We start from the raw sequence: 70,922 nt of genomic DNA on the forward strand, positions 1-70,922 counted from the left end.
AGTACAGCAAGAATAATTATTTTCTATATAGGCTGTTTTTTTAATTGACTTTGCTGGAAACTTTTTTATTTAAGGGTTAGACTTTTTAAAGGCCCAAAGCCCAGTCAAGAATTTATTTGTGTCTGCAGATATCTGTACGAATTGGGCGAATGCCTCTCTTCTTAATCCCAAGATAACTTGGGGTTCCTGGGCCTGCCAGAAAGTAACATTCTTTCCTTATCACAGGTTGAGAACCCTGTAAAAGAATTGTGTAGGCAAGGCACAAGGCCAGTTTTTTTTTAAGGATCTTTTATTGGCTCTATAAGTCAATGGCAATTCCTTAAAACAGTTTGTTTTGTTTATATCTTAAAATATTTCATTCTAGTCAAAGCTTTAGTAAAATAATAGTCTCCAATTGTGTCCTGTTACAAAATAAAGCAGATGCTTATTGAACTCATACAAATAACTATATTGTTATAAATTAAGAATACTCAAAAATAGTTTTCAAATTCTGGAGAAATCAGGTAGAGAGAAAGAAATATGCTTTAAATTTTGCTCACAAAAGCATATTTTACTCAATTGTTAAAAGCTGTAAACAACCCAAAAAATGAAAAGAATCAGCAATGTTTCAGACAAAAAGATCACACAAAAAAATTATTTTAGTCTTCTCTTAGCTCAGTTCATGCAATTAACCTCTGTTCTATTTGATATTGGATCAACAATCCTCATGAATACATCAGATCTCCATGAGTGTCCTGGAAGATTTTCTTCCTCTATTTTAATGGCACAATCTCCAAAGCTGTCAGAATCCTGCATTTAAAAGTATCCATCTGATATGGTTTGGCTTTGTGTCCCCACCCAAATCTCATCTTGAATTGTAATCCCATTATCCCCACATGTGGTGGGAGGGACCCAGTGAAAGGTAATTGAATCATGGGGGGCAATTCCCCCCATGTTGTTCTCATGCTAGTGAGTTCTAATGAGAACTCACTCATTCAGTGAGTTGCCCACTGTACTCCAGCATGGGCAACAGATGGTTTTATACAGGGCTACCCACTTTGCTTGGCACTTATTCTCTCTCCTGGCACCCTGTGAAGAGGCAATTCTGCAGTGATTCTAAGTTTCCTGAGGCTTCCCCAGTCATGCGCAACTGTGAGTCAATTCAACTTTTCTTTATAATTTACCCAGTCTCAAGTATCTCTTCATAGCAGCATGGGAATGAACTAATACACCATCAGAGTTCTATAGCTGATTATAAACAACTTTTTGAAAAGGAACAAAGTAAAATAATAATTGTGAATGACAAAAGATATCCACAGTCAAAGATACAATTGACAAGGAAATCTGGTTATTTCTGTGGCACACAATAATTTACCATAATTATAATTATTATTGATAACATATACCAAGACATATTAAAATTATAAGAATATTATACAATTTTAGAACACATAACAATAGCACATTTATATAAATATATTTCAAAGAAAGTTACACACCATTTTATATTTGGCAATGCCTCCTGTATGATTTTTAACATATCAAATAAGCCAAATATGCCTCTCTTGGACGTTTAAAAGTCAGTTTGAGGTTACAAGACTGCATTTAGAATTTAATTTTGGAAAGTTAGTCCAACATTAAAAGTTTAAAGCACTTGATATTGCAAAATGAGATTACAGGTTATTATAAAGTAAATCATTTAGCTAAAGTGATAACTCACCAATTTAAAAAAACAAGCAGAAATCTTTACTCCTTGATAAAGAAGAGCTCAGTTTTCTGAAAAATAGGACCTAATAGAGGCAGTGTGAAGCCAACTGAATCTGTCTCTCTCTCTCCTTCTTTATTTTTTTTGGCAGTTTATTCAAAGGGCAAATGAAAATCTTTTACTATCTCTTAATATTATACACAAATCTTATTTAAAGGAGAAAACCAAATTTTATTTTTGTGTTACTGTATTGTTAATTCTAAAGCTTTAATAGAATCTTATAAGCAAATCTATCAAATTTTAATTAGTTTGATTGTAAGGTAAGATTTCCATGAGGCTTTTATAAACTTTACAAATTTGTGTTAAAGAACACATCAATATTCCAAGAAAATCCTGCCTCACACAGGTGCTCAGATTCTGACCGTGCATCAATGTGCTATTTATATGAATGTTCAATTTGTATAAGATCTAAATAATCCCCTTAAAATTTTAGCCAAACTTGATCACACACAAAATTCCTTTTACAAGATCAATCTTCCACAAACCTTCTACAACTTGCTTAAACCTTCAGTTTTGTCCTTTCTGTTTGTTAACTTGAAACAATCCTTAAAATCCTCTAGACTAGAAAAAAGCACTTTCTCTTAAAAAAGAACCACACTCCCATGACTTATTTTAACATTTGTTCTCCAAAAAAACCACATCCTACCTGTTTAATACACATCGTATGTACCTAGTTGTTTTAATTACATTCATTAATTTATAGTGTTAACTCTTAGTAATTCTTATTTTAGTGAAAAACCTAGGCAGTAAGCAATTTTAATTACATAGCAGGTGCACAAGCCAGGACAAAGGACAATATCTGGGGGCAGGCCAAGGGCTCAAATCAAAAGACATATAAGTTTATAGACAAGTTAAGCAAGTATTAAAAGGATTACAGGGCTAGTGCAGTGGCTCATGCTGTAATCCCAGCACTTTGGGAGGTCAAGTCAGGTGGATTGCTTGAGACCAGGAGTTCAAGACTAGCCATGGGCAACATGGCAAAACCCCATCTCTAAAAAAAATACAAAAATTAGCTGGGTGTGGTGGTACACACCTGTAGTGCCACCTACTTGGGAGGCTGAGGGGGGAAGATTACTTGAGCCCAGGAGGTCAAAGCTGCAGTGAGCAGTGATCACACCACTGTACTTCAGCATGGGCAACAGAGCAAGACCCTGTCTCAAGAAAAAAAAAAAAAGGACTACAGAGGCAGAATTTTAAAGTGCTTCCACTATGAAGCGAATAAAGAAGAATGATGGTGACTGAGCAGTTTTACACACCCTGCCAGCACTGTGTCCCAGTGTGTGCGGGCATGTGTATACACATTGTGCGATCCCTCACTGTTGGGCACTCAGCCCTGAGCTGGCGTATCTGAATTAACTGTCTGTGGTTTCACAAATACCACTTACTTCTTTGTTATCCCAAACCACAGTCCTTTGAAAAGCTGACATGGCTTTTTGCTAAGGGTGATGATAGGGGCTGGGATTAGAAGTATAGTGCTGGAGACACAAGAGAGGCTGCCCATGAGCACCTATAATGGGTGCCCTGGACACATGATTTCTAATTTCCCTCCTGGAGAGGGATGACCCTTCCTCTACTGTTGCTTTTCCTCTCACAACTCAGTGTGGGGCAAAGGGAGATGGGAATGGAGGATGGCTATGTCAGGAGACGAAGCAGGAGCCTGTTGCCTCCAGGTACAAGGATGATTAGCTGCTAGGGACAGAGCAGGAGGGTCCTGGAAAAGAAATGATTAGGCCATTCAAATATAGGCCTAATTTACCATACATACTTAAAAACACACCAGGATGCAAACACTTCAGACTGTGAGCCTCAAAAAGCAAAGATAAGGCAATTCAACAACAACAAAAACCTAATTCGAAAATGGACAAATAAACCGAAAAGACATTTCTCCAGAGAAGGTATATAAACGTCCAATAAATACGTGCATAAAAACATGCTCAGTACCATTAGTCATTAGAGAAAGGCAAATCAAAACTACAATGTGAAGCCACTTCACACCCATTAGAAGGGTATGTAAAATGGTGAAAGCTATTGTGAAAACCAGTATGGCAGTTCCTCATAAAATTAAACATAAGAATTGTCTAGCAATTCCATTTTTAGGTGTATGCCCAAAGTATCTGAAAATAGAAACTGGAACAGATATTTGTATAACATATTGACAGCAGCATTATTCACAACAGCCAAAAGGTAGAAAAAACTCAAATGTCCATTGGTAGATGAATAAATAAATAAACCGTGTAAAATTTTGGACTAAGATTGCAGAATCCCACTTATATAAGACACCTAGAATAGTTAAATTCATAGACAGAAAGCAGAATATTGGTTATCAGGGACTGGGGCAGAGAGGCAGCTGGAGAGTTAATGTTCAATGGGGATTAGAGTTTCAGTTCGGAATGATGAAAAACTTCCATAAATGAATAATGGTGATGGTTACACAACAATGTGAATGTACTTAATGCCACTGAATGGCACATCTAAAAAAAGATAATATGGTAAATTTTATGTGACATGTATTGTGCCCCAACAAAAAATTAAAGAAGGCAAGAATAAGGAGACTTTTTTATTGCAGTTGGGGTTTGCTTGCTAAGTGGGAGAAAGACCTACAGGAGGCTGGGAAAAAAAGAAGGGCCACAACCTCTATGCCATGCCTGGCTCTTCCCACATAAGCCCTGGGGAGCCAGAAAAGCCTCACAGCTTACTGCTTTCTAGGGTCTGTGTGCGGCAGAAGAGAAATGGTCCTGACATTAATCTAGCATCCCTACCTCATGTCTTTAGTTGCCAACCTCCTTTTTCCTGAGATGTGGGACTTGCAAGAGCCCAGAAAATATGTGAGACAATCGATGACCATTGCCCATTGCCAGAAATTCTGATGTGAAGTGTGAGGCATGACCCTTTAGGGATTGTTCTGTCTCACCCTCCCATGATTAACAGGCACAGAAGTTAGACACTTGCATAGGCAGAGGTCTCCGTCTCTGTCCCCGCCCCCAGGCCAACCGGGAGTAAGGTCAAGAGTGACAGCAATGCTAATCAAAAATGGTAGACCTCCTCTCCATCCCCGTCACTAAGGTTCAGTCCAAGATTCAAGTGCCCCAGGGTGTTTTGACGAAGGATCTCCCAGCCTCGGTGACTGCTGCTCTGGGACACGGTCCGGGACAGGGAGGAAGTTGGAAGAGCCAAGGAGGCTCTGGCTAGAGTCCCACTCTCAGCCCCAGAGGGCTGTTTCTCAGATGGATGCTCCTGGCCATCCTCCTTGTCTGAGTTCTTGAACACTTCCACATAGCGAAGCACTCGCAGAGGATTCTGATCATTGTGGTTCTCAACCCTGATGAGGGGAAAGGGGAAAGGACTCAGTCCAGGTGGGGAGAGATGGACAGGGGAGAAGTAGAGATGAACATTTAGAAAGTAGGGTCAAGAGGGAAGCAGAAATAAGGGAGCAGAGTTGAAACAGGAAGAGTATCTGGGATCAAGTCAAGGGAGGTGATCAGAGGGCAGGCTCACCTGGGATAGAGATAATCGAGGCTGAGCAATCAGGGCTTGCAGGGTGGTAGATGCACACAGGTGTGTGTGTGTTTGTGTGCTACTAATACATAGGAATGTGAAAGAGAAAGCAGAGCCAACTAATAGATAAGTGTGTCACAAGGATGACGAGATGCAATTCAGGAAGTAAATTTGAGGACAGAGGAGAGTCACGCCAGGAGATGAGGGCAGAATATGAAGGGGGAAGTTAGATCCAAGCCAAAAGTACACTGGACATGAAGGTCAGCTCAGAACAAGGTTACAGCAAGTCTGGTAACCCATGCGGACGTCTGAGCATGGACACATGCACACAACCTTTTACACGTGGCTGCCCTGAGGTACACGCAGCATTCTTCGTACCCCTCCACTTCAGCTCCAGCCCCCTCCCCTAGACAGGTTAATGCAGGCTCCGGGACGCCTGTCGGTCACCCTTGCTTCCGTGGCCTTATACACATCTGCAGCTTTGCATGTGCACACCGTCACTCACCGCAGGAACCAGCGGTCCCCCAGCCCGTACTCGCACCCACAGATCCCGGAGCGAGGCCACAGGCAGCGAGGCAGCTTCCGCTCCAGCATCACTGTGGTGGCCACAACCTGGAAGGAGGCAAGAGATACGGGAAGAACTCTGAAAGAGCCATGAGGTTCAAAGAGGCACTGAGGCCACTGATAAAGGGAACCAAAGGCAATCTGTGAGATAGGACACTAGAGGTCAGTGGTGAGAACAGCCACCTATTCACCCCACAGCCTGTGTCAGGCACCATGCAACCAGCTTCACTCATCAAGAAATGAGAGAGGATTTTTTGTGAGTGTTTTGAATAAAATAGTCGCATTACTATTCACTCATGGAAAATGAGTCACTCCAAACTAATCTCAATTTCTTTTTCATATAAAAGCCACAGACCAATTATCTTGATTTAAATAAAATGATTAAAGAGAATCTCTGTGATCTTGGGGATGAATTGATACTGTTACTGTTCAGGGAATTTTCAGCAAATTAAATACCCATATCTTAAGAAGGAAAAGGGCTGATTAATGACTGCAAAGTTGGCAGGGAAATTTCTGGTAGCAAGTCCACCACACGTTCTGTCCTTTGCTCAGCCCTCATTAATTACTTAGATGAAACGTGGAAAACAAGCTTATCAAATATGCCTGTGACACAAAACTGGGAGGGATATGTAATATGTGGGGCAACAGAAGCAATATAAAATTATCTCACTAGATTGGAATGCTGGTGTAAAATCATTAACAAGAAATTTAAGTAAACCAAATCTAAGGTCCTGCATTTACATTTAGGAAGCTTAGATAAGTGAGTCATAGATCAAAGATGTGGGAGTGCTAGCTGATCACAAGCTTAATAAGGGTCATTTGTATATTTGCTAAAAGAGCTGACTCTGCTTTAGGTACCCTTAGCATTATGTCCAAGTAAGGAAAGGCATGGTCTCGCTTTGTACTGCATTGCTCCAATCATACTGGGAACTATTCTAGTTTCAAAGGAACCATGATCTATTAGAGCATGGACAAAAGGGTGCAATCAGAATAGATCAGAACCAGGAAGGCTTCCTAATTGAAGGAGTGGCAATCTTCAAAATAGCAAATTCTTCACCTCATGTTTTTCTACTCCCTGTTTTCCTCATTACTCCACACTTCTTTCAGTTTCTTAATTGCACCAAGTTCCCTCCTAGCTCAGGACTTCCAGTCATTCTGTGCTCTTACTCTGGAGAGCTGTTCTTCTTTGCCTTGAAAGAAATGTCTATTGTTCCTCCTGGGCCATCATGCAGTCCCATCCTTCCCCGGGTAACAGCACTCATTTTTCATTTAGGGAATTGCTCCCTCATCACTTTCAGTGCATTGGTTTGAGTGGACTGGGCTTCACACAGTTCTGCTTAATTAATCTATTTTTCCCCAAACCTCCCCTCCACCACCATCACCAACACCTCCACTATCTAGTCCTTGGTCTTTCCTTAGATTCAGCGATGTGCCTATGACCCAAATGTGTTCCCATGAGATGGAACATGGAAGAATTGGCAGGGGGAAAGATGTTCTTTTAAAGCCTGCAGTTTTGCCTGGCACCAGGAGCCTCACAGAATACAACGTGAGTGGGGCCCTTGGAGCTGCGTGTTGCATTGCACATCCTCATTCTTTCTGGAGTTTGGAGCTTCTAGAAGTGATCTCACAAACACGATAGGAGAGCTTGCCTTAGAAGAGAGGTCAAAAGGGAGCCGAACAGAGGAATGGATGTAATGTATAAGATGTGGATCTGCATTCTAGCCAGATACCTCTAAAGTTAGTTTAATTCTCTAAACTTCCCATTTACGAGGACTAACACATCCTCTTCCCCCTGTTTAAAAATCTACACGTCTGTTTGAGTTTGGTTTTCTGTCCCTGTAGCCAAGTCCTAATTGCTACTGACCTTGACCTTCATCCTTTTCCCTCCTTCCTCTTAACTACCTAGTTCTTGCTCACCTTTGGGTTCTCATCTTAAATGTTGCTCCCTCAGGAAAGCATGTCTTCACTTCCCAGTCTGATTCCTCTGTTATATCCTCTTCCTAGCACCTTACATTCTCTATGGCACTTTTGCTGCTGTAATTTTACAGCTTTTTGTGAAGTCATTCACTTCATGCCTGTCTTTCTAACTAAACCGTCAGCTCCATGAGGGCACATATGGTGTCTATTGTGTTTATGCTCATGTCCCTAGCTCCTAGGCATTTGCCAACACATAGCAGGGTCTAAATGATCATCATTAAATGAATGAAAAGTCTAAGGGAAAAATGATGGCTATATTCAAATATTTGAATGGTGCTTATATGGAAGAATTTGTTCTGTGTTATATGAGAGGGAAAGACTGGCGCCAAAGAATGAAATTTTAAGAAGATAGGTTTTAGCTCAATGCAACATGAATGTCTAATAACACAATCTTTAAAAATATGGGAAAACTCCCTTCCTCCCAACCTCTATCTGAATCTGCAAGATAATAAGGTCCTAATCAGCATTAAAGATGATATTGAATGACCTTCTGACCAATAAATGATTATTATGTTAAGTAGGAGGTCAACTTGAGGGCCATTGAGGGTCACTTCTAATTCTAATATTTGTCAGTCTATGGTGATATAAAGAAAAGATCATAGAGAAACAGGGATTTACAGAAGCAAATAAAAGATAAGATCCAAATTGAAAACTGGAATATACCAGAGCAAGGTCACTTCTAGTTCCCACTGGACTCAAGGATCACTCCTAGGTCTACTTTTCCCCTGTGAGCAACAACCCCACCTCTTGCCACTATCGTCCATTTAATCCTCCTTCTGTCCCTTCCATTTATCCACATGTACCTCAGGTTTACACAAACCTCTGCTGAGGTGACAGCCTCACTGGGTTTTTCTGTGACTCTTTTAAGAATGATCCACCATAACATTTTCCACTTTGATTTTTCTCTCCATCCCCTGCCTCTCAGCAAGACTAACACAAATAAACTCACCTGGGCCCTCCAGAGCTCATCCCGCTCCTGGGCCACCCTCCAGTGGGTGTCGCCCATCATGGCGATGAACAGGTTGAGCATGAGCAGTGTAGCAATGATGGCGAAGGCGAAGTTGACAATGCTGAACATGAAGGGCAAGTCCACATCGTAGTTGGCAGGTGCATCAATAACAGTGAGAAAAAGCTCGAAGGTGCTGAACAGTGCCATGGGGTAGTCATAGAAATGCCCCAGACTGGTTGGGTCCTCTGTCTGGAAAATGATATAGAACGCTGCTCCGCCCAGGAAGAGGACATGGAGATGGGATAATGGAGTTATCACAATAAGCATGGACATGGTTAGCACTTATTCTATCTCTGAGATATATATATATATAAATACACTTGCACATATGCACAGATAATTACATACTAATAAATGTAGTTTCCTGTGGAACTGTCTAACCCTAAGATGTCCTATGATTACGTTCACCACTCTGGGTAATGGTCATGGCAACAGTCATTTAACAACAACAAAATTGTATGTGTGTGCAGTGTGTGCGTTTGTATGGATAATGGATAATAGGTCACCTAACTGGTTTTTACATTTTAGAAAACCAAATACTTAAAAGGCAAGTTATTACAAGAATGCATGGAATCCTCAACAATTTTTAAAGAACAGAACACATGAACAGGCTAAAAGAAGAGCCCCTTTTTAATCTTGATGGCCTCTAGATAACCCTCCATCACTCTGACCTTCCCTGAGTGAACCTGAACCAACATAGGAAACGGATTCTTGCTCAGGGTGGAGCCTACTGGCTAGCAGTGAGCGTAATGGAACTTCAGGACAGCGCTAGACTGCTTGAAAGCCTCCTCTCTGCATGGGGAGCTGAAGCACATTCTGACAGCAGAAACAGGGTCTATGACAAAGCATTGCCTCCTTGTTTATTTAAGAGAAAAGCAAGTGCAATGGCCAAGAAGTGAACATTTAGAGAGTTCTGGACAGATGACATCTACAGAAAGCCACTCTGCGACCATCACCTCATTTTGTAATCTGTGTTATGTATAGATGTAGATGGCCAGGGAGTGGGAGCAAAGGGTACATAAGGGCTTGGGGTGGAAAACTCCAAACAGGCAGAACGCCATGGTTTTACTCTTTCACATTTCAGATTTTGGTGGCGGTTTTGTTGTTGTTGTTGTTGTTGTTGTTTTGTTTTGTTTTTGTTTTGGTCTGTTGTTTTGTGGGAATCCCCATTGAACGGGAAATCCCTGAGGACAGTAATAAAGTCCTCTGCACTGTCATTGCTTTTTAGAGATGGGGGGGATCCTTAAAGTTTATCTAGTGCCTCTTCTTGTCTAATGGATGATCAGTTGCAGACACTGAGGACTGAATTTGAGCTACTGGCCTTTTGCTTTTCAGACCTGGGCCTTCCTCTTTCTGCCCCTCCCTAAGGACTCTCTTCTGCTCCTCCACTCATCCTCTCCTTCCCTCTAGCTCTCTCCACCTGTCTGTGTTTTCCTGCTGTGCTGTTCCTTTCTTTTGCTTCCTGACACTTTCACTGGCTGTGCCTTGACTGGGTGCCTGTGTGTCCCTGTTCCCCCAGTCTCTCTTCACAACTCTTCTTTTTTGTTTTCTCTGTCATCTTCAAATTGTCCAAGCTGTTTTTCTGCACCTCCTTTTTCTAATTCTTTCATATTTTTCTCAGCTTTAAATGACCACATATAGAAAAAAAGCAAGTTATATGTTGTTGAGTGCTTTATGTTTCCTTTTCTGAATTGTAAACATAGGAGAGTTAAGCATGGCACTATCTCTGTTTGTCCACATGGTTTTCTGAGATCCATGACTGGCCAGTCTTTCCTGTTTAATGCCCTGTTCTCACCAAAAGTCTTTTTCTGTCTCTCCTTTAAAGATGTTGCAAGGCAGTTAGTGAACATAAATGTTATTGGCCCTGAACACATGGCTTTACCTTCTAGGCCAACCTGAGTGGCCCCTGGTCCTATAAATATGGGTGTGCTTTTAGACTTACCTTCCAACAGGAAAAAAAACAAAAAACAAAAAAAAGCAAAATGAAGTGCAAATGAGAACTGAGAGCAAGAATGAGAGTGAACTTCCTGGAGAACTGGATCTGCTGATCTAGTAGAGGAGGGAATGGTGCCTTACCAGAAGCAAATCCCAAGATGACCACAGCCATCAGCCAGCAGAAACGCATTAGGTCTCCAAAAATCATCTGCAGGAAACAGAGAAGGGAGAAAGGGTGGGATGATTCCTTTTCCACTGCCTTTGAGTACCTAACGCTAACAGATCAGGAGGCCCCCCTAGTTCCACCAGCTCCACTCTACCTCCATCCCTCTGTCTGGGAAGGTCTTGTGCCTGAGGCGGAGGAAGCTTCGGGAAAGCACTGACCTTCTGGATCATGATGGTGAAGGGACCCAGCATCTGGAATCCTCGAGCGAAATACATGACACTGCACCAGCCCAGCACCAGGGCAAAGGACATGGGCACCACCTCCCCATTGGTGTTGGTGATCCGCATCACCATGGTCACCAGCACCAGGCAGGCATAGGTGATGCTGGTGGAGCAGAAAGCAGAGAGTGAGAGACAAGCTGGAACTATTCTAGGTCCCTACAGCACAGTGGTGACCGGGGTGGTACCCAGACACTCAGGCTTAGTCTTTACACCTAAAACACACATACAGTTACACCTACAAGCCCACTGGAGAGAAGTCCTTGGATTAAGAGTGACCTGAGGCCTAGAACTCAGAGAGTGAACTGGAGACAGGAAAAGATTCTGGTAAGGAAAGGCAGGGGGCTGGAATGAGGAGATACTCACATGATGACATGGAATGGCCCCCCAAGAATCGTCTGTCCAAAATAGCGAGAGACACCAACCCTGAAGATGTCTGGGATCTGGGGAGACAACGGCAAAGCAAAAAGACAATGTGGACTGCGGTTCAGTCTGGGCCTTAGATGGGATGGGCTTAGCCTGGACCCCGCCTGCACCTTACCTCTAGGAGCAGGATGATCACAGCCCCAGCGATGCTCACCAGCTCCCCCACCAGCCTGATGATATCTTCACGTGTCTCGTAGGCCTCCTATGTGGGGAAATTCAGCAGAAGAAGTGCTTTCTGATGGGCAGAGAGTCAAATCCTTTTGTGCAAATGATCGAAAGCTGCTAAAGTCCATCCAAAATAAAGGAAAGCTCCCCTTCCCACCAGCATCACCCCACCCTCATTGTACTTGCCATTGTGGGTAACTCTGTGACCAGGACAGGAGTCTATGTATCCAAGGTTTAATAGATGTCACATATGCTAATGTCTTGAGCTACCTTCTAGCAAAATCGCCTCTCTATAGATGCTGTAAGCAGAAATTTATGATGTATATACTGAGCAGCTGAGAACATATTTCAGAGCATCAAGTGAGCCAACAGGAAGAGTTATTAGTGGCTTGGGATGATTTCAGCTATGTGGAAAGCCCACCTTTTCCAACCTCATCATGGCTCCTAGTGGGAAGAATACACTGTAAACATATCACAGAATTCAGGTTCCCTCACAGGCCCAGAATCTACTACCTCTAGTGAGACCTTGAACCATTCATGGAAAATCTCTGAACTTGAGGTTTTTCATCTGTAAAATGGAGGCTACAGTGCTTACCTCCCAGAGTCATTGTGAAGCTTACATTAATGATATATTTGCATGAACTTCATAAATCATAAAGCACTATAGATATATTCACTGTGGTTTATTATGATTTGACACTACAGAAAAGAGTAGAGAAGGGGCTAGAGACACTATGAGGAAGGGTCCCTGCCTATCCTGAGCAGTAGTTGTAGAAGGTATAGTCCAAGGGTCAAGGTGGAATGAAGACCACCCTACTTCAATGCATGTTACTTCACGGTGAAACGTATGCAATATCACAGATGTAGTGCTAGAATCCTACATTAATTATCCTTATGTTTTTGAAGTTATGAGCTCACTTGAAAACATAATAAAAACTGTATATCTTCTTTCTAGAAAACTGTGTTCACATGTAGACAATTCCCCCATGATATTGCACAAATAATTTCAACACATGCAAGCAGCCTTTTGACTTTTGGGAGCTCTGTTGTCCAAGGTCACATCTCCAAATAGTACACCCAAGAAAGGAGTTGAGAGTCCCCTGGGGCCAGCAGGAAAGCTGATGATTTGAGCCGGGGAGAATGTGATCCCTTGTTAGCATAAGGAACGGCAATTATCCCTGCTCTGCTAATCAGCTGGAACCTGTAAGCATCTCTCCAGACGCTACTGCAGCAGCACACTCACCTGCCCAGTGAGAGGCAGTGCTTTTAACATAGGGAACCAAGAGAGACTAGGAGAGAAGCTTCTGTCTGTGTGTCTGGAGAACTCTGTGGTCTAACCACCTGTGACCAGACATCAGTCAACACTTTTTTTTTTTTTTTGGCTTAAAAAATAGTATGTTCTGTAAACTTTTCTGACATTTATATCTCTTGAGAAACTGGTAAATTTTATTTTATCATATAATAGCAAATTTCTTTTTTTACCTGCTTCCAAAGAATTTCAGTTTTTTTGTTTTTGTTTTTGTTTTTTTTTTGTCCTCAGCTCTAGCAACTATCTTTGAATTCCTTCTCTTCTCTCCTGAAATTCAGTTCATGGACTGTCTTCTTTTTCTTTATCTTAATGTTTCTATAGCATCTGTCTTTTATTGTAAAACATGCCAACTCCTTTACAGAGTCAGGTAGTGAGTAGGAGGATAAATAACAAATACATTATTTCAGAAACAAAATAACATTGAATATAGAAATAACTGCATCTATGCCATATATGTGTCTATAAAAAAATTTTTATTTTAAAAATGTTGTGTCTTGATTCAATATGTCTGAAAAAAATGCTACCAATCTTTTCTTGGCTCAGGAAGAAAAGGACTACACGTAAGTTGGCGAGGATGGCTGTGAAGATCAGGGTGCCCCTAGAATCCAGCCAGGGAGTCACAGCAGCCATTCCTTCAGGAGATGAAAATGTGAAACCCCTCTAACGCTGGGGACAGTTTTGGTCACCAAATTCTCCTGCTGGGGCTTCCTCTCACCACTTCAACAGATTTCTTTACACGTACGCATTACTCTGCACAAATTCACTAGTAAGTAACGGAGGTGTTCAGAAACCCCAATTTTTTGCCTCTGCACTGCCTGGGATCTGACTAACCTAGAGTAGCTGCCTCCAGCACTCTGTCCCCGGGGTCCTTACCCTTAAGCCAGGCTGCAAAGTGCCACAGACTCCTGAGAGCCCCCTTCTTTGCTGCTCTACAAGACCAGAATACAAACCCTTCTGTAGGACTTTGTTTGCTTTGTTTTATAAACTAATCTCTCTGGAAAACAAAAATAATATATGTGTGTAAAAGTTGCAATAAAAGTAATGATAATATTGGGCTTTTAAAGCACTTTGATTTTCTTTAGATTTTCTGGGGAACTCCAGTGTTTCACACTGATGTATAATGTTAGCTCCTGCTTTAGAATAGATACTCTTTGCAAAGGTAAGGAAGATTGCAGTATTTCAGAAATGGAAAGGGGCATTAAATTGGAGTGATAATAGGCTTCCCTTTCTTTTTTTTATTATTATACTTTAGGGTTTTAGGGTACATGTGCACAATGTGCAGGTTTGTTACATATGTATCCATGTGCCATGTTGGTTTCCTGCACCCATTAACTCGTCATTTAGCATTAGGTGTATCTCCTAATGCTCTCCCTCCCCCCTCCCCCCACCCCACAACAGTCCCCGGAGTGTGATGTTCCCCTTCCTGTGTCCATGAGTTCTCATTGTTCAATTCCCACCTATGAGTGAGAACATGTGGTGTTTGGTTTTTTGTCCTTGCGATAGTTTACTGAGAATGATGTTTTCCAGTTTCATCTATGTCCCTACAAAGGACACGAACTCATCATTTTTTATGGCTGCATAGTATTCCATGGTGTATATGTGCCACATTTTCTTAATCCAGTCTATCGTTGTTGGACATTTGGGTTGGTTCCAACTCTTTGCTATTGTGAATAGTGCCGCAATAAATTAACCACCCTTGCAACCCTAGAATTAAACCCTAAGCCCAAACTGGTAATGGATGTTTCTTTTAATTTTTAAAATTTTATTCTTTGGGAATTGCATTCAAGATCTTTTTTCTAGATCGAGATGCTGATTCACAACTCTCTAGATTTAGGGTCCTTATGAAAATATTGTTGCCTGGTTGTGTTTGGCAAAGTAAATTATCAGGGCACCCATTCTCCAGTCCTACTCGTTCAGTTCCCAATTCTCTCTGACATGTTCTCCTTTCCTCAGTTAACAGAACTTATGCCTTAGGGCAAACCCATGCCATCTACCATCTAGTTTACCCTACGTCTATTTCCGCTCATTCAGCCCACCCCGCACAATGCTGCTGAATTGACCTTTCTAAAACACAGATATCATCCTGAGACTTCTTTGTTTAACATCATTCCTAGCTCCTCAATGCCTTCAGAATAGAAATGCAGGAGAGGTGGCAGTGGAGGGTGCTCTTTAATCTTTATCATCACAGAAATTCACTAGATAATGTCTAAATTTGATTAGCAAGTAGAGATAGAAGAATTTGATTCCAGGGATGCAGAGGTGATGACAGGAAGGAAGAGCTAAAAGAAAGAAAAGCTAGTTGTCCCCCGTTAGTAAGACACAGGTGAGAAGGAGGGGCTGTCCAGGGTGCAGTTGCTCTCTATCAGATCTGCCACTTGATTTGTAAGTCATGAGCATGATGTATATCATTTTCTTTTAATTAGGAAAGCTCACTGTGAGATAAGAATTTAAAACATAAAACTAGAGTGCCAAACGGGATGTACAAAACCCTCGCTGCTACGGCCCCTGCCTTGTGTCCTCATACCCTGTGTGAGCTCCAGCCACATTGAGCTATTGGGGTTCTGGGTTGCTAAGTTGGGCCTCTGCACAGGCTATGACACTTTGTCAGAATGCCTTCCTCCACCACGTTGACCTGGCTCATCCTCACCGATGCCTCAAGACTCAGGTCAGGCCAACACTCCTCCTGGGCCTCCTTTCTTGCCCCTCCATGCCCAGGTCATGTGTCTCTCCTGGGACATGTGGGGCTGCTGTGTATTGACAGCCCTCTCCCAGCACACTGAAAGTGTCTGGGTACCCCATGTCTCGCCAGTAGTCTTAGAGCTTCCTGAGGGCAGGGATGCCTCCCTCCTACTTTTTATCCACAAATGCACACAATGTGGTAGGCAATCAATTGGTAAGAAAGGAAAGAAGGAAGGAGAAAAAGGAGAGAGGATACAGCAGGTGCAAACTGAGCATTGCCTAACAGATGCAGAAGGGTGCTAAGGAGGACAGGAAGCGGGGATGCAGAGACCTACCTGGAGGCCTAAGAGGAAAAGAATGACAACTAATTGTGCTTTTCTGAAATTTTCAGATTCCTAGATCAAGGTCATCTAAGCAGGCCTGGCTAACAATGCACAGAGAAAGTACTCCAATACATCTCTTTAAAAGTAAATATCATCTAACAATGACTGGAAATTTTTACTCCACAACATGGCTTGCAATTTAACGAGTCGTCAACAACCAAATCCCCTATGCAGGCTGGCATTTATACGTCACTGAGAATTGGCCTAATGAGATTTGCTCTCACTTCCCAGCCAGCTGAGTTCATTGCCTGGAAGGAAATGCCCAGAAGGAGTGGGCACAGCAGTGCCTGGGGTACTACTGCATCGTAAGGGCCAGGGATGTACTACGTGGAAAGGATGGGGAACATAGGCCACCCCAGTGGGAAGTGGGAAGGCCCCAGGACCAGTTGTCAATCCCAGCTCTAGACCTTTTTCCTCCCCATGATCCCAGACTTGCAAAGGAATGAAGTTCTCAGAGAAAGCTCTGCTAGCTCTTACGAAGAGCTTCTCTGATTCCCTAACTGGGCATGAGTTCCTAACCAGGACTGCCCCTCAGAATCAAGTGGTAAGTCTTTGTCACAGCACGCATGTCCAGGCCAACCCTCAGTTAATTTGGATCAAGAACCTGGCATTTTCTTGAAAAGTTCTGTAGGTGTTTTGGACGTGTACCCCAAGTTGAGAACCGCTGGGCCATAAAGAGAGAGAGAGAGATCTGGTTCCCATGTAAGTCAAGCTGCCTTCCAAGGGTTAATTTCATGTCCCAGTCTCTGCATTTTCTCAGGGGGATTGGCTTGGGAGACTACCCCTTTCTTCTGAAGAGTCTTCACCCATTCCCACAGAATTATGACTTGCCCTATATGCCAGTAGGTTAACCCCATCAAAAAATAGTGCCAATTATCAAAACTGGAGAGGAGCCAGTAGCTCAGTATCTGGGAGCGTGAATCCTTCTATATCTGATCCTCTCCCACAGCACTTCTCAAGTGCCTCTCATCTTGACAGGGAAAGATGAGATGTGTAGATATAAGTGAGTGTGGCAAGCCCTGGCTAGCCAATAGAGAAGACTGGGACCTAGCACATCACTCTGGAGGGAGAAATGGCCTTGTCTGGTGTTTAAAGGTGAGGATTCTGAAGGGAGGCAGACTTGCAGGCCAATCCTAGTGCTGTCCTTGCTAGCTCAGTGTCTTTGCCAAAGTATTCAACCTCTCTTGACCTCAGATTCACCATCTTTAAAGTGGTGATGATTGTATTTACTTGTTAGGATTTCTACGAAGATTAAATGAAAGAATAATGCTTTGTCACTCAAAACATCGTGCACAGAATCACAACATTGGCCTCCCCTGGAAGCTTGCTGGAAATGCCAAGTCTCAGGTCCCACTCAGCCTTACTGGCAGAATCCACAGTTTAATAAGGCCTCAAAAACACTGATGAATGCATGTGAAGGGCACATGATCAGTGCTCAGTGGATGTTATTTTTACCTATCGGGCTCCCTGGTTCTCCTCATCTCTTTCCCTGTCTATAATGTGCTGTGCTTGTTCCACCAAGAGTTGGTTAGGACCCCTGAACAAAGTTGTATAGAGTTGGCAATCAGTTGCTTTTCAAATAGCATGGTGCTTTGGGTTGTTCAGAACTTATGAGGGATGATGATGTGTGGACAAATAGATCCCACGGACTGTGATAGGTAGAAGATGATTTTTAAAAGATGGAAACACAGTAGGGATGATTTCGCCTTCAGTAAGTCTCCTGATGCCAATCCCTTCCCTCTATCTCCCCACTACATTCCTAGGCCAATCCACCATTTTTTAATTAATTTATTTATTTTGAGATGGAGTCTCACACTGTCACCTGGGGTGGAGTGCAATGGCATGATCTCGGCTCACTGCAACCTCAGACTCCCAGGTTCAAGCGATTCTCCTGTCTCAGCCTCCCGAATAGTTGGGATTACAGGTGCTCACCACCATGCCTGGCTAATTTTTTGTGTTTTTAGGAGGGATGGTGTTTCACTATGTTGGCCAGGCTGGTCTTGAACTCCTGACCTCGTGATCTGCCGCCTCAGCCTCCCAAAGTGCTGGGATTATGGCCTGAGCCATCGTGCCTAGCCAACATTATCTTTTGCTTGCTAAACTGTAATAGTCTCCTGACTGGTCTCCCAATGTCCTTCCTACCACCCCCCACATCTGTTATTCACCATGCAAGCAGAGTAATTTTTCTAAAACAAAAATTACTCTGTACATCCCCCTGTTTAAAATCCTTCTGACTTCCCATTTTCCTGGGGATAAAGCATAAAATCCTTTAAGACTATATAATTTGAGAAGGATCTGTCTGGACAACCTCACCTGGAGGTACCCACCCCAGCTCTCTGTGCTCTAGTGAATCTTCTTTCAGTTCCTAGACTTTGGTGAGGTTATTCCTGCCTCGAGGCCTTTGAATATGCATTCTTTCTGTCTAGAACTCTCTTTTCACGTTGAATTCATACCTAGATCTCAGCTCAGTCATCTTTCTCAGAAGCAGGCTCTGGCATCCCAGAGGGACCAGGCCCTTGTTATAAGATTTTTTCCCCACTCTGTGCTTTTCTCATCATAAGAAAAAAATAACATTGATGCCAACAGTCACAGATTATAATGAAGTATCTATTTGTATGATCGTTTGATTAATATTAGCCAGTCTTGTAGACTCCAAGAAAGCAGACATCATGTGTGTTTTGCTCAGACCATGGTTGTTGAATTTCCAACACCTGGAACAGTTGTTTAGCCTGTATGAGGCTCTCAATAATAATTTATTTAATGAATAGATTAGCAAAATATTTCTGGGAAAGAGAAAATCAAAGGAGGGCTCAAGAGTATCTTTTTCAAAAGTCAAAAAGGAGATGTGACGAGAAATTTGAACCCCCTGCTGAACAGTACTCCGGGAATCTAAATGACCAGAGTGGTGGGCCTAAGACTGGAAAGGCAGAGCTGCACTGACCTCAAAGATAGAAGCCAGGGGTTCTCGACCTTGGCAGAACATTTGGCTCACTCAAAGAGTTTCCTAAAAATACCAAGGCCAGAGCCTCAGCTTCAGACATTCTAACTTATTAGGTCTAAGGTGTAGCCTAGGAGCTAGTAATTTCACTAGCTTCCTAGGTTTCTAGTGTGCGGTCTGGGTTAAAAATCACAGATCTAGCAGGAAGTAGGATTTTCCTAAGGTCAAACAAGTATTAAATTTCAGAGTTAGGGCTAAAACCCGAGCTGCTGGACTCCAGGACTTTGAGCTTTTTACTCACCTGGAAACCTAAGAGAACTAGTACTATAGTGCATGCTGCTCTGCCTAAACCAAGTAGAAATACATGGAGATAAGAAGTTAACTCAAATTAACAGAGTTCTGGGAAATCTCTAGTAAAGCAGAACTTTTATGGCTGAGCAATGGGGCGTCTTAGAGTCATTAAGATAGCCCCCAAATTGGATAGAAATAAACTAACTCCAGCTTTGCAAACATCAGCTTTTGTGTAGTTTTTGCTACCTTATACAGAGGAATTTGTTTTCTCTCATCTGTTCTGAGATGGTGCTGTTGCACTACTCTCATAAAATCCCAGATATTAAACTAAAAAGGATCTTAGGGGTCATGGAGCCCAGTGATTTCCACAGATCCCAAGAGATCTGCAGAGGAAGTCCTGAAGTGACTGAGATCCCTGTGATCCCAGAGTTATTAATATAATTGGACAGTAAAGTATTCATTCACCTAAGAAAAAGCTCCACCAGCTAACTAATATGTCAACAATTGCATGCGTCAAATCAAGACACTGTATTTGTGCATTTTCATTTTTTCTAAGACTTTCAAGTAAGAAAACAGTAGGAAAAAAAGGAATTTCCTATTATTTAACAAATCTGGTGCACTGTGAAAACAGAATCTTTCAAATCATGATGATAAGTTTAGGAGCCCCTGATCTAATCCAAATGGGCTTACTACTGAATAAGAGCATAGTCATCCCATAAATCAGGGCCAGGGCTTAAAGCATAGGGACTTTTCACTAGCGTTCTTTGTTATCTAACCCCTTCCAGCAGCATTCTCAATCCTCTTACCCACCCACTTCTCCACCAAGAAAAGAATATCTGAAAGTCCCAAGTCTTCTCTTTGAGCTGAAGTGGCTTTCACTGAAGCAGACGGCAAAAAGGGTAAAAATGTCAAGGAACAAGAAGGAAAGCAGAAGAGAGAAAGAAAGAAGGATGGGTCAGGTGTTCAGCTATAATTATGCTTCTGAGTCCTGAAGCAAAGAAGGCGATCTTTTAAATATAGACTGTCTGGATCAAAGAAACGTGTTTGTACATAACTAGCCCTGTCCCAAAGAGAAAGAGACACACAGGAAAGAGAGTTTTGGTCATCAGTGACTCAGCATTGCCCACCTTTTAACCCAGAGTCCTGTCTACATGCGAAATGCAGAAAATCTCCAAGTAAGTTTGAGACAAAGGAAGGCTGGAGAAGACATATCTGAGGAAATAGGGCCAGGAGCATCGGAAAAGTCCAGCCATCCCCACCTTGTTTGTGTTTTCTCAATTTCTAATCACTCCTCCCTCCACTTGCCACCTCCTAACTGTCCTTCTTTTCCTCATGTCTCCATGCCAGGGACAACTTTTGTGCCCAGACTGAGATGCATGGAGCACAGCTGCTTCCAATGTCTCTAACACATTCAGGCTTGTCTTCCCCAGGCAGCAAGACCTACTTGGTGAGAGGCAGTGGATCTGGACACATGACGCACTGTGTGTGTGTGTGTGTATATATATAAAGGCAATTCTAGAAACAGGAGACATGGAGTGTCTCTACCTAGCATGGGGTTCACTGGGGCTCTTTGCCCTGTTCTTTCTCTGTGCATACCGCTGTCTTTGGCCTAAACCAACTCAGGATTTTTGCTTCTTAGCTATAGAAAGTTTATATTCTCTTTCTGACCCAAACTACCCTGCTTCCTAGTCCAGGCTGAGCTATACCTACGGCTGCTCTCTCCTGCGTTGAGATAAATCTCCAATCACTCAGCTCTCACTTGCTTTGCAAAATTATTTTTCCTGGTCTTTTGCTTTCTGCCACATACCTACATCATCTTCTGTGTATTTTCAGTTCACCAGGACAAAAATTTTAGTAATCCACAAAGAGTCAACCCCTCAAATATATATATATAAATACATATATTCAGAAGTGCTCATTAGAATCTACCCTTTCTGTTGCACAAAAAGGAAGGTTTACTTTCTTCAACAGCAGGTTTCTATATTTACTCTGTACCTCGAATCAGTCCTCCTCCTCACCCTAGTTTTCCCTTGGCCACCACAACACAGAATGGCAGGCCCACAATAGTAAATGGAGCCTCAGAGAGTATTTACTTCAGCCTGATACGCAATCCAGACATCCTTCTGCAGAGTGTCTGACAGGCAGTCAGACAGCTGACACATTATTCCCATGGGCCCATATAGACAGCACACAGAAGAGGATGCAGGCCAGCAGGGCTGTGTGTGTTGCCCTAACACAACAAAAATGGACTCAGAAATGGACTTGGAGCACAATTTTCCTCCTTTTGAGCAATGGAGTTTACCTTGAACATCCCATACAAAACCTTGATACTTTTTGTAAATTACCAAAAAATTTCACAAAAGCACAGGCTTACTCATGCCAAGCACTCTTTCAAAGTTTGTGTGAGAAAATCCACAGCTCCCTGGACAAATGCTCTTGTGCTAATTAAACCCCATCTCTGGCATCATGGTCTCATGTCTAATTTCTACCGGGTGTTTAGGAGCCTACACCTGCTGGAACCCAGAGCGTGGCATCGTCCCTGAGTAGCATGGCTTCGTTTCCAGCACCATCACCCCATGACGCAATTCCCTCTCATCCCCTTCCGAGGAGAATCACCTGTAGTAGTTTTTGCTGGAGGATGGTGATGTCTCGAGAATGAGTGCGGTTGCCACCACGAAACTTAAGGGGGCGGTAGACGCAGCACGTGGTGAAGCAGATCATGTAGAGCAGGTACAAGGTAGCCATGATACAGAAGTACGGCCGGCCATACTTGTTCCACTTGAAGCTCACCAGCTCCTTCACTGGGGTCTGTTCCAGAATTTGGCGAGCCTGGCATGGAAGTAGAGTGAAACTTGGGGTGACCAACACAGAAGGATGCTGTTTATCCCACTGGGGGCCAGAAGAGGCAGGGCAGCAACCATCACTCATTCAGCTCGTCAGTCACTTCTTTGACGGACAAATAGTATAATTCTTGCATATGGCTGGGCCTTGTGCTAGTGATACAGGTAAATGATTATAGCAGTAAACACAAGGCACCATAGCACCAAAGAGGATTTAAAGGATAGGTAGTAGTTAGATGAGTAAAGGGAGAGTTAGGAAAGATCATACCATAAGCTAGCAGCAGCTGCCAGGTCAGGAAGGTCTGAGAAGCCATTGCCCATTTGCAGTTGAGATATGGTTGGGGAGAGGGGAGAATCTATTGGGAGTGGTAGTCAGAAATGATAATGACTGAGGAAGAACAGGGCCAGATCATCATGCATCATAAATGCCAAGGTAGGAAGTTTGCATTGTTTGTTTTTTCTAAATATAACAGAAAGCAACTGGGGAGTTCAAGGAGAGAAGTGGTCAGATTTGCTCTAGAAGTATTATTGGGCTGGAAAGAAGCAATGGAGGTTACAGGCAGTAGGATGTGGCAGGGTGGGATGGTGCTCTGATATAAGCAGCCAGTGAGACGTTAAAGATACACAGGAGAGGGGATGATGGATGGGAGGAGGCATCTGAGAAATTAGAAAGAGGCAGATTCAAAGCACAGTAGAGTGATTAGCCATTAACAGCACGAATATCTTTTCTATTAAAGCTGGAGGGGAGGAGAGAGACAGTGGGCAGTTTCCAGACATGCTTGGCAGTGTAGGGCAGGAAGCTGAAGGATCCCTAGCCAGAAAGCCTCTATTTTTGTCCTAAGTCAGGAGTCTAGGTCTTCTGAACTGCAGCTGAAGGTAGTGAAGGATGTGAAAGGGGGCTAGAAATGAAGATTTATGGAGGAAAAAAGCAACTGACCCAAGACACATATGAAACCTGCTGGAGAATATTGAGAATAGCTTAAATCAAAGACCAAGGATATGTGGTGGTGAAATCCACACAGTGGGATTGTGCTTTTAATACCTAAGAAATCCTGCTCAAAGTGTATCTGTTTCCAGGGATATTCTCTGAGGAAGATCTCACAAACTGGCCACTCAACTTTTCTTCTATTCGTTAGTATTAATAATCATTCATGTTTTCTGGCTCTATAAGGGTTCCTGGGAAATTGTCATGTGGCAGATAAAAAACAGAAACCATATCTTGGCACTCTCATGGAGCGTCTGAAACCTGGAAGTCTTTTCTCCTCTCTGCTGCAGTCTTCAACAAACTTTCCTTTCCCTCACATCACTCAATCCAGCATTGTTGAATGGTCTATATGTTGCTCCCTCTCTAAAAAGTTGTTTTTTTTCTCTCATCTTCCTGGTGACTCCCAATTCTTCCTTGAAGATCCAGCCCAAGCATTTCCTCTGTGACATCTTCTCTCGTCTATCCAAGCCAAGTTAACTCTACCTCAATGTGGCTGTCTGCGTGCATGGTACACACAACTATTACGGCATATGTCATACTCTGTTGCAATTATTCAGAACAGGGAATGAGAATTGAGGAAGCTGATGAACAGGAACTGTGTTGTATTTATTTCTGTACTGTTTTTTCTTGTGCAGTGCCTGACATACAGCAGGTGTTCAATATGCTTGTATTAGTCCATTCTCGCATTACTATAAAGAACTACCTGGCACTGGGTAATTTACAAATAAAAAGGTTTAATCGGCTCATGGTTCTGCAGGCTGTGTGGTTCTGGAGAGGCCTGAGGAAATGTACAATCATGGCAAAAGGCCAAGGAGAAAGCAGGCACATCCTACACGGCCGGAGCAGGAGGAAGAGAGAGCAGGGGGAGGTGCCACACACTTTTAAACAACCGGATCTTGTGAAAACTCACTATCACGAGAACATCAAGAGGGAAGTCTGCCCCCATGATCCAATCACCTCCCACCAGGCCCCTTCTCCAACACTGTGGATTACAATTTGACATGAAATTTTTGCATTTGGACACAAATGCAAACCATATCAATGCTGAACCAATGAATAAATATGAGGAAACAGCTCTTATTTGGAGTTTCTCATCTGAAATGTTAAAAGGTGAAAGGTAGGCAGAAGAGACTGGAGCTAAGCAGACAGACAGGGGACTCAGGAGAGGAGTGTGCATTGGACTTTTCCCCATGTCCCAGGAGACTATTCTCATCTCCACCTATTACAAGGCTGGGAAGTGTCTCAGGCCCAGGATCTTAGTAAGTGGACAGACTCTGCGCAAACACTAAATTCCCTCACATGACAGCCCTGATCCTCCTTGGCATCCATACCTCTCGTTTATCAGAGGAGACCACAAGCTCTAGGAAGGACAGCTCCTCTCCCCAGGAGTCGATCTCCGTGAGGTCGTAGAGAATGGAGGTCAGGGGTCCATATGTCCACTGGATGTGCCTCCGTTTCTGCATCAGGTGCTGGAACATCTGAGAGACCACCAGGATGAGTCAGGGGGCCAACGTGTGAGAAGGTGGTCGAGGAGAACAACTCCATTGGATGGAGCCAGTTGCCCACCCCTTGAGACAGACAGGCAGTGGGAATCAGCAAACCTCTGCATCTACAAGCTTCCCCTTTTTTGTCATCTTTCCTGCTCCAAAACCCCAGAAAGTGCAGAAAGAAGAAAATAGGCAAAGGAAGCTAGAGCTTTGGGTTACCATAGCACATGCATTACGGTGAGGTTCTCAAATCCTCTTGAGGCAAGGAACATGAAGCTGAAGATTTCAGTGATGGAATAGGAAGCAAGGGACCACCGTCCCTTTGGGGAGTTTGGGGGAAAAGGGATTTTAGAGAAAGGTGGGCCCTTCACCTCTGTTTCTCCCAGAGCCAGCGGGGATAGGTTGAGGGTCATTAGAAAGACACCTCAAGGATGGGGAACGTCTCTCACCACAGTGTTACCCTCCACTCCAGCCAGCTTGAAGGGGGTGAGACCCTGGTGATTGGGCACAAGGTCCAGGGGCTGCAGGTGGTCCCCATGTCCATCGTAGGACAGCAGCAGGTTGTACATCTGGCAGGCAAAGGTTTTGTTGGGCTGGAGGATGAGGATGTGTAACACTGTGTTTCCTGGGGAGGATGCAGGGTGTCATGTGGCCACTGGCCTAAAGTCCCTGACATCCCCATCCCCACTCAGGGGTCTTCCTAAAGGTCCCAGCTCCACTCCTTACCCTGCTCCTTGCTCCCCACAGCATCCCAGCTCCCCTCCCCATCCCAGCTCTTACCCAGGGAGTCCTGGGCCCTGATGTCGGCTCCATGTTCAATGAGCAGCCGCACGATCTCCTCGTTGTTCACACAGGCAGCAAAAGACAAAGGGTGCTCCCCTGTGGACACAGAGAGATCCATGGCAGGAGAGCACAGGATGGCAGGATGGGGTGGGCAGTCTCCCCCAAATAATGGCCTCCTCCTCATCCCCCACGTCTCAGCTCTAGGCTGAGGGACATTCATCCAGCAGAACCAGACGAAGGAATCGTCGGGGGAATGGGCCTCTGGCTTAATTAAGCCCTAGAAGGGCTGCCCCTCCCAACTGCCTGACAGATGGAGCTGAAGGCAGGACCCTCCTGCCCTGGCCTCCCTCTGCCTTGCCCGCCTCTCCAGCCAACCATCCTCCAAGCCCAACCCTGCTCTCACCAAAGTAGATGAGGTTGCGGGGACTACGGCGGAAGGCGGTGCCTGTGGCTCTGGCAGAGACGCTGGCCCTGCGGGTGAGCAGGGCTCGCACCAGGTTCACGTTCTGGTTCACAACAGCGATGTGCAGTGCAGTCTGACCTGGCCCAGAGACAGCCATCATCCGGGTCTGCCTCTGTCCCTAGTTCTCTCAGGGACACAGCATCCCCCACCATCCCTCTCAGGAGATTCCTGATAGATCTTTGCTAGACTTCTGCCCTGGGCTTGGCAGGGTGGCCTGGGAGTGAGAGCAATTTGTCCCTCAGGCTGCCCTGCTCATTGCCCTACCCTTCAGTTACTGGGAGCCAGCCGGGGATTGCCATGAATATAATCATTCTCGTGTTGCTATGAGAGAAAGAAATTGAGATAGGTCCTACAGGGACTATGGGAGGTTTGAAAGGAAATGCTAAATGAAGCCACAGATTGGTAAAAGCCAAGACCAGGACGTTTGCGTTTCTCCCAACTCAACGGAGCCCATCCTCCTGACCCTCCATCACCCCACCCCAACCCATCCTTCAGAGGCCAATTTTAAGAGACAACAGCACACCCTCCATCTCAAAGTTTCCACCTTGAATTACCATGTAGGCTCCTTACCTGCAAAAGCCTCACATGTGGTGGGCTCAAAGACCAGCTCTGGGGCAGCCTCCATCAGCACCAAGGCCGCCTCCAAGTTGTCATAGAGGGCTGCTATGTGCAGCGCCGTCTCCCCCAGGGCTCCTGGATTGGAGTAAGACAGAAATGTTAGACACTTTTCAGATTCCCTTGAGGAAGGGGCCTCAGGCTCCAGAGACACCCTCCAAGGCCCTATTTCACAAACTCGAAGGCTTGGGGAGGAGGAGTAGGTTCTTCTGCCCCCACCTCCAACCCATTAAATCCGGATCCCACCTCTTTGTCGAACGTCACAGGTGCGGTCCAGTAGAAGTTGCCTAAGAACAGACAGGTCATTTTCCTTGGCTGCTCGAAGCAGTGGAGACTCTAGAATCCTGGGGAAAAGTGAACGTGAGTTTGGAAGAAACAGTCAGAGCAGAATGAGGCCAAGAGCAAAGGGGATCTAAGACATTCTTTAAGACCAACGTGACTCACACAGTGTGCAGTGACAAATTGGAAAGAAGTGCCTACTGGACTCGAATGACCGAGGGTGGACTTGGGCAAGGGTCAGCCCCAGGGCCTTCCTTGCAATTCACATCATGGTGATTCTCCTGTGAGGATTGGCCCTTGAAGCTCTGCTGGAGGGGAAGAGTTAATAGGAAGAGAACCTGTAGTCTGGAAAGAGTGGTCTGAGAGTCTCTAAGAAGAGGACCCTAGGCTTGGCTGAATTCATCTAACCTGAGTAACTGTCTCAGATCCTGGATAGTTGGAGAGCGGGACAGAGGGCACTTCCATCTGCGGTGCCCCTGCTCCTGGGCCTGCTGAATCTACTGTCTTTAACCAAGGGGAGTTTGGGAGACCAAAACAAAGAGGGAGGAGGAATGGACTGACTGCTAGATCTTTCTTAGGCATTTTGAAATTTGTGAAATTTGTGAGGCACTAAAGTTCTGACTACTCCCTCAGGCTATTTTTTTTTTTTTTGAGACAGAATCTTGCTCTGTTGCCCAGGCTGGAGTGCAGTGGTACGATCTCAGCTCACCGCAGCCTCCGCCTCCCAGGTTCAAGCAATTCTCGTGCCTCAGTCTCCTGAGTAGCTGGGATTACAGGCACGCACCACCACGCCCAGCTAATTTTTTGTATTTTTAGTAGAGATGGGGTTGTGCCATGTTGGCCGGGCTGATCTCGAACTCCTGAGCTCAGGCAATCCGCCTGCCTCGGCCTCCCAAAGTGCTGGGATTATATTGCGCCCAGCATCCTCAGGTTATTTAGATACAGGTCCCTGCAGGGGGTGGAGAGTTTTGGGGTGAGTTACGGGGTGTCTGTTTCTTCTGCATTATACCCTTAGATGCAAAGGTCTAAACAGCTTGTTTATTTGGGTGTCTGAAGGTAAAACAGGTTGAGATATTCATTCTACAGAACCTCTGTTAATCTTTGCTTCTACCATACCCAGATTTGAACCCAGCAAGAGATAAAGCTGGAGCCTCTCCGACTAGACATATGTGTATTGGCCCCAAAGGCAAGCACATGCTGTAGGGGGAAGAACAGAAAGGACAGGCTGATGAGTGGCTCCTCTGAGGTCCCCACCTCCAAATCCCTCTCTTCGAATAGCCCCGGGAGCCAGGGCGAAAAAGTGTTTTTATTTTATTTATTTATTTTTTTTTGAGACGGAGTCTCACTCTATTGCCCAGACTGGAGTGCAGCGGTGCGATCTTGGCTCACTGCAACTTCCGCCTCCTGGGTTCAAGCGATTCTCCTGCCTCAGCCTCCCAAGTAGCTGGGACTACAGGCGCCCGCCACCATGCCTGACTAATGTTTTTATTTTTGGTAGAGACGGGGTTTCAGCACGTTGGCCAGGCTGCTCTAGAACTCCTGACCTCAGGTGATCCACCCACCTTGGCCTCCCAAAGTGCTGGGATTACAAGTGTGAGCCACCACGCACAGCCAAAGTGTTTTCATTTAAAGAAGAAGCTTTTAATCTAAAGGTGGGGCCTGGGTTTACCTGTTAAGGCAGTGCTCCTAGGAGGGGCCTTTGTGAGGTGTCAGTTCCCTGCCCCGTCTCACCCAGGGAATCAGTCCCAGGGAGCCCAGTGTCCCTGACCAGCCCAGAGTGGTCAGGGCTGAGATTGCAAATTCACCCCCATCCTGAGGCCACTGCACAAAGTCCTTGCCTCCCTGGCCTCTATCCCCACTGCCCCTCTGCAGAGGGTCCAAGTTTGGCCTGGAAGCTCACTTTCTCAGAGACCCAGGGGTCCCACTCTAAAGCAGGAAGGTGAAAGGTTCCACTGGAGGTATTGGGTGGGGAGATGAGGAAGCAGAGGGCTTGCCAGTATGAGGGCTCAGAGGTACTTGGGACCAGGCTCAATGTAAACTGCAAATGCAGGACCCCTTGTTCAAAATTATTAAGAATTTGAAGACGAGGACAGCAGGGCATTGAACCAAGCACAGGAATCTTCTGGAGTACAGGGGAGCCCTTTGTGACTGCTAATGTCTGCTCACCAACCTCACCCCTCAGGCAGCTCTTGGGCGCGAGGCAAGCCCCAAAACACTTGGAGGCAGAGGCAGCCCACAGGATTCGTCCCTGCCCCAGCTGCTCTTCCTGGGACTGGACCTCAGGGCTAAGCCATGAAATGATTTACCTGCAGGTGTGCTAGCCCCGCCCGAACTGAGCGCTCTCCAGGGGCAGGCACAAGCCTCATTCAATCTTTATGTCATTGGGACCTAGCACCCCTCTGCACACAGTAGACTCAATAAAAGGCAGATGGACTGAACTCAGAACCCTCCAGTGTGACCTGAGCTGCCCTCCTCCGCTGGTCAGCACCCAGTGTTACACCAAACAAAGCTCTCCTCCCCTTTCCCACACAATCCACTTTCATTCAAATAAATGGTGTTTCCTCATCATGCTTCCACCACCCACAGGAGCGCATCCCTTCTCCAGCAGCTTGCTTCTGCCTGCCCTCCCCATCCCACACACCCTGGCTTCTTCCCTCTGGTCCTTTTTGGTCCTCTCACTCCCCCTTGGCTGTCATTCTGCCTCTGCCCTTAGGTCTACCCTCAAAGATTTTCCTGTGTGGCCCAAAGCCACATCCTCCACCACCACTAAAAGGGGCCAGCGGGGATTCTGTAATTGGGTGGGCTGGAAAGAAAGGGTGTGTCCCAGTGACTGGCACTGAATTCTAGGGTGCTGCATTCGGAAAGCAGGCCCAGGTGGGTCAGAGGGTCTGAGGATCACGGCGGTAGCGCCACGGATCCTTGTGGGAAGCCTACCTCTTCTGCTGCAGCATATGAAGCTTGTCCAGGTGCTGGTCCCAGTCTTGTTGTCTGACCAGAAAGGAGGGCAGAAGTTTCTGAAGTTGGCTCCCGTGCCTTTCTGCCTTAGGTAGAAAACCCCCCATGTCTTCTCCTTGCAGGCACTAGCAGATTATAGAAATGTGGTGAAAGAAACAGGTCTAGGATGACAGCAACTGAGCAAGAGATGGGGTCTGTTTGGGGCTGGGACTCTGAGTTTATTTCCTGTATGAGTTGTGTATGCACCATGCAGCTTGTGGGTGTGTGTGTGTGCATGCGGTGTGTGGGTTGTGAGGTGTGTGTGTGTGCACAGTGTGTGGCTGTGGTGTGTGTGTGTGCATGCGGTGTGTGGTTTTGAGGTGGTGTGTCTGCGTGCAGTGTGTGGTTGGGAGGTGGTGTGTGTGCATGCAGGTGCGCTGAGGGGACTGACCGCCCTGCCTGGGGAGAAGTGCTTTTCCTTGAGGGGGAGGAGCTCTTTGCAGAGCTGAGCCCCACGGCCACAGAACCACCCTGGAGAAGAAAAGGAGGAGGGGAAGGAAGGTTCCTAACTGTGGGCTGGGATGGCTGAGACCCCGAGAAGCTGAGGGGTGGGGCAGAGGAATTCGGAAAAAGAAAAGGGATGGAAGGTGGGTCCACAAACAAGGTGCAGAGTTAGTTGGATGAGGGAGAGGAGGAAGTAAAGACCTTCAGCTCAAGAGTCAGGCAGAGCCTGGTTCAAATCCTGACTCTTATCCCTTACAGTTAGGTGAGCTTTCTGAGCCTCAGTTCCTAACCTGTGAAATTGGGGTAACAGCTATGCTGTCTCACGGGAGCATCTGTAAAGCACGTGTCACAAGTACTCAATCACTGCTGATCCTCCTTCCACAAGAGGCTCAAGAGACCCCCGGGCTGCTTCTCAGAGCTTCCCATTTATGTGTCTTGGGTCATCTCTGTCCTCAACCGTGTACCTCAAAGGAGGGTTTCTGACCCCCACTTCCCAGGCCAACCCTCTCTGTGAGAAGTCCTCATACTGTGACTGGGCAGCTTCCTGGAGCGTCGCCGAGCAAGCTCTCTTGTACCTGGGGAGGCAGGTCAGAGGAGCCCCCGGGGGCCTCGAGTTACTATGGAGGTTGAACAGCAGAAACTGAGCAAAGGTAGACGACAAATAAATCATGACTCCATGTTTGGGACTCTTTCCAGGAATGAACACCAGGAGGAATGAGTAATATTGCGTTATTTTATATATTTTATATTATATTTTATATATTAAGTAGTTTCCCTTATCCACAGTTTCACTCTCTGACAGTTCAGTTACCTAAGGTCAGCCACAGTTGGAAAATAGGTGAGTACAGTACTATAACATATTTTGAGAGAGAGAGAGAAAGAGAGCATTCACACAAGTTTATATTATTATAATTTTCATTTTATTGTTGTTAAACTCTTTTTTTTTTTTTTTTTTTGAGACGGAGTTTCACTTTTGTCGCCCAGGCTGGAGAGCAATGGTGTGATCTCGGCTCACTGCAACCTCCACCTTCCAGGTTCAAGCTATTCTCCTGCCGCAGCCTCCCTAGTAGCTGGGATTACAGGTGCTTCTGTAATCCACCCACCACCACATCCGGCTAATTTTTGTATTTTTAGTAGAGACAGGGTTTCACCATGTTGGCCAGGCTGGTCTCGAACACCTGACCTCAGGCGATCTGCTTGCCTCGGCCTCCTGAAGTGCTGGGATTACAGGCGTGAGCCACTATGCCCGGCCTAAACTCTTCACTGTGCCTAATTTATAAATTAAACTTCATCGTATGTATGTATGTATGTATGTATGTACGTGCGTATAGGAAAAAAGATAGTATATACAGAGTTTGGTGCTATCTAAGTTTCCTGGCATCCACTGGGGCGTCTTGGAATGTATCCCCTGAGGATAAAAGGTGACTACTCTATATGATAGCTTGTATTTATGTTCTCTTTTTTTTTATTATTATACTTTAAGTTCTAGGGTACATGTGCACAACGTGCAGGTTTGTTACATATGTATACATGTGCCATGTTGGTGTGCTGCACCCATTAACTCATCATTTACATTAGGTATATCTCCTAATGCTATCCCTCCCTGCTACCCCAACCCCACGACAGGCCCGGGTGTGGGATGTTCCCCTTCCTGTGTCCAAGTGTTCTCATTGTTCAATTCTGTTCTCATTGTTTTCAAAGAGGTACATCATTATTGAATTGCATTCACTCAATAGACCTATCAGGTAAATGAGAACAAGGAAGAATTCTGTCTGTGAGAATTCTTGGGTGTGTTGGCCCCAAGTCCCATGACTAGTGGCAAGACTGTAACTGGCCATGAACTTGGGATCTCAGCTCCAAACCACTCTCCAGACCTTACTGCTTCTTGGGAATCTTTTGGCTGTAAAGATGTGAGAGAGCAGTGTGAGGATATTCTGGGACCCTCCCTCTGGGGGTCTTGAGGAGTGGGGACTGCCCCCTTCTTTTGTTGTAAGAAAGAGAGATCTGCTCCCAAGATTGAGGGATGGACAAAATAACCTTTAGAGAAGGACAAGAATTGAAGGGAAAATAAATAAGGAAACTAAGAGGAGCTACTATTCATTGATGTTTCAAAAGGGGGAAAATCTGGATCTTTTTCTTATTAAAAGCCAAAAGGAAAAGTTAAAAAAAAAAAAAAAAGATACGGTGGAATTATGTTCTCACTAAGAGTGGGGAGGGCTCAACTTGTGGGACATTTTTCTGCTTCGCTGGGGGTGACGCCCTTGTGGAGTGACTTCCAGTCTAAGGAGATGGAGGGAGTGATAAGGGTGAGGTGGGGGTTGTAGATGCCTTGATAAGCGAGGCAGGTCAGGAAAGGAGCACCTGCCAAGGAAACTACAACCCATAAAGCTGGTCCTGGGGCGGGGGGGTTGGGACATGGGGGGCCGGCAGGGGAGGAGGTTGGCCCAGTCTGAGCTGCACAGAGCAGGTGTACAGGGACTTGCCGCCAAGGGCATTGTCCAGGGGTCTGGGGAAGAGAAAGGGGAGGCCCAATGCTCAGGCCCCCCCACCGCCATCCCTGGGCCTTCGCCCTCTCACTTGCCCTTCTCTGCCTACCTTCTCCTCTCCAGTGAGAAGGGCATGGACAAGTAGCCTGGGTGAGGACCATGGTGTCCCCCCGCAGTCCCAGCTGGTAGACCAGAGATTTGGAGTCTCTCCTGTTCTCTCCTTGCCTTCTCTCCCTACTATTTCTTCCTCTTGTGATATTCAACATCACCATTCTATTTTTTCTTTTCTCTCCTTTCTTTTCATGCCTCTCTCAGCTTTCTGCAAGTGAGGACGCCTGCAAACTCTCCCCTTCAGAGAGCAGCTTCCCTGCCACTGATGCACGGTCAGTAATGCCTCCAGGCACCCGAGAGAACTGGGTTGGGGGCACCAAACTACACCGTCAGGTCCCAGAACCCTTCACGCCAAAGCAGCCTAACCTCTTATTCTAACATAATCAAGAGGAGGAGGAAACATAATACCTAGATTTCCATTTTTAAGAATTACACTCCCACCCCACGTGGCCACAGCCATCTAGGAAAAGGATTCAGGGCCGGGCACGGTGGCTCATGCCTGTAATCCCAGCACTTTGGGAGGCTGAGGCGGGCGCATCACGAGGTCAGGAGTTCGAGACCAGCCTGGCCAACATAGTGAAACCCCGTCTCTACAAAAAAAATTATCTGGGCCTGGTGGCAGGCACATGCAATCCCAGCTACTCAGAAGGCTGAGGCAAAAGAATCACTTGAACTTGGGAGGTGGAGGTTGCAGTGAGCCGAAATCACGCCATTGCACTCCAGCCCAGGTGACAATATGAGAGGCTCCGTCTCAAAAAAAAAAAAAAAAAAAAAAATAGAAAGAAAGAAAAGGATTCAAATACTATATCTTAAAACTAATTGTGGCCAGGCGCAGTGGCTCACACCTGTAATCCCAGCACTTTGGGAGGCTGAGGCAGGCAGATCACCTGAGGTCGGGAGTTCAAGACCTGCCTGACCAACAGAAAGAAACCCTTTCTCTATTAAAAATACAAAATTAGCTGGGTGTGGTGGCACATGCCTGTAATCCCAGCACTTTGGGAGGCCGAGGCAGCCAGATCACCTGAGGTCGGGAGTTCAAGACCTGCCTGACCAACAGAAAGAAACCCTTTCTCTATTAAAAATACAAAATTAGCTGGGTGTGGTGGCACATGCCTGTAATCCCAGCTACTCAGGAGGCTGAGACAGGAGAATCACCTGAATCCAGGAGGCGGAGGTTGTGGGTGAGCTGAGATCGTGCCATTACACTCCAGTCTGGGCAACAAGAGTGAGACTCCATCGCAAAAAAAAAAAAAAAGTGATTATCACTGGATGGTGGAATTATTAGCCTTTTTGGGGTTTTGTATTTTTCTACATTTTATATTTTTGTAATAAGAAAACATATTTAAGGGATTCCCTGTTTTCTGCAAGAATTTATCTCTTTTAACACTGCGGGGGTCAGGCGGGTGGTGGTGGTAAGGAAATGGAAGTAATGGAAACAACTCAGTTATTTCCACTCAAGCCTGCCCGGGAGGCAATTCTCACCCCAACCGCCCTCCCCATTCATTCCCACAGAGATGGCTGGAGATGGCTTCTCTTTTTGCCAGGAAACCAAGAGGCTCCTCCCCCAAAATAGCCAGGAGGGAGGAGATTAGTGATGGTTTTTTCCATTCAAGCGTCATTGTTTGGATCTCACGTCAATGGGTTCAAGGTAGGGGTGAGCAGGGTCACCTGCCTACTTGAATCTTTCCTTACTCACCTTCAAGTGACCTCCTGTACCACTCCCTAGTCCCTCGTCATCTGGCTTGGACCATCAGGAAGTGTGTAAGAGATGGTGTCTGCTGTATGCGAGAGAGCATCCATGTGGGCATGTCTGCTAACACGAGTAACCTCTGTGGGAAAGCATCTCCTTGTGTGTTTCTCTGTCTGCAGTTCCCTCTTGCAGAAAGGGTGCCTGTCTCGGCAGTGTCCTTGGACCTGCATGTGGTGTTTCATTCAGGTCTGGTATGCATGGATGAGCAGGAGCGGTGTGAACTGGTTATGAGAGTTCAGGAGTGACTAAAGTCTTCTCTCACCTGTCTTAGCAGCCATCCTGCATCCAATGGCCTATGTCTCTGTTGCTGGTTTTCGAAAAAAGGCCTTCTTTCTGTCTCCCTAACTCACAACCCTCCAACCACCTCTGCCCAGGAAGCAGTTGGGGGTGGTTACCCACAGCCGGTTACTGCCAACAGATCTGTGCTCATGGGCACAGAGACATAGGCATAGGGCAACAAGTACTGAGGCAGGATTCTCCCAGATCTGTTTTTTGGGATCCTAGACTCCTTGCCGCACTGTGGCTTCTCTGCAGACTCTAAATCCTTCCGCCAAGCAATGAGGTTGGATATGAGCCTCTAACAACCTTTTCTTTCTGTCTAAGAGTACAGAAAGGTGTAAAATGAAAGAAGAGGGTGTTTCAACCTGTTGGTACAAGAGGGCAAAGGCTAGAAAAGTGGGAAAACCAGGGGAGGGTGAAGAGAGGGTGTGAATGGGCTCTACCAGCTGCAAGGCACCCTGCTCTTTGTCTCTCTCTCTCTCGCTGTTCACTCTCCCTTCATCTGTCTCTCTGTCTCTGCGTCTCTATCTCTCTCTCTGTCTCTACCCCTCAGTTTCTGCCTGTCTCGGTCTCTCTCTCTTTCTATGTCTCTGTCCGTCTCTGCCTGTCTCTGTCTCTGTGTCTTTTATACACACACACAGCATGTGCTCTTACCCATCCTTGCCCTATGCTCCTCCCCATCTTTATTTTCTGGCAGACCTATGCTTCATGTAGAGCAGCATGTTCATGCCCACGACTTGAGAATCCTGGCTGGCACATCTGTTCTGGGCCTCATCCTATGGAAACCACTCTTGTTACAGAAAGGCCACAGAATAGTGGGAAGATATCATATTTAAAAGTGAAAGTTAAGGCCGGGCGCGGTGGCTCATGCTTGTAATCCCAGCACTTTGGGAGGCCAAGGTGGGCGGATCACGAGGCCAGGAGATCGAGACCACGGTGAAACCCCGTCTCTACTAAAAATACAAAAAATTAGCCGGCGTGGTGCCTGTAGTCCCAGCTACTCAGAGAGGCTGAGGCAGGAGAATGGCGTGAACCCGGGAGGCAGAGCTTGCAGTGAGCCGAGATCGTGCCACTGCACTCCAGCCTGGGTGACAGAGTGAGACTCCGTCTCCAAAAAAAGGTAAAAGTTAATCAAGAGTCCTTTTCTGCCCCTTAATATTTGGGTGATTTTGAGTGAGACAGTCATTTTTTCTGTGAGCCTCAGTTTCCTTATGAATGTAATAGATATGAGAACACTATGATTTTGCAGTCCTGGTTGCTACGTGGATCTAATGGTATAATGGATACGAATGTACATTGCAAGCTCTTAAGTCATTTCTGTTGCTAAATACAGGATGACCCACTGTGGTCACCTTGGAAGCCTCTGCCACCCCTGCTGGCTGTGCTCCATTCTGGTGCCTCGCCATGGAATGCTCTAGTGAGCCGGAATGAAGGTCAGGCCCATGGTTGTGATGTCACAGAACATGTGAAGTCAGAGGAAGGGGAGAAAATGCCCCTGGAAAGGGTTGAGGGCCAGGACAGGAATGGGGCAGGAGGTGCACGGATCCTGCTGGGCACTGGGAGTAGCGGGCGGCCGAAGGCAGCGGGTGGGCAGGTCCATGCCTCCCCTGGCCCCCCAGCTCTGCAGGGCAGTGTTCCTGGTTCCCATCTTGCTGCTGCTGCAGGTGAAGCCTCTGAACGGGAGCCCGGGCCCCAAAGATGGGAGCCAGACAGAGAAAATGCCCTCTGCAGGTAGGTGGAAAAAAAGACAGGAGAGTCTGGAGGCTCAGGGTGAGGTCTGTGTGAGGCCAGGCCTCAGGTCACTGATGAGGCTAGGGTGAGACCTGACAGAGGTCTGGTTTATGGGGGGTAACTCCAGCCGTTGATGGTTATCATGTGAAATAATAGTGTCAGGGCTCACCATGGGCCAGCTGAGCTTGCATGCAACTTCTTTGTGTGTAAGCATGGTGCATTTGGCTGGCTTTTGTCAGGCTTCAAGGTGGCCCCTGACTCCCCCAATGTTGAAACCCTAGAGGAGGCAGCTAGCCTTAGGAATGGTGTGTGTGTGTGTGTGTGTGTGTGTGTGTGTGTGTGTGTGTGTGTTTGAGTTGGGGCTATGGTTGAACACAGATCAGAAAAAACCTCTAGAAAGAGCATCCCCTCTCTGGTCAAGGCCAAGGACATGGGCAATTGGGACTGCAGCCCTAGGCTTCAACGTGTTTTTCCTGTTCTAACTTATCCTTTCTGGTTCAGGCCAGGGTCAGGGCTCAGTCCTCGTCCTTTTCCCCTGTTCCAGACCAGAATCAAGAACAGTTCGAAGAGCACTTTGTGGCCTCCTCAGTGGGTGAGATGTGGCAGGTGGTGGACATGGCCCAGCAAGAAGAAGACCAGTCATCCAAGATGGCAGCTGTTCACAAGTACTCTTTCCACCTCAGCTTCTGCTTTAGTCTGGCCAGCGTCATGGTTTTCTTAGGAGGGCCATTGAGGCGGACATTCCTAAATATCCATCTCTGCTTCATGCTCACTCACTGACCCTCCCTCCCTCATGGGCTCCAGGTCACAACTCCCAAAAGAGATGCAGGCATGGCTCTCTGCCTCTGATCACCATCACTGTACCTCAGGGTTCAGCAGCAGAGATACCAGTTGCCATCAGTGCTAACTGACTGCCTCTCCGGGTTCGGAGTTTCGTCTCCCAGAGCCAGAGACAGCAGACCCACATCCTTCTCTCCCACACCTCTCCTGGTTTTGTTCAGGACAGCAGATTAGAGGCAGGAGGCAATGACAATAAAATAACGATAAAATCCTGAGAACAATTGGGAGCAGCTTTCCGATACTGAATCCAGGCCCTTCTCGTCTCTAACTAGACTGCTTTATTGTCCAATCTTTGGTCCACTGGGTGGCCTTCAAACCCACCAGGTCGCCAATTGTTGATTCTTTCCTTTTCTTGTGTCCATGAAATGTTTTTGGCATTTCTCCCTCTTATCTTTTCTGACTTCAGGGTATTTTTCTCCCGTGTAGTTAATGACTTCTAGGCATAGAACATAGCAGGAACAAGTCATTAAGAGACAAGCGGAAGCCAAGTGCCAGCTTTTATTTTTGGAACAGAAGCGGAAAGGAAATCTTGCTCTGATTCCGTGGATGTGACCAGGGAGGTGTTGGTCGATATTTCTGTGCTGTGGCATCTTTGGTAGCCAAGTTACCAGAGCTGGCAGCGGCTGGAGGGGTTCAAGAGAGCACCACGTGCACAGTAGAAATATCTGGCAAAGGCTGGGGTGCTGCTGAGGGGCCCGTGGACTCGGAGGTGTGGAGGGCTGTGAGTGTCGTGAGAGTCCTGGGGGCTGGGCTCCCTACACATCACCTGAGCAGGAAGAGAGGTCATTGAAGGGGGAGGGTCCACAGGACAAAGCTGACCTGGTGACAAGGGGTGATCAGGGACAGCAGACTAAGAGGGGAACAGGGGATCAAGGGCTCCAAGGGCCACATGGAGCATTTGAAATGTATAGTTCATTTAATCTGGCAATAGGAGTCCAGGAGGAGGGCCTGGGCTGTGTAATGATACCATTTATCAGTGACTGAGAGGCAGGGTCTAGCACAGGAGCTCTGGGGTGAAGTCTAATCTAAGCATGTTGAAGACCTGGCACCTGAGTCTGTTGAGGGAGCACAGGGTGCTTAAGGAGGTGATGTCAAGTGGGCGCCACACCTAAGGGCAGGTGTCTGAAGAGGAATGTGGCACACAGCCTGTCGCAGGCTTTTTTTTTTCTTTTTTTTTTGAGACTGAGTCTTGCTCTACCACCCAGCCTGGAGTGCAGTGGCATGATCTTGGCTCACTGCAACCTCCGCCTCCCAGGTTCAAGCGATTCTCGTGCCTCAGCCTCCCGAGTAGCTGGAATTACAGGCGCCCACCACCAAGCCCAGCTAAGTTTTGTATTTTCAGTAGAGACGGGGTTCCACCATATTGGTCAGGCTGGTCTTAAACTCCTGATCTCAAGTGATCTGCCCACCTCGGCCTCCCAAAGTGCCAGGATTACAGGTGTGAGCCACTGAGCCCAGCCACATGCTCATTTTTAAGGCATCTGTATTTCGGGGGTATGAGAGGAGAAAAAAGATGGTCTCCTCTCCTGGATGAACCTGGGAATAGAGTTTTTTCTACCTTTTGAGTTGTGGGGGTGCTGAATTAGGTAGAAGAACATGTAGTCATCTGAGGGGTGATTCCAAGGGGTAGGGAGGGATGAGAAAAAATGACAGAGAGGACAGCTGCAGCAGAGGGTTTGGGGTGTTTGGGGGAGTGTCTGAGGAGGGGAGTTCCATGAACTTCAGTAATAAGGCATTCAACTGACATAAAGCAAGCTGTGGCGGGAGGTGGCCACTGCCTACCTGGGCATAGCTGCGAAAGAAGATCTGCTGGGGGCTGAGGTCCAGGCTGGGCAGGACGGTCTCCCCATGGTGCCATAACAGCCTCTTGCTGTATGCCTGGGTAGGGGTGGGTGGAGAAGGGCCCTCAGGCTCTAGACCTGTGGCCATTTGAAAGTCCCTCCACACAGTACCCAAAACCCATGGCCCTTGCTCACTGGTTCTGCACTGACAAGTTGATCTGAGCCAGAAGAAAGAGTACTTCCCAGAAGACCTATAGATGTCCTAAAACTGAGGATCTCTGGGGTAGGAGGGGATCCCCAAGTTGCCGTCTGTTCAGTGGGGATGCGATGGGCAGAAAGCCATGCAACTATACTTGAGTCAGGAATGGTGGAAGGAAAGCTTGAGTACGTGTTTTCTAGTCTGCCAGTACACATAAACTGTGGCCCTTGACACTTGCATACCTGCAGCGCGATGGCTAGCCCCCCAACGTCTGCAGCGTTCTCCAAGAATGTGAGCGAGTCATTGAAGGAGGTTCCGTTGGGTAATGGAAAGGCAGCATAATGGCGCTTCAGGCACAGGCGAGCTTCCTGGAGGGCATGGGTGTCACAGGCTGGGCAGCCCCCAGGCAGCACTGTTGAAAACAGGGCAAGAGAACGTACGGCAAGAGAACATAGGGTTGGTGCTGCCGAGGTGAGGATGTGGGTGTTACTGCAGACTGAACCAGCTCCCAGGAGCATGGCAAAGTTCCCAGGACTGCCCCACCTCAAACCCTCAAATAACCTCCCTTTCCCCTCCAGGCCTCCCTTGTGGCCTTCCCTTAGGGTCCCTATAATCCCACCTCCCAGTGGCCCCTGTTACCCACAGAGCTGGTAGAAGATGTGCAACAGCTCGTGGGCCATGATGCTGCCAGCAGCGCCAAAGTTCACGGCTCTGGGGAGACAAGGGCTTGTTTGACCCCCCAGAATCTTTCAGCATTTGTGACCCCAATTCTCCAACCGAAAGTCCCATTCATCATAACACCTGTCGGCCCCTCTTGGGAAACTCCCTACCTACCCTCAGAGAGTGACCCATACCTGGGGTAGCCAGGGTGGAAGAATGGGGGTTGGAGGAGTCCAGCTGGAAAGACTACCACATGGTCAGGTATCGAATAGTAAGCATTGACCTCCCAAGGGGACACCTTCCACCTGTGGGAAGAGGACATGTGAACTCCAGCCCCCACCACGTATTGCCCTGCCACCCCGAGACCTTCACAGTCCCTCCCAACTACCGTTACTGTTCATGCTGCCTTCCCTGAGCCCTGGCTTCCTTTCCTATGAATCATGGATGGGTCTCTCTGGGATGGACTGCCTGTGTCTCCCCTGCTGTCATACCTGTGTTGGGGGCAAGGCTGCAAGAAGCTCTGGACAATTCTAGCTCGGAGGGACCGGACACAGCTCAGGACAGACTGCAGGAAGCTCGGTCCAAGTTGTATCTGGGGAAGAGGCAGGAGGTGACTTGGGCACACAGAGACTTCTATAGATGCATGCTGACAAACACCAATGGGACCATTTGACCCTAAACAGGCAAGCCCTGACAGGCAGGCATCCAGGGATTAGGAGAGAGCAGCCCGATGGCATCACTACACAGCACACACAAGCTTTACACATATCAGCACACAGATGAACACACCCAGACAAGTCACAGGATGCATGCATGTGTGTTGGCACAAGCGTTGGGACCTGAAAAGATTCTGTTCTTCTGCCAGCAAGACGTACAGTGTGGATATTTCCCCATCAACCCCAGCAAGCACCAGGGTAAGGACAGGGCTGAGTCACCCAGGGAAAATTAATTGTCCAACAAAGACTCAGGAGGGTCAGAGAAGTGAGCAGAAGTCAAGGACTGAGAAGGAGCTGGAAAACACAGGGACCCACATCGTTGTATTCTTGTCGGGCCAGCTCTGGCTTCAGGGCCCATTCTGAAGCCCCCATCTCCACCTTCAGTTGAGCGACCTGGAGAGAGACACAGAAGGTGGTAGGAACACTCTCCGAGTCTACCGCAAGGAATTTCTCCTGCTCGTTGCCCTATCCCAGCCTTTCACATTGTTCCCAGTGTGAGTATGCAGCCCAGTGGCTTCCCTACTTAGCGTGTGCCTGGGGGGCCTTTGGCACTTGCTTCCAGTCCCCATCTCGCTTGGTCCAATACTCCATTCCCTGCACAGGTTCCCACACCAGCCAGGACGCCTGGCCTGACCTTGTCCTGGGCCATGTTCTGCGTCTCCTCATTCATCCAGGGAAGGTTTCTGAGGTGAGTGATGAGGGCATCCCGGATCGCAGTGAATAATTCCATGGCCTGTGGGAGTGAGGTCCAGGGACAGGGGGACAGGATCAGGAGAGGCCTCAGCCTGGCCCTGCCCACAGCTTCTGACCCTTGGAAAAGGCCTTGGCCCCAAGGAGCTGCCTGGGTTGGAGCTCTAGCAGCAGCTCAACTAAAGCAATTAAAGGATCTGTGGAGAAAGGAAGGCAATGCCAAGCCCACAAAGGGAAGGTAGGGCCTGGCCATCCGTGAGGGCCATCAGGGAGATATAGTTCCTTTCCATGGGGAAAATAGCCTGATGCGGGAGAAAGACAGTGTCCTCACTCCTGGGGGCAGAAACACCTCTCAGAAATCAGAGGGAAGAGAGGGCTGTCATTTTCTCCTCTGGCTCAGGGCTCTTGTTCTCACACTGTCTTTTTTAAAGCGTCCACTCCCTGTCCTCATCCTCCTGAGCTCTTCAGCTTCCCAGCAAGTCCCCCATAAGTCTCCCTGGCTTCACAACGTGAGTGTGTACTCACTGCTTCCCCAGCCACCTGCCATCTCATGTAAATCCTTTCTTGGAGGAAAATGAAAGGCAACATCGAGAGCCTGGGCTCTGGCATCAGAATGCCTGAGTTCAAACCTTGTCTCTGCTTTTTGGTAACTGTGTGACCTTGGGCAAGTCACTTAACCTCTCTTTGCTTCAGTTCCCTCTTTTATAAAATCGGGATAATGATAGGAACTAAATGACGCAGTTCATGCAAAGTGCTTGAAGAAGTCCCAGGCATGTGGTAGGTACTCAGAAAGTACTCAGTGGTGATTTATTTGCCCTCTTCAAGATTATGTCATCTGTTCTGACGTCATGTCATGTGTCGTTAAAAAAAATCTTAGATATAACAGGGAGGAGCCTTAGAGATGATAACGTTCAATTTTCCTTTTTTTTTTTTTTTTTTTTTTTGTTCTTGAGATGGAGTTTCACTCTTGTTGCCCAGGCTGGAGTGCAATGGTGTGATCTCAGCTCACTGCAACCTCTGCCTCCCGGGTTCAAGCGATTCTCCTGCCTTAGCCTCCTGAGTAGCTGGGATTACAGGCATGCACCACCACGCCCAGCTAATTTTGTATTTTCAGTAGAGATGGGGTTTCTCCATGTTGGTCAGGCTAGTCTTGAACTCCTGACCTCAGGTGATCCTCCCGCCTCAGCCTCCCAAAGTGCTGGGATTACAGGCATGAGCCACCGTGCCTGGCTCCATTTTCTCATTTGATGGTTGAAGAAACACAAGACCAGGAAAGTTGGGTGACTTGTCCAAGTGAGAGCATGTCATGCATGGAGACTTTGTGGTCTGAAGCTGAACTGTTTCCACCACAGGGATGGAGCAGGCCTTTGGGTTCCCTCTCTCAGTGGCCCTTCTCTCTCTGACTGCCCAATTCCCAATCACACATACCACTGAGGAAGTCAAAGTTAATAGAATGAGGGAAGGCTGGGTTGGGTGGGAAGGGGTGGAGGGATGTGGGCTGGGAAGACCTCTCACATACAGCACTTCGGGTGCTCGGGCCAAAGGCCTCACGAACAAACAAAGCTGCCAGCGTGGGCTCGAAGAACGTGCCTGTCTCCTCCACACACTTCATCCATCGTGGGCGGGCGGGCTATGGAGACAAAGCTGGAATGAGTGGCTCCTGTTCAGGACTCTTTCCTCATCTGTATCCCCAATCTTCACTAGATCTTCATTCCCAGAGGGGGCTCTTTCGACTGGACTTTCTGGATTTCATCTCAGTTTACTATCCCTTAGGGTGACGCACATCGTCGCTCAGTACAAAAAAAGCACATCTTCCTCAGAGCTGGTCTCATGAGCCTGGCTGAGCAAATCCTTCATGTTATTGCCTATTGAATTTGACAGCAAGGCCTCTAGGAGGCATCATTCTGGGGGACCAAAAGGCTCCTGGGAAGAAGATGAGAACCCAAACCTCATACCTCGGCTGTCTGATGTTCCCCCTGTTCCCCCACCACCACTCTACTCCGGGGTCCCAGCAATGACTCCCATCCTCCATGCTTCTTTGCTCAAAACGGAGATTGCGGATGGAAATTCTGTCCTACCACCATCACCCTTATCCTCTCTCCAGGTGGGCATGGTGTATCACACTGTAGCATCTTATAAAGAAAAAATTATCAGAGTAGAACTGGGTTTTAGATGCCATATTGTTTGCTAGGAAAAGAGGACACAAGACAAGATTCAGTGTATAAATTCATAGAGCCGGAAGACTTCCAGCCAAGTCAGAGAGGAGAGAATAGAACAGGAAGGTGGAGGGCTTTCACTGCAGAGGCAGGAGGCCATGGACAAACATCCAAGAGGGCAGTGCCAGCTGAGGACCTCGAGAATGAGAAACAGAAGAGACAGACGCAGAGAAGGTCTTGGCGGTGGGCTTGCATGGCTTTAAAAACTTGACCAAGGCATAAACCCAGAGATGACACAGTAAATGGAGACACACACTCAAGGAACCCAGGGACAGGAAGAGGTAGCTGGCCTGAGGGAAAGCTAAGCTGGAACTGATAAATACCAGCTAATATGCTAATTTGGGTTAGGCAAGATGAAGCCTCAAAACTTTATTCCTGTGACTTTTTTACTTCCCAAAGACCTGCCCACAGGGAAGGTAGGAATACTCTCCCTGCAGGAGCTAGGCTGGTCCTGGGAATGGAGGGGGTTTATGTGCATCCCACTAGAGGAAACAGACCAAAGAGGCCAGTCTGGTAGTCAACGAAGAAGAAACTCCCGAATCCACCGGTTAAAGAGGTTATCATTTTGGAGGTTGCTGCAGGCCTGGCTGCCCACATCTGTGTTCTACTGCACCTTGAGGTCTGCTAACCTTGTCTCTTATTTTTATTTTTACTTTTATTTTTATTTTGTAACAGAGTCTCACTCTGTGACCCAGGTGGAGTGCAATGGTGCGATCTCGGCTCACTGCAACCTTCACCTCCCGGGTTCAAGTGAGTCTTCTGCTTTAGTCTCCCAAGTAGCTGGGATTACAGGTGGCTACCACCAGAGATGGAGTTTTGCCATGTTGGCCAGGCTGGTCTCAAACTCCTGGGCTCAAGTGGTCCACCTGCCTTGGCCTCCCAAAGTGCTGGGATTGCAGGCATGAGCCACCGCACCCGGCCAACCTTATCTCTGATAAAGAAAAGAGGCTCAGATTCTTCTCATGCTGCATGAGTTGGAGCTCTGAAACAACAGAAACTAAAAGGAAGTCCGGGTCTGAAAGCAATTATGGGCCGAGTTGAGAATCTGCCAGCCACATTCTGCTGGACAAGCTTGGCTCCAGGAATACCTCTTATCAGACAGTTGCTACACCTGGAGCAGCAACCAGCATCAGCAGGGAGCCCACTTGAGCTTGGAAGTGTGGATCTGCCTACGCTTCTCACCCCTTCTCATTCTTGATTTGTTTCCTGATGCCCTTTGCTGGAGCCTGATCATTTCTCCAACATGCTTTGCTGTGGGACCTGACTACTGGAGAATACAGTCGCCACCTCAGACCACTACTACAGCTCTCTCTCAAGATGTGGAATGGTAGTGTATACCACATTGACTGCAAAGGGAGAGTTAGAGAGAGAAAGAGAGGGAGAGAAATAGAATTAGAGAAAAAAAGTCTCCAAAATATAAACAATAGAAGAAATACTTCAAACCCAAGATAATGAAACTCGGTGGACTAATTTGAGGGCACCAAAAACAAAAAAGTTTCATGTATAACCTCAGAACCACAAATAGTATTTGAGAAATGATAGAAATCAGCACAGATTCTAAGAGTCCGGAGCGAAGCAAAAATTTGACCAATCTTCTATAGGATGAAAGGAAATTTTAGGGATTACAAGCCAACCAGGAATCCTTAATGTTAATTTCTAAACAAAATTGTAGAACGAATCATTAAACAGTTTTTTAACACTTGGAAAATAATGTGTAACTACTAAGGGCTATGATAGGATCACTGAAGAAAAATAATGCCAAAATAATAAAAATTCCTCTGGCTAAAAGGCTTACGTAACTGAGGCATATGAAAGACTGGAAGCCGCAAACTCCAATAGGGGCCATGCAGAGGCATAACAGAGAACAGCAGTGCAACATCAGAGCTACAGGGCATGGTGGGGCTACAGAGAGCGCACCCAGCCCCGAGCTGCGCCATGTAGTGACAGTCAGTTGTCGCCACAGGAGAAGGCTAGCCCAGTGTTTCCCAAGCTTCACAGACACACACACACACACACACACACACACACACACGCTGGAAACCTGAATGCTGGCATACCATACCCTAGTTTTTGAATGTTGGTGATTAATTCAAAGTTTGCAAAAGATTCTCCAGGCTAACAAAACACATCTATAGACGAAATACATCCTCAAGCACCACTACCATCCTACCACTGAATAGAGTATTAGCACTTACTAAGTTTGAGTTATCAACTTAAACCCCTGCGGTTCAGTGACACCGGTTGTCAAAACGAGAACAATATCTAGTCTACCTTCCTCACAGGTTTGGGGATCAGGTGAAATAATACCTTTCAAGTACTCTAAGGCACTACCCCACTCTGTTGGCATTATCTTGATTTAGCCAGGCTTGAAAAACACAGATTGAGTCCTAGTGAATTAGATAGATAAACTGATGTTGAATGATAGTGCAGTTTGAGTGGAGTCTCATCTGGCTGAATCAAAAGTAAACATCAATGGTGAATGATTTCAAGTTGACTTGACCTCCAGTGACATTCCTACTAAGAATCCTAACTACCACTCACTTAGCATTTCCTTTCCTCATTTCCTGTTTTGCTTTTCTTCATAACACCCCCTAACATATTTTATTATTTTATTAGTTTGTTTATTGTCTTTTTTCCTTCACCAGGATATGTGGCTGAAGGCAGGATTATTTATTTGTCTGTTTTGTTCATTGCTGCATTCCAAGTGCCTGGAGAAGTACCTGAAGTACACTAGGTTCTCAATAAATGTTTGTTACATAAATGAATGCATAAATCCATAGCTAGGTCTTCAATAACCTGACCCGATGCCCTTCTCCCTTCAGGATCTTAACAGTAGTCTGCATGAAGATACACTGAATAAAACTGCAAATCATCCAAAGCTGGAAGACCTGAATAAATTGAGATGTAGGGCTGAATATAAATCATTCACATTTAATCATCACAAATGTGAAGTTCTGCTTTTACTTCTCAAAACCCACCTTCCCAAGTTTCATAAAAGAAAAGCTGACTTAACAGCCATTTTCATTGACTATAACTCTATTCAAAACTAATCATCCAAAGATGGTCCAATAATGAGATTTAGAAATCTTTCTGTATAAGGGCACTATAAATTATAATTCATTCAAAAGAATATGATCAGAAGTCGGTAATTAATGGCCACTGAATAGAACCAAACATTTTGATCATATCAAGGCCAAACTCTAGGTGATGTCTTTGATTCCATTCTCCCTCTCACATCACTCATCATCAGGACATCCCATTGCTAACCTTAAAATATGTTGTTTGAAAACATAAATGAGATAAATCCCTCTGCATGTCTCTATTTCATACAGAGAGAAGCAAAAGTCCTTCAGTGACCTGCCAGACCTTGTATGGTTCTCTCCTTCCTGCTCTGATTCCCTCCCCATTATTGTCCTACTCACCCTGATCCAGATGCCCTGGCTTCCTTGCTGATTCTCGAACACCTGGAGCATGCTCCAGGGGCATCAGTGGACACAGCAAGCCTAGTCTTCTCCTCTCAGCCGGAGCCACCAGGAGGATCTCTCACCCTGCACCAAGTTTTAGCCAGCCTGCCTCCTGCCCTGTCCCCATGAGATGATATCCTTTTCTTCACCAGAAAACTCCTTCCTCTCTCTAGACATTTTGTCAGTTCCGCCTCCTGCACAGAGATGCCACTGATCCTTCAAATGCTCCCTGATCTCTCCTTGGGAACTCCAAGAATATCTGCTGTCTAAACCAGGATCCCCTGGGAACACAGCATTTACTTAGTGTACAGTTGTTTTTGCACTACAGGGACAGAGTTGAGTAGTTTGTAACACCAACCGCTTATGGATCATGAAGTCAATATTTACTATCTTGCCCTCTATAAAAAAGTTTTCTAACCTTTGTTTGTAGCACCTACTTGTTTCTCAATCCTGTACAGTGTGTGGTTAAAAACATGACTTTATGAGCCAAAACATCTGTTTTGGAGTCTGTTCATTTACTTGTGAGCTGTGTGGTCTTGGGAAAGCTTCTTGACCTTTCTGAGCCTATTTTTGCATCTGCAAAATGGGGATTAAAAACCTCCAAGTGTTTCTGGAAGATTTAAATGAATAACCTGTCCTAAGTGCTGACAGACAGTGACTACTCCATGTATATCAGCTATTATCATTATTATTAAGTGCCATCTTTTATACTATTGTTCCAGAAAGTCAAAGTTAATAGCTGTGGCTTCCCCAAGGTCACACAACTATTTGTTGGCAGAGATTAGTTCAGCTTTTAAGCCCAAGGATAATTATGTGCCCTAATGGAAAAGATAATGGCTTCAGGCCATCTAAGTCTTCTGCATTCTTTAAGCCTGAGCCTCAACACTAGCACTCTTACAGCCTCCAAGAAGTGCCATGGGGCCATGATGCTGGCATTTATAGGTAGCTGTTTGTTGCCAGGATTTTGTAGCAACCCCAATTAAGATAACTTGGGGCTCTGGTCTGCTTCATCTGAATCAAGAGAAAAGCTGGGCAGAAGCTTCTTGGTGACTCTCCAACTCAAGTGATGCTCCTCAGGAAGACTGCTTTTTTAGCACAATGAGTAAACAACACAGACCCTGGAGCCAGACTGCCAGGGTTCAAATCCTCACCCCACTAACTTACTGTCATACCTGAGCAACTTCCTTATCTTTCATGCCTCTGTTTCCTCCTCTTTAAAATAGGAATCAAATGGCATCCATGGTACCTCATGGAATTGTAAAGATTAAATCAGCTAATAGATCTAAAGGATTTCAAAGAGTGTCTAGCACATCATTAGCTCTTGATAAGCAATAACTACATTCCAATCCCTGTGAATATCTTTTCCTTCTCTGAATTCCACAGCAATTTTAGGTTGCCAAAGCAGAGAGTTTCTCCAAGGCAGGGAAATGGCCCACAAATTACTAAGAAAAAAAATCTAGTGATTTTTAAGACTAAACTGAGGCCTTCACTGAGGTTGGGATGTATCCAATGTATTAGACTCTTCTGCTTGCATTTGGATATATCCAACTTGAGATTTCAAGATTCTCAGCAAAGGAGCATCTCTGCATCTTATGTAATAAGTAGACTCTGGTTAGTGAAGTGCATTTTCGACCCAGGCCCCTCCTCAGATATATCCACATCTGTGCCACAAAGTCTACATGTGGCCCAATGGATCCCACTGGATGTCAGAGATAAACTCTTTGTGAAGCACGTTTGAACATGGAATCAACTAGACATAAGGAAGGCCACTGCATAACATATCTCTCTCTCATCCCAATAAATTGTAAGCTCTAAGTCCAAGTTATCCTGAGCAAATAATGTAAGCATCGTGACAAAGAAAGGGCAGTCCTGATAATATCAGAGTTTTATATTTGAGCTCAAACACCCAGCAAGAAGCCAGAGAGGTAGTCAGGCTGGGAGATGTGTGCCTGAAGGTCTGGCACGTGGTATCTTGGTTTTCAAGTTACACTTTGTCTGTCCAACTTGCCTGCTTCCATGGAAAGCCAAGACATGGAGGGGCATCTAGTATCACAGCCCCCCTCCCTGAGAGAGAGTTGCCGACATTTACCCCTCAAAAGAGTAGATATTCCTTTCGAGTACCTGGGCAAATACACCCACTCCTCTCCTTACCATGGGTGGTTGCTCTGTCAGTTCCCGCAGTTTCTGGCTGAGATTTCTGCGTGCCTCCTGGAATTGACTGTCCAGGGCTGGAGAAAGGGTCACCACCAGCCCTAAGATCATGTGGCTCTGCAGAAAGTCCCTATGGAGACAAAAGAGACCCATACATATACCCCAGGAATCTTGGGATGCTTCAAGAAGAGCCTCTCCTTGTGTAAGTCACCTTGACACTCCTGAAGGCCGCCCCTTCTCCTCTGTATTCATAACTGTTTTAACATGCACCCAAGTCAAAAAGAGCTTTTCATGATGTAGGTTGGGGTGGGATCTAGCTCCTTAGTAAAAGAAACTAGATGAAGAGGCAGCCTTCAAAGTCACAGGGAAAGACAGTTCTGGGCTAGATGGAGCCTGGACTCAAGTCATGAAACAGATTCTGCTTCCACAGTCAAGATATCTCAGGTTATCCTCAGATGCATCTCATAAGCATAAGTAAGCTGGTCTTTGTGACTGCTCTCTGCTCCACCGGCAATGCTCCTGCCAGGGCTGCATCGCACCCTTATGTAAGCCTGCTCACTCCCATGTGAACGGGCAGCTACCTCCCTCAAAAAGGATTTCTAGATGCTGCTGCCACCATGAAGAAGACCCTTAGGTCCAAGCCCCTGGAAGAAACCCACTGCTTTCAGGTGGGGGAGGCAGAGAGCCCTACAAAGAGCCACTCTTTCATGTCCCCAACCACAACACCCCCTTGATTTCCTGATACCAGCAGAAATGCTCTTAGACATTGTTTCCCATAAGAGCTCCAGAATCTTCACACCACATCTGAGGAATGGCCCCTCCTCTTCCTTTCTTCCCCTAAGCATCCCCAGCCTTCACTGTCTTCATCTCCTCATCTCATGTGCCTCCTCCTCCTGCCCACAGTCCTCAGCTGCTAAAAAGACATACATGCACTCAACTGTCCTCTGTGTCTGGATCTTCCAGCATCTTCTACAGCTCAGAGGCTCTTGACTAGCTGGTGTTCTACTCTCAGGAGACCCCATGTCTTGGCTGACCCTGCGTTCTTCATGTCGTGTGTATCCTCCCTTACTCATGCTCCCAAGACACATCCTTCTTGATCCCTCCAACCTCTCTGTGCCACCCAACCCACGCTTCTCTGCCCCCACAGGTGGCAAGTTCCTCTTATCCTTCTGGGAGGCCCTTACCAGCCTGCCTTCCCCAAGGTTTCCTTTGCCCCCAAGATCTATGGTGCTCAGGCTCTCTTCCATTTCCATGATCTCCCCAATCCCACCTGGGGCAAACCTCTGCTTTAGCAGCATCTCCTCCACCAGTTGTGACATGTTTTTCAAATATTCCACATCATGGACCAGGAGGGACTGAGAGGGGCTCAGGGACATCGGTGTGAATGTCTCTTGCAAGCAGGACAACCAGTCGATGGCAGGGGCCATTTCCTTAGAGGAGGGACACAAAGCTGAGGGGGAAAATGAAAAGAGAAGGAAGGGGAAAGGGCTTCCCTTTGCGTGTGAGAAAAAGAAGAGAAGAGGCTAACTGGGGGAGGGGATGGAGCCAGAGACAGAATGAAAAGGGATTAAGGGCACTAGGAGGAAGAAGGAAAGGAGGTAATATTTGGGAGGAAGGCCCCCATGCCCACAGTCTTCTGGCCCCCAGTTCCAGGCACCTTGAGCTGGTTGATAGTGACCATCTGGAAGAGCTTGCCCTGTGCCCGCCGCTGATCCAGGGGCCTCAGAAACTGGAACAGCCTTGAAGTGATGGAGATTGACAAGGAAGCGTGTTCTTGCACCTTGCTTGGGTCTCCTCCCAGCAATGTTCCCAGCTGATTCAGGTAAGTCAGGTATTCCCGAAAGATCTGGAGGAAGGAAATGTCAGTCACAGGTGTCAGAGGTCCCTGCCTTTCTCCTGGCCTCAGAGGGCAGGGCCTTTGTCCATGTGCCATCTTACCTGGGCATAGATCTTCTGTTCTTGATCTTGCTTGAGGGGAACATCAAACTCTGGCTGGTCTATCTGGACACAAGAGAGACTGGAGAGAAGCAGGGAGCGTGGCAGATGGAGAGGGCAGGTGTGGGGAGGTGGGGAATATACCATGGGAGATGGCCTTGGGAGATGGACATAAAGATTGGACAGAAGAGAAGCAAGAGTACAAAGAAAGGGAGGGATTAAGGGTTGAGGGGCATGAGAAGAAGAGTCCAGATGTGAAAATGGGAAGAGATGGTGAATATTACAACCAGTGTGGGTGTGCCCAGCGAGGCAGAAGCATAATAATCAGCATCCTAAAAGGAGTTATTCCTTGTCTCAGGAACAGGGCCAGGGTGAGTGAGGTGAGGAACCTGTCCCAGGTACAAAATGTAAGAGGTGCCAAAAACTCAGTAATCAAACTGCAACCTAACTTAGGAGTATATTCTTGCAACAGATAGCTCCATCTCAGCCAGCCATACCAGCTGATCTTCAGGCAACCACAGGCTGTCAAGTGATCAGACCATGCCCATTAAAGACAATTGCTAAGCTGTAAGCAACCAAGATGTTTCTGGGCGTCACTTCCTCTTTCTGTAAATACTGCCTGCCTACATGGTAGGGTGGAGCTCTCTGAATCTCTACTGCTTCAGGATGCTGCCCAATTCGTAAATCAGTCTTCGCTCAAATAAACTCTTCTTTAAGGCGACAGAGTGAGACTCTGTCTCAAAAAAAAAAAAAAAAACTCAGTAATCAAGATAAATAACATTTTAAAAAATCAAAATTACTACCAAAAATGTATGATAAATAAAATCTCAAAACTTTGCTAATCATGGACTTTTTTTCCCCAAAAAAACATACTTTTAGTCAATTTTGAAAAGAATCATGATGTGTTCAAGAAAAGTCCTCAATGTATTTTTGATTCGTTTTGAAAAAAAAAATCATTAGTACTTTCAAAAAGATTCACATAGAATTTTGTCTCATTTTTGGGGAAAAAAAGCATAATCTTTTTTCAAAAAAATTCATAATGAAGAAAAGTTTGATATTTTGTTTCATCATGTATTGTTGCACTGATTTTGACTTTTTAGGAATATTTATTAAAATACTATTTATCGTGATACTGAGTTTTGGGGACCTTCTTAAATTAGCACCCAAGGTAAGCACCGTGTATATTTCACCTTAGTCTGGCCCTGATGAACCCTTGATTCTATTCTGAAGATCTTTGCTTCTACTCTTTCCCTTTTCTTCTCCAATTTCAATATCCCACTCTTATCTTGAGCCATATACTTTTCCTTCTGTCTCAAAAAAAACTTTCACTCGACCCTTTTGCTACATTGTATGTCCGCAGTTCAAAGAACAAAAAAGCATCTATGCCCATTGTTTCCACTTTCTTATCTTCCTCCTAAGCTCCGTACAATCTGTGTCCACTGCCATAACTGTTTGCAAAGTATCTCTAGGTATCCAAGGGTGTCTTCTCATTCCTTGTTCTCTGAGCTGACCCCTCCTTCCTGAAGCTTCTTTTCTTTCCTTTGTGGCCCACCATACTGGTCTAGCTCCCATCTCTCCAACAGTACTCACTCTTCCCTGGCTCCCTTCTGCCCTCAGTCTTTGGACTTCTCCTTCTGTAGTCCATTCTTCCTATCTGCTTTTAACCCAAGAGACTATCCAGGCTCACACTGATGATAATCACCCTCCTCCCATTCACACTAAATCAAAACAATGGGATCACTGTGTAATCCCCCACTCTCTTTCTTTATATCCAATCAGTCACCAAATCCTCTAGAAACAGCATGGACTATCATCACTAGAGTGAAGTTGCCTAAATCCTTGTGCCTGGCTCTTCCTTTCCATTTCTACCTCTATCTCAGGGCCTCAAAAATGCTCATTTAGTTTCCTCAACACCCCGAGACTGACCTTCAAAACTGCTGACTCTATGCACAACCATCAAAATATTTGTTCTATGCACAATTGTCATAACAGTTGGATGGCCTCAGTAGCTTTTTTTTTTTTTCTATTATGTGAAATGTTTCACCTCTGCCTGCCTTCGTAGAAATAATCAAGCTCAACTTTATGTCTTCAGTCTCACTTTTACCTCCCACTGCACCCCACCTTGCCTCCCAAATCCTCAATTAAATAGATCAGCCTCCTCACTGACTCCACGGAGGAATCACACCATTCCAGGTCCTCCCCCTGGCTCAGAATTTCCAACGTCCCATAGCTACACCTCCACTTGTGTGAATTAACCATGTTTCAAGGCTGGCTTAGCTCACCTTCTCTCATGCTCTCCTCTCTGAGCCTCTCCTTAACCAGATCTTAACTGGCCCCCAAAGGCCACATCAGTTAAACTCCTGAGCAGACTGTTTAGAACTAAATTTTAGAACACCTCATTATGATAATCAATTCTTCTTTTGTACTTACCCTCTGGTAATTTTGTGGCTCTTTTGACAGTAGGGTCCAAATATGCAGATAGCATTACATTGTTTAACCACAATAGTGATAGCTCCAGTGTTTTTATTTAGTTACTCACTCAACAAATACCTGGCAAAAGCCTCTAGCTGCCTGGCCCTGTGATAGGTCCTGAGAAACAAAGGTGAATAAAGCATGGTCCTGTTCTAAGGAGGCTCACAATCTTCAACACAGAGCGATAAATGCTAAGAGCATGAGGAAATGAAAGGAGGGAGAGAAGGGCTTCACCTAACTCATAACTAGGGTGTCAGTGAAGAATTCCTGGAAGAGATAATAAAGCCAACATTTGAAAAACATGTAAGTTTTCCAGGTTCAGTGTGGGGGATGGTTGCAGGCACAGGGAGCAGCATAGGCAAAGAACTGAGGAATATTCCTGGAAGCAGCAGTGAGTCAGCATGGCTTGGGGGTAAGGGAGAGAAGGAATGTACAGGAGATAAGGCTGGAGAAGTGTGTAGGGGTCAGATCACAAGGTGCTTGCAAAGCTTTACTAAAGATTAGGGACTAGATTCTGATGACCTGGCAAGCCACTGAGTCACTGACAAGCATTTAAATACAGACAGTAACATAGTTAGCCTTTGGTTTAGAAAAGTTCCCTCTAGTAAAAATAAAGAGTAAATAAAATGAGGGCAATCCTAGAGATAGGAGGACTGGTTAAGGGGCTCTGAGACTAATCTAGATTAACAGTAAGAAAGACCAGGCCTACTTCTGTCTTCCCAGCACTGGCTCTGCTGCTCCATTTCCCACCCCCAGCTAATGTCCCTGACTTTCACATCAATAATTTTCCCTTAAGGTAGGGCTGTTTCCTATATCACACAGGTGTCCTCTCTTCCCAACCTGCAACCTTCCTCTAAGGGATGATTGGCTAGAGATGGAGGCAGGCCAGGTCCAACTGTGTCTTCGCCAGTGCATCCCTCACCTGGATGACTGGTGTGTGTGGAGAGGCAGGATGAGGTCCTAGGTAGGCTCTGAAGAAAGGGAAATGGCCATACTGACTCATCAGAAGTCTCAGCGTTCGGTTAAAATTTAAGGAAGTCCATTTACCAGAGATGCGCCAGCCTCCAAGCTTTAAAGGAGAGAGAGGGGGCTGAACATAAGGATATGTGGAGCCCATCCCCCATTGTCTGGATTGGCTCTTACACAGCTGCTACTGCCTGACCTCTGCCCTGGGCCCTTTGATTCGCCTAGGGAGCCACATCTATCCTTTTTTATCTGCCTTCTCCCAAGGTCCTGATACCTTCACAGGGCATAACCATTTCCATCTCCATCTCCCTCCTAGAACTTGGGGGGCCCTAGGAAGAAGACCCACCCTTTAGAAAAAAAAAAAAGGCAGCCCTAAGCATGCATTGGTCCCATATATTATGTATCCAGAAAAGTTAATATCCCAACTTTTCTCACCTCCTCAATAACTTGTCTGAGGGGACCAGTCCCTGCAGCTTCAATGGCATGTGTATCCATGCAGGAGTTGTAGAACTGGAAGGCTTTCTCCTCCCCAGAGCCTGGGTGCCAGGAATTCTGGGCCTCTAGAAAGGAAGCATGGAAGTGAGGACTAAACTCTGATTTTTTTATCTTGCCCCAAATTCCTATCAAAGGGGTCTGGAGAGTCATGCCCTATATCATAAGTTCTCATCAGATGGGTTTTATTTAACCCATGTAACATGATTTACTTTCTAACCTGATTCTGGCATAACATTACAAGACAAAGAAGAAAACAAAAATATTTTACACCAAAGCATGTTTCTTTGCCATATTTTGAAATGGCCCTACAAAGCTGTTCTTTGTGTAGGAAAATTTGCATCTGTAAAGAATCTCTATTAGCTATTAACATATCTCTATTAACATAGCTAGATCTTTTGATTGACTAAGATCTGAATAGGAAATATTTGTCACCTATTGTCTCTAAGGGCAGCCACTATAAGACTTCAAAAGAACTTCCGGTATCCACAATCTTTATCTTACCCTGAACATTCCCTTTCTATCTATCCCAGATCTTTAGACAAACTCATCCAACTGTCAACCCAGAAATGTTTAAATTCACCTGCAGCCTGGAAGCCACCCCCGCCCCTTTGAGTTGTTCCACCTTTCTGGACCAAACCAATGTATTTCTTAAATGTATTTGATTGATGTCTCAATACTCTTTAAAATGTATAAAACCAAGCTGCGCCCCAGCCACCTTGGGCACATGTTCTCAGGATCTCCTGAGGGCTGTATCACGGGCCATGGTCACTCATATTTGGCCCAAAATGAATCTTTTCAAATATTTTACAGTTTGACTCTTTTTGTCGGGAGGAGAATTAAAAGAGTGGCAACTGGTATAGAGGCAAAGAGCGAGGGTGGGAGACAGGGAGCTTACAGGAAAGAAAGACTCCCACAGCATATGGGAGGAATAGAGACAAGGAAAATAAGAAAGATGAGAGGATTGCCCAATTTGGAATGGATCAACTTGATGAAATGATGAAAGCAGGGAAAGAGAATGAGGAGAAGAAGACAATATGGAAAATAAAAGAAATGTGGGGAAGAAACCAAGAAGGAAACGACAGGGAAGAAAGGAGAAAGATAGCAATAAGTGGGATATGGGCAAAGGAGAAAAGAGAGAAACGAAAGACAAAAGAAATGATTGAAGAAATTAGACAAATTCAGGGAACAAGAGAACTTTAAGGATTTGGAGAGAAGAAAACTCATAAGGAAAGGTTTAGCAAAGAGAAGAAACAGGGGAGGACTCTCCTAGTCCAGACTCCTCATCCATTGATCCCAAGAAACAAACACACTACAATAATCAAATGCAAGTCTCTCTGAATCATCCACCCTCTAATATCTAACACTCTTTTCACCCTCAGTCGCCCTGATATCTATTCATCCCATTGTAGGCAACAGAATTTATCCTAAGCATATTTTTTTTAATATCTGTGCCTTCCCTGAAAGTATCCATTTACCCAAAGAGAGTCCCCTTCCCACTCTTTCCCCATCAAAAAAGGAGGGCAGAGGGGTGCATTTATTTTTCCCAGATTCTAATTGATAGCGTCAACACATTCTTTAGGTTCCCTTGCACTGGAAATGCATGTCTATCTTACATGTTCTTATTCCCAAATCCTCACCACCATCCATCAACTTCCTGGGACGCACTTCCAACCTCCTACTCAGTTTCAGTTCATCCTTCTGGTTTTCCTCTCAGTCCTGGCAGTTTTCCTCTCCAGCCTCCATCTGCAGGAACTTTACTTCCACTGCCAATTAACTCAGCTCTCCTCTTCTTCCAGCATATCCTTTGTACTTACCCACTTTTTCTCTTATGCACAGTGATGAAGCCCTTTCTCATTTCTCACCCCACCATCCTACCCCTTTCATTCCACCATCATCCATCATCTCCAGTCATCCATCTCTAACATCCCACTTGTTCCAGGTCAACTTGCTTGCCATGGTCCAGGGTTTCAATGGAGAAGCAAGAAGCAAGAGATCATTGTGAGAGAGGGGAGCTCCGGCATGGTGAGAGGGAGACGGTAATGTTGACAAGGAGGCATTGGGAGACTAGAGGTTTTGGAGGTTAGAGAATGAAAGTGATGGACAAAAGAATTGAAATGCAGGAGGTGCTGAGGAGATGCTCGTGGAAGAAGACACCATGCATAGGATAGAAACTGAACATTTGGAGGAAGCAACAAAGATGGAGCTTGCTAAAAGGGACAAGTTGGAGAGAATGGAGTAATTATGGATACATGGAGAAGCAAAGAAGATGGAAATTAGATAAAGAAAAAAATCCAGAAAGGGACCAAGAGAAATGGAAGAAGGGTACCCAAGGCAAGGCAACAGGAAACAGTGAGAGAGGAGCAAACCCAGGCAGCTCCCGCCATCCTGCCTCTTTTACTCCCCCATCATCTCCAATCATCCATCCGTATAATCCCACCTGGGATGGCGCAAACCAGTTGTTCCACAACTACACAGGGTTTGGAGCAGTCATGGTTGTTCTAGGCACAGAGTCACCCACTTGCACAGAGCATCTTCCACCCTGCTTTCCTCACCCAGTATTCTCCGAAGTTGGTTTTTGTTCTTTGTGGCAAGCTCCTGAAAAGAATTATTGGTTTCTTTGGCCCTTCCACAGGCAAAGCCGAAGAAGTCGGTGCAGGGGGCCACACTTGTGTTCCCAGAGGCCAGGTAATGATCCCGGAGATCCAAACACACAGATGTCTCACAGGGGCCTGTGGGAAAAAGCTCAGAGCTGGGAAAGAAGAGGCAAAAAGACCAGGGCTCCCCCAAGGGGCTAGGCAAAGAACATCAGGTGAGTAACTAAGTGGGAAGCTGATGAAAAAGAAATGGTTAGGATGCAGGGAGGAAGAAGACCCATGGGGACCCCAAGGGTCAGGGTGGGCAGAAGCCCCAGGAGCAGGGATTGGGCCTGGGCCCCAGGGCAGGGGAGGGCTGACTAGGTTAGGGGGTCTGAGATCTTGCTTACGAGGGCCACAGCTCTGGAAGATGTAGAACGAAGGCACAGAAAAACAAAGGAGCAGGCTCAAAATCAGGATAGCTGTCAGCACCCGCCTGGCCACTGCCCATGGCCTGCTCCCTTCCACGGGCAGCCCCTCTTCTGGAGTGCTCTGTGGGAGGAACCAAGAGGTGAAAGATACAAGGTGGAGGGGGTTGAGAGACAGGGATGGGAAGAAGAGGAGGAGAGGAGAGAGAGAATAAATCTGTTAGTGCTACAGTCCCTTTATACAGAAATAATTATCCCATTTCTTCCTAAACCCAGCCCTACTTTAACTCCTGGGAGATGAGAAAACAAGGAATGTCAACTGTTTTGAGTGAGGACGAAGCAGACAGTTAGCAGATGAGTGTTTGTGGGATTTTAGAGCCCAGAGTGACAACATCAGTGTATTCCAGCCCCAGGAGAGGAGGTCACTTACCTCTTGGCTCCAGAGAGTTCCCATTCCACCTGCCTGGCTGCGTTCCCTCGGCTCTTCCTCACTTTGGTCCCCATCTTCCTGAAGGGAGTGGAGGGAGAAGGAGGAGAGAGAAGCTGGTTCAGGAAATGGTGCATTGAAGAGAGTTTTATCAGGCCATTTTGATACCCTCGCTGCCTGCCCTGCCCCCACACACACATTTTTATCTCGGAGCAGTGTTCCCAGATGGGCTTCAGAATGAACCCGTCCCCTGAATGTGACATTTCTCAATCCCTCTCCCATTACCTCCCTCTCTCCCCCGCTTTCTACTCTGTAAGCCTCACATTCCCTCCCCTCCAGTGGGGGCAGGACATTTGCACACAGCCACCCTCACCCCCGACCCTAGGCCTCTGACTCCAAAAGTGGACTTGCCATCTGTCTGTCCTCTATGGCTCCAGAATCCTTCCTGGTTCCACTCTAGGAGCTGATTCGGAGGACTGGGGTCCAGGAAATGGTCCCCCTTCTGACCCGCCCCAGTTCCTTGATCCTGGAGAAGGGACACTTCTGCTGCTCTTCCCCCTTGTCCCCAGACACACAGGATTGGCCTCTGGGTAGAGCCTGCTTATCAGTGGGGGGCACCCAGGCTTCTCCTCCCCCTTTATCTCAGCTTCTCAGGGGAGAAGAGGGAGGGAGTCTTCACTCCCCAAGCAATCTTGCCCTTGGTCTGCTCCTCTGGTCTTGCACTGTGACTCTGCCCATGAAGTTCCTTTATTTCTAAAATATTCTTCCTTCTATCCTTTCTTCGGTATAAAAAAATATGAGGCACAGTAAAATTTTAAAGAGTTTATTTAAGTAAGAAGCAATTCATGAATTGGGGAGCATCAGACCGACAAAGGTTTAGTGTTGCGATGACAAAATGTCAGAGGCAAGCATTTATTGGGAAGTCATAGAAGCAAAATAAAACATTATTTGCTTAGTTTGCAGTTAAATAATTGCCTTTTTTAGGTAACTTTTTGGAAAGTCCCTAGTCACATAATCATATGTTAGTTGGCTGCCTATCATTGGCTAGGGTTAAGTTTTATTTCTGTCATAAGCATTTATCAGAAATTGACCCAAATTAAGTTTCACTTCTGTTTGTAGTTTTAGCAAGAATATGGCTATTTTTAAGGTCTTTGGCTTTGTTTGCCTGGGAATTTTTCAGGCCCAGTCTCCATTTTAATTTTGTTTTCATACCTCTCTGATTGGCTTTTCTGGGATTCATCAATTCCCAGGTCAAATGCCACCTTTCCCAGGAGGCCTCCCAGCTCCATGCCCATTCACACTGTTCCCAAGCATGCTTAATTGTTTCTCTCGGTGATTCATAGCTCTGCTGGCTGCTGGCAAAGTCATGCATTCAAAAGATCACCCAGCTAGGAGACCCTAATCTGCTAATTATTAGCTCTGTGACAATAAACAAGCCACTTAAACTCTGAGGCAGGTAAGCAAGTTTTGTCATCTGGAAAATGAGGGTAATACTTGCCTATGCCTACCGCATAGGATCTCATGCCTTCTACAAAAGAATCAGGCTTTACTGAGCCCGTCTTTCTTTCATTGTGCTTTCTGTTGCACTGATAGCTTGCCTCTTCATCTCCTTATTGATTGACAACTATGTCATAGCAGGTACAGTGTCTGGTTTTCATTCCTGCCCACCCAAGATGCTTTCTAAATGTTAATAGAAATGAATTGCATTCCAAGCCAGAAATCCTCTTTCTCACATCATATTAAGCCCTTACCTGTGGTCTGAGTGAGGCAAGCACACTTCTGGGGGAAGGTATTTCAACTCTGTCCCTTGTTTCCACATCCCAGGAAAAAAAATGTAATTTATTAGGTTAGTCTTGCAAATGATTCCCTGGCGATATTTCCAGATTCCATCAGCACTGTGCTAGGGCCATGGTGCACTCGCCAGGATGAGGGTGGGTGTGGAGAAGTGGAGTAAAGCCATTGTGCCCCCTGGGGCCACCTGGTGGGGTACCATGAAAGTCATAAAGAAAAGTCAGAACTTCATACATTAGAAAAGAAAGCATTGGGGAAAATAAGGCTTTTGAGGAAAGGTGTGGCAAGATACAATAATATCTAAGAAACGCCGGTGTGGTATTGGGGATCTGGACTGATTGGATAAAAGACAAGAAACAGAGTGGTTAGTTTGGTGTTGCAGGAGTGACGAAGGGAGGGCCTGGTCCAGGGGGATGGCAGAGGGGAGAGAAGTGTGTAGAAAGAAAAATTGTATGGAATAAAGTCATGGTAATGGATTGAATGGAGGAGGGGTTTATCATAGAGCCACAGAGGAGCTCCAAGTTGCATTTCTGCATGACTAGGGGAACAGTGATGCCAGTGAACAATGGAATTTTGGTTAAGGGTGGGAGTAGGAATCAGAGTGAGGGGAAAAAGCTGACTCAGGATTCTAGAGGTGTTTGGTCTGTGTGGGTACATCCTGATGGTGCCTCCTCTTCAAACTTCCCTTCCACAGAAAGTCCAATACTCTCCCCATGGGCTTTTAGCTTCCTTCACACATATTCCCTTCCTCACTCCTTTTCTATCAGTCAAAGCCCCTGAGCTGATGTTTCCCTAGGAAAATGATAATGGAGACCAATTAGATTAGATAAGAGAAAGCTGAAGAAGGAGTGTGCTCTGTGACATTCCCCTATGGACAGCCACCGCAGCCTGGACTTAGGTTCTCTCCCTGTCAGAGAAGCTGAGCCAGCCACAGGGATAGGGCAGCACAGCTGCCGGGTCCACCATTCCTACTCAGCTGCCTCCTGAAGGCCAAGCAACCTCCGTCCTGGGAGCTGTCTCAGGAGCAGGACTTCCTCTTATCACCCATGTCCTACTCCATGGTGAGTCATCACCAGCACAGCCATACCCAGTCATGAGTGTGCAGCAGCCTTCACTCAGATCTAAGCCCCGAGAAGAGGTGCGTTAACAGCTGTGGCACATGGATGACATTTGTCTTTTCTGACGCTGCCTTCTGCTTGCCTTAATTGTCCTGTCTGTTTATTTTAATTCCAGGAGCTTTTGTTTCATGTCATAATAGTATCAAAATAAAATATTGGTAATAATAAAAATAACCAGCTTTTATGGAACACCTTCTTTGTGCTAGGAATGTGCTAAATGTTTTGCTTGTATGTTTTCCTTCAGTCTTCACAGCAACTTTGTGAGGGAAATAACAGCTTTTATTTTCCCCATTTTATAGATGAGTGGTCAGAGAGATATGAAAGTACAGTGAACTTACTCAAAGTTACAAAATTAATAATTAGCAGAACCAAGAATTGAACCAAAGCCTTAACCATTGAGCCTCTCAGTCACTAAGTTTCTGTTTTTTGGAAGTGTCTTCATAGTAAACATCTTCCTTCATCTAAACTATGTTTCACTGCTTGGCCTTGTGAGGTGACAGTTTTGGGGGCTGGTATTCTCAAACTCTCTAACATCCAGTTTCATCTTCTGAAGATCATGGCCTTTGCCACAATATTCTATCCATAATCAGCTGCCATCTACAGTGGATATGGTATCAAAATCAAGGACAGGACATTAATCTATCTATTGTGACACTCTCAAGTGTGCACATGACTGGCAATTTGCTTCTAAGATCACTTGATTGCAGTGATAGCAACAAAGAAGCTACCCCCTAAAGAACAATAAACCCAGTTCTGAGTGAACCGAAGTAAGCTTTGATGTCACAAGCAATGTTGCGGACTTTGCCCAGAAGATGATGGAGAAACAGATTATAGGGGGCAGGTTCTGGGGTGTTCTGATTGCTCTTTCAAAGGGAGCAATACTTGAGAATTGGGGAGCTCCTTTGGGAAAGAGTAGCTTATAAGTTCAGTATACCACAAAGTGGCTTTTGAAATAATTTAAGTGATAAGTAGATGGACCTCTTTCAATATGTGTGTGTGTGTGTGTGTATAATATGTATATATATACATATTATATATATATGTTTTTGAGACTGAGTCTCGCCCTGTCAGCAGGCTGGAGTTCAGTGGCATGATCTCGGCTCACTGCAACCTCCGCCTCCTGGGTTCAAGCGGTTCTCCTGCCTCAGCCTCCCGAGTAGCTGGGACTACAGGTGCATGCCACCATGTCCATCTAATTTTTGTATTTTTAGTAGAGACAGGGTTTCACCATGTTTGCTAGGAAGGTCTCAATCTCTTGACCTTGTGATACACCTGCCTTGGCCTCCCAAAGTGCTGGGATTACAGGCATGAGCCACTGCACCTGGCCCAATATTTTCATTTTTATATCCATTTTTCTTTTATAGATATATGACTCTAAGAAGACTAAAATACATAGCCTCTGTATTTTTATTAAATCAACTAAAATATATTAAACAAATAATAGCTGTATTGGTACTTGAGTATGTCAAAAACTTGAAGAAAATTACCAGAAGTCTGGAATTTTAATTATGTACGAGTAGAAACAGCTCAAAAGGAGGATCTTTGTCCTTTTTTATTTTCTTTTTGGTATTTTCTACATGCCATCACATTTTTCTTCCCAATACAACAGGTTTTGAAGGTAGTACTCTGAACACAGACACTCTAATAAGTTGTGTCAATTCAATGTATGTTTCCTCAAGAAAATTTACATAAGTTCTTGCTAAAACCAAGGTCTTAGTCAACTACTACCATAATAATACTTCGTTACAAACCATCCAAAACTCAATGGTTAGAGAAACAAGCATTTATTCTTTTTTTTTTTTTTTTTTTTGAGACGGAGTTTTGCTGTTGTTGCCCAGGCTGGAGTGCAATGGTGCAATCTTGGCTCACCACAACCTCCGCCTCCCAAGTTCAAGCGATTCTCCTGCCTCAGCCTCCCGAGTAGCTGGGATTACAGCCATGTGTCACCACATCCGGCTAATTTTGTACTTCTAGTAGAGACGGGGTTTCTCCATGTTGGTCAGGCTGGTCTCGAACTCCTGACCTCAGGTGATCCGCCCACCTCGGCCTCCCAAAGTGCTGGGATTACAGGCGTGAGCCACCGCGCCCGGCAAGCATTTATTCTTATGGTTAAATGTCTCACTTGGAACAATGAGAAACAAAAGAATGGGACAAGCTGTGTGGTCTCCCTCTTAGCAAATGTACCAGTTACTTATTACTCCATAATAAACAACCCCTTATTTGGTGCCTTAAAAAAAATAATTCGCTCTCCATTCTATGGATTGGCAAATTAGGAACAGCTGAAGTATCCTCTGTGCTCATTTGCAACTTTGGTTTCACATAGCAGGCCATTTCAGGGCTACCTAGTCCGGGATGGTCTCACGCACATAGTTCTTTGTTGGCTGGGGATGTTGGTCAAGGTGCCTCAGATCTCCTCCATGAGGCCCCTCTAGCAGGCTAGCTTGGGCTAGTTCCCATGGCAACTAGATTCTAAGAGAGCAAGAGTAAATGCTGCAAGGCCCTGGAGACCTAGGCTTGGAAGTTATACAATATCACTTCTGCCATATTCTATTTGTCAATTCAAGTCTTAAGGCCAGCTGAGATTAAAATAAACTCCACCACTTGAGGGGAGGATTTGCAAATAATTTGCAGTCATGTTTAATATGCCACAGGAGGAAGACAGTTTTCCTGTGAAGCAACCTATCATGAAGAGATCACTGAACCAGGGAGTTGGAAAACTTGGTTTTCAGTCCTACATCAGTTTTAAAGTAGCTGGGTAATTTTTACCTACTTTTTTTCACCTCAATAAAATCTAGCACTGAAAATCTATGTTTCTAGGTTTCTAGTCTGGTCTCTATTTCTTTTGAGGGGGCTTTAAGGTCCCAAGTCTTCTAAAGTCTCTTAAGTTTAAGGTCAAAGCATTAGATCAATGTATGGTAACTGATTCTCTCCCCCTTAAAGATTACCATAGATGAACGAAGGAGCTATCTAAACCCACTAATCCAGTCCTGAAAGTGCTGGCCAAGGAGATTAAGCAGAGGGTCATATAGCAGCTATTGGGACTCTTCCTTAGGAGATACTTGGTATTTTTCCATTGCCTTGGCATGATTTGTTGTTGCCGTTGTTTTGTTTTGTTTATCCCTTCTTCCATTCTGCTGCCTAGAAGGAAGATGTTTCCTTCTAGGAAGATAAGGATGACAGGAATGAGGTTCACACTTGGGGGAACTGTTAAGCTCTTGAGCTAGAAGGAACCCAGCATCTGGGTGCTGTGGACGTTGTGGAGAAAAGTGGCCATATCGGCTCTAGACTGCATCTCTACAAACTTTTACATGTGAGAAAATTACTATTTTCTTTAGGCTACCGTAGTTTCTTTCTATTACTTAAGACTAAATTTAATCCTACTAATAGATAAATATTAATACCTAAGATAAATGAGGTTTGACAATGTGTACCTACTCAGTGTTGTTAGATACAGACGACCATGTTGTGAACTGCACAATTTTAAGGATTGACAATTACATGAACTAAAATGTGCGTGGTTTTCTGTAGGGTTGAGCCACACAACAACCTTGTACCTAACAACTAGTGTGATGTGGAAAGAGGAAGTTGATCTCATACTAATGTGTTGTTTCTATACTTCTTGTTGGTTCACTCAGGGACCTCAATATTCTTGCTCACATTGTTCAACTTGTGTTTTTTCTTTTTTCTTTCTTTTATACACAGGGTCTCGCTCTGTCACCCAGGGTGGAGTGCAGTGGTGCAATCTTGACTCACAGCAGCCTCAACCTCCCAGCTGTGTGACCTTGAATTGTACATCTCTTTTTGAGATGGGGTCTCACCCTGTCACTCAGGCTGCAGTGCAGTGGCATGATCACAGCTCACTGCATCCTCTCCCGGGCTCAAGCAATCCTTCCACCTCAGCCCCACCAAGCAGCTGAGACTACAGGTACACACCACCACGCCCAGCTAAATTTTTGTTTACTTTGTAGAGATGAGGTCTCACTATGTTGCCCAGGCTGATCTTGAACCCCTTGGCTCAAGTGATCCACCTACCTCGGCTTCGCAAAGTGCTGAGATTACAGGTATAAGTCCCTGAACCTGGCCGCTTTTAGAAGTCTGTAACAGTTGGAATCCTCCCAAGAAAATAGAAACAGCTCTAGGTATTTCAGAGAAAACTTAATACATCTAACTAGATACATAGGTAATAGAAGAATTGAGAAGTTAAATGGGTGGGGGAGGGAAAATGAGGCAGTCCTAAAATTATCAACAGAAGAAAACTACCACAAATCTTTAGTTTAGAGGAACAAAGAGGAGAAGGGGTGTTACCAGAGTTTGGGAGTTGTACCACCTGCAGAAGATGGACCACTCTGGACCTTCTCAGCAAGCTGGGATCTTAGAAGAAAGAACTATTTGGTGGGAGATGGAGCCACTGTGGACATATGCCTGCCCTTGGAGGTGCCCCCTGAAGCAGAGAGAGAAAAGGAGAAACATCCTGGTTTCATCTCTACTTCCACCCTCTTTCCCTTGGCTGAATCTTTGCAGAAGTCAGAAAGAAAAGATCCTTGGGAAACATAGTTCCTTGTGATACAGAGCAGGACAGAGGAAGCCAGGAAACTGACCTGCAAACAGGCAAATGACTGGCACAGAGTATTTGTAGGAGTATTTGATTTGTGCGTAAAGGCACTGGGAACACGCAGTACTGCTTCATAGCCCAAGTTACCATGGGTGGCTCAAAGCTGAGCAGAAAATGCTTCTTTTATGCAGAACTCCTCAGTATCTTGAAAATTAGATGTTTTTATTATCTGGAAACAGCATCCTTGAAATAGACATTGCTATTCTTATGATGGTCTGCAGCAGCAGTAATAAAGGTAAGCCTTCTTCAAATACCTCTGTAGATAACAGACATTAACTCAGAGAAATAAGAGCAAAAGAAAAATAACACAGTGGATGCTGCATAGTAACCACAGCTGCCTGGATGATTTATTTCCTGTGAAAACCTACCCCTCAGGGAATTCCAAAAACACTTGAAGTGAACTTTTTGGGAGAGGCAAGAACAGGATATATGAGTTGCTGATGTTCATATGACATCATGTGTATCCCCAGATGAATGGATCAGGCATCATTTGAATTCTATGAATATTTACTTCAAGAGTGTAGTCTGTATTAATAAGCAAGCTTGGTCTATGGCTTTTCTTTTTAAAATGTCATTTTTATAGCCTGGGCAACATAACAAGATCTCATCTCTGTGAAAAACTTAAAAAATTAGTCCTAGCTACTCAAAAGGCTGAGGCTGAGGTGGAAGGATAACTTGAGCACAAGAGTTCAAGGCTGCAGTGAGCTATGACGGCAGTGACTTTGTGACTTGCAGAATGAGATGACTTCCCCTGGGTTTTCATTTAGCCACATATATCCCAGTCACGGAGCTGAATAATTCAGAAACCCAGAAATGAAATGGATGCAGACAATAAGAGCCCCAAGGAAAGCCTGCTTTCTCCAGCAAAAGAGGCAGGAAAAGGGCAGCCTACCAAGACAGAAAACTTATAATAGTCACTCTATTGAAGCCAATTACCACAGAAAAAATGGTGGCCCCTTTCCCATCCATGCCAGCAAAGGCTGACAGGAAAGCCTAGATTTCCGCCTTTGAAAGGCATAGTGAGGCATGCAAACAACCTCCCACCACACACACACACACACACACACACGCGCGTGCACGCGTGCACACACACACACACACACACGTGGTATCAGAGAAGGCCAAGTAGGGAGCCAGAAATTACATCCTCACTGGACAATAAAGAGGCCCCCATCCCCTCCTGTCAGAGGTGCTGGTGGAGGGAGAGTCACGACTTTCATCATCAGTCAGCAGTAAGAAGAGCAAATCACCCCCCAGCCATAGTGTCATTGGAGGCCGTGTGGGGAGTCACTCCTATCCCTCCAGACAGAAAGTCCTACCCCTTCACACAGAAAGGTATCAATAGACACCAAATGAGGGCTTGAAATCCTAACCTTGCCCAACAATAATGAGGAGTCTTAAACTGGGTTGTCAACAGAGGTCAATTGAGGAAACTGAATTTCTACTCTCACCAAAATGGTGCTCCCTACTGCCACCACTCTGCTGGAGAAGTGCCTGAAAAAGCCAGCTAAAATAGAAGATTTAAATAAGATCTAGGTCCTCATAACATAGTACAAAGATGCCCAGGTTTCTATGAAAATCACTCATTATACCAACAACCCTGGAGATGTGAAACTGAAAGAAAAAGAAAAAGATAATCAATAGATATTAGCATAGAGGCTAAGCACAGTGGCTCATGCCTGTAACCCCAGCACTTTGGGAGGCCAAGGTGGGTGAATCAGCTGAGGTCAGGAGTTTGAGACCAGCCTGGCCGACATGGTGAAACCTCATCTCTACTAAAAATATAAAAATTAGCCGGTCTTGGTGGTGTGCACCTGTAATCCCAGCTACTCGGGAGGTAGAGGCAGGAGAATCGCTTGAACCTGGGAGGTAGAGGTTGCAGTGAGCAGAGATCACACCATTGCACTCCAGCCTGGGCAACAAGAGAGAAACTCCATCTCAAAAAAAAAAAAAAAAAAAAAAAAATATATATATGTATATATATATTAGCATAGAGATGATAGAAATGTTAGAATTATCTGATAATGATTTCAAAGCAATCATAATACAATTGGTTAAATAAGCTGAAACAAATAAAAGAAAAGGAGCTTCAGCAAAGAAATAGAGGATGTAAAGAAGAGACAAACAAATTTTGGAACTCAAAAATGCAAAATTAGAACCCCAAAATAAATAAATAGCCCAAATTTAAAACTCAGTGGATGGACTCAACAGGGAATGGACTCCACAGGCAACAGATGGGGAAAAAAAGCAATGTACTAGAAGCTAAAACAACATAAATTACCCAGTCTGAATAACAGAGAGAAAATGGACTGGGAAAAATTTGAACAGAGCCTCAGAGATCTGTGAGACTATAATAAAAGATCTAGACTGGGCATGGTGGCTCACACCTGTAATCCCAGCACTTTGGGAGGCCGGGGTGGGTGGATCACAAGGTCAGGAGATCGAGACCATCCTGGTCAACATGGTGAAACCCCCGTCTCTACTAAAATAAAAAAAAAAAAATTAGCCAGATGTGGTGGCACACACTTGTAGTCCCAGCTACTTGGGAGGCTGAGGTGGGGGAATCGCTTGAACCCAGGAAGTAGAGGTTGCAGTGAGCCAAGATTGGGCCACTGCACTCCATCCTGGCCACAGAGTGAGACTCCGTCTCAAAAAATATATATAAATAAATAAAGATCTAACGTACATTTCATCAGAAAAAGCAGGGCTAAAAATGTACTCAAATAAACGATAACTGAAAACTTCCCAAATTTGGCAAGAGACAAACACCTACAGATTCAAGAAGCTGAGCAAATCCCAAACAAGATCAACCCGAAAAAATCCACACTGAGACGCATCATAGTTAAACTTCTGAAAACTAGACACACAGAAAGATATTAAAAGCATCAAGAAAAAAATAAAGTCTATATCGGAAAAACAATTCAAGGGACAGTGGATTTCTCATCAGAAACCATGGAGGCCAAAAGGAAGTGACATAATATTTTCCAAGTGCTGAGAAAAGACTGCAGCCCAGAATCCTATACTTAGAAAAAAATATACTTCAGGAATGAAGAGGAAGTCAAGACATCTCAGATGAAGGAAAACTAAGAGAAGTTACCATTAGCAGAACCACCCTAAATGAATGACTAAAGAAACTTCTCTAAACAGGAAGGAAATTACAAAAGAAAGAAGGAACTTGGGGCTGGGCACAGTGGCTCACGCCTGTAATCCCAGCACTCTGAGAGGTTGGGATGGGCAGATGACCTGAGGTCAGGAGTTCAAGACCACCCTGGCCAACATGGTGAAACTCCATCTCTACTAAAAATACAAAAATTAGCCAGGTGTGGTGTTGCACGCCTGTAATCCCAGCTACTTGGGAGGCTGAGGCAGGAGAATCGCTTGAACCCGGGAGGCAGAGATTGCAGTGAGCTGAGATTGTGTCATTGTACCCCAGCCTGGGCAAAAAGAGCGAAACTCTGTCTTAAGGATAAAAGACAAAAAAAAAAAAAAAAAAAAAGGAAACTTGGAACATCAGAAAAAAACATAGTAAAGCAGTATAGAGGTAAATATAATAGACCTTCCTTTTTGTGAAGACTTTGAAATTATGTTTGATGATTGAAGCAAAAATGATACTATATCTGATATAAATGTAGAGAAAGACCATTACATTATAAATATGGGAGAAAATAAGATGACTATGATTAATTATGTACATGTAACATAATACTAAAGCAACCACTAAATTTATTAGAGCAAGGGCCGGGCATGGGGCTCACATCTGTAATCCCAGCACTTTGAGAGGCCAAGGAGGGTGGATTACTTGAGGTCAAGAGTTTGAGACCATACTGGCCAACATGGTGAAACCCCGTCTCTACTAAAAATACAAAATTAGCCAGGCGTGGTGGTGTGTGCCTGTAATTCTAGCTGCTTGGGAGGCTGAGGCAGGAGAATCGCATGAACCCGGGAGGCAGAGGTTGCAGTGAGCTGAGATCACGCCACTACACTCCAGCCTGGGAGACACAGCAAGACTCTGTGTAAAAAAAAAAAAAAAAAAAAATATATATATATATATATATGTATATATGCATGTGTGTGTATATATATGTATATATGCATGTGTGTGTATATATACATGTATATATGCATGTGTGTGTGTATATATGTATATATGCATGTGTGTATACATATATATGCAAGAAATACACCCAAAAAGACTATCAATAAATCAAAATAGTTTGAAAAATATTCAAGTAGCCCACAGAAAGCCATGAAAAAATACAGAAATAAAAGAAAGAATAAACATAAAACAAAAAATTAAATAAATGTTACACTTTAATGCACCAATAATTACATTAAATGTAAGTAGTCTGATAAACCAAGTTAAAGACAGAGACTGGCAGGGTAGGTTACATCCCCCGCTTATATGCTCTCTACAAAAAATTCACTTAAAATATAATGATATAGACAGCTTAAAAGTAAAGTATTGGAAAATGGTACATCATGCAAACATTAATCAAAAGAAAGGAGGGGACCGGGCACGGTGGCTCATGCCTGTAATCCCAGCACTTTGGGAGGCTGAGGCAGGCGGATCACGAGGTCAGGAGATCGAGACCATCCTGGCTAACAGGGTGAAACCCCATCTCTACTAAAGATACAATAAAAATTAGCCAGGCGTGGTGGTGGGCGCCTGTAGTCCCAGCCACTCAGGAGGCTGAGGCAGGAGAATGGAGTGAACCTGGGAGGCGGAGCTTGTAGTGAGCCGAGATCGCGCCACTGCACCGCAGCCTGGGTGACAGTGCAAGA

General features: G+C 45.5%; 2 protein-coding genes across 3 annotated transcripts; one reads left to right on the forward strand and one right to left on the reverse strand.

Moving 5' to 3' along the window:
• Positions 1–520: 520 nt before the first annotated feature.
• On the reverse strand, positions 521–59,173 carry LOC129485126 (kell blood group glycoprotein). Of its 2 annotated transcripts, XM_063642313.1 has the most exons (33): positions 58,993–59,173; positions 58,623–58,700; positions 58,175–58,316; positions 57,744–57,920; positions 55,132–55,256; positions 54,653–54,799; positions 51,262–51,324; positions 50,981–51,169; positions 50,605–50,753; positions 49,324–49,453; positions 43,012–43,122; positions 41,437–41,535; positions 41,118–41,195; positions 40,578–40,678; positions 40,281–40,391; positions 40,070–40,137; positions 39,669–39,838; positions 39,229–39,324; positions 29,746–29,891; positions 26,779–26,876; positions 26,488–26,610; positions 25,858–25,995; positions 25,452–25,550; positions 25,121–25,296; positions 24,516–24,662; positions 21,976–22,188; positions 11,710–11,796; positions 11,535–11,611; positions 11,109–11,274; positions 10,866–10,932; positions 8,730–8,998; positions 5,745–5,851; positions 521–5,063 (listed from the first exon to the last, which is right to left on the reverse strand). In XM_063642313.1, exons 2-33 carry the CDS (start codon positions 58,644–58,646, stop codon positions 4,769–4,771), a joined length of 4,188 nt encoding a protein of 1,395 aa, XP_063498383.1. In that variant the 5' UTR covers positions 58,647–58,700; positions 58,993–59,173; the 3' UTR covers positions 521–4,768. The 2 variants fall into 2 exon arrangements, with proteins under 2 accessions (XP_063498383.1, XP_055140290.1); XM_055284315.1 differs by lacking the exons at positions 521–5,063; positions 5,745–5,851; positions 8,730–8,998; ... (10 more) ...; positions 26,779–26,876; positions 29,746–29,891 and adding an exon at positions 37,913–38,212 and having other exon boundaries at positions 58,623–58,696; positions 59,027–59,173.
• LLCFC1 (LLLL and CFNLAS motif containing 1) lies at positions 36,330–37,667 on the forward strand. The gene is made up of 2 exons (XM_055281475.2): positions 36,330–36,606; positions 37,151–37,667. The coding sequence occupies exons 1-2, from the start codon at positions 36,399–36,401 to the stop codon at positions 37,384–37,386; spliced, it is 444 nt and encodes a 147-aa protein (XP_055137450.1). The 5' UTR covers positions 36,330–36,398; the 3' UTR covers positions 37,387–37,667.
• Positions 59,174–70,922: the final 11,749 nt, after the last annotated feature.

The sequence above is a fragment of the Symphalangus syndactylus genome, chromosome 6 (assembly GCF_028878055.3).
Source record: "Symphalangus syndactylus isolate Jambi chromosome 6, NHGRI_mSymSyn1-v2.1_pri, whole genome shotgun sequence".
In the NCBI taxonomy this organism is placed as follows: domain Eukaryota; kingdom Metazoa; phylum Chordata; class Mammalia; order Primates; family Hylobatidae; genus Symphalangus; species Symphalangus syndactylus.

What these genes read in the sequence shown, in the direction of transcription:
- LLCFC1 (XM_055281475.2), top strand. Translation starts at nt 36,399, where the DNA reads ATGGGGCAGGAGGTGCACGGATCCTGCTGGGCACTGGGAGTAGCGGGC. An exon ending in AGAGAAAATGCCCTCTGCAG is followed by an intron (nt 36,607 to 37,150) that starts GTAGGTGGAAAA and finishes CCCCTGTTCCAG; the next exon opens with ACCAGAATCAAGAACAGTTC.
- LOC129485126 (XM_063642313.1), bottom strand. Translation starts at nt 58,646, where the DNA reads ATGGGAACTCTCTGGAGCCAAGAG. An exon ending in GCCCGAGCACCCGAAGTGCT is followed by an intron (nt 41,536 to 43,011) that starts GTATGTGAGAGG and finishes TCACTCCCACAG; the next exon opens with GCCATGGAATTATTCACTGC. An exon ending in TCACCATCATGATCCAGAAG is followed by an intron (nt 10,933 to 11,108) that starts GTCAGTGCTTTC and finishes TGTTTCCTGCAG; the next exon opens with ATGATTTTTGGAGACCTAAT.